This window comes from Phalangium opilio, unplaced genomic scaffold, assembly GCF_054372755.1.
Source record: "Phalangium opilio isolate 3A_F unplaced genomic scaffold, DU_Popi_V2 ptg000352l_1, whole genome shotgun sequence".
NCBI classification, from domain to species: Eukaryota; Metazoa; Arthropoda; class Arachnida; order Opiliones; family Phalangiidae; genus Phalangium; species Phalangium opilio.
The window spans coordinates 1,751,634-1,822,975 of record NW_028324228.1 but is presented as its reverse complement, the minus strand read 5'-3'; the positions used below and the strand labels follow the sequence as shown (position 1 = coordinate 1,822,975).

Here is a 71,342-nt window from a genome sequence, read left to right as displayed (position 1 = left end):
TTATGGTGAAGTGTTTTTAAAGAGTCACCAAGAGAGAAAAATTGAATATCATTGTCATGATTGCAACCTAAAATTGTTAAAATAAGAACCTCTCTAAGAGGTGGTCATATGCTATAGGGAGTGAGCGTTTGTCAGGGAGGGAAAGAACATCCGACGTCATTTTACACCTCTACTTAGGGGAGCGTTTGAAGGCGCAATGCTGAAATTCCCCCGTTAGGGGAATGGAATCGAGATAAGATATATAAGCCTGTGACGTGGCAAGAATGGGTTTGCCCTCTCCCCATAATATATTTCCAACGGATTTGAAACAAACGAGGGTTCTGAGTCAAAATAAATCAGGTTCAGATTTGAACTAAAGCGGAGTCAGAGTCGAGCTACACGGGTTCTGGGTTGACTGCAACACGGTTCTTAGGCTAACTCGACAGGGTTAAGAGTCAAACTCGACAGGGTTCAGAGGCAAAATCGACAGGGTTCAGAGTCGAACTACACAGCGTTCGGATTATAACTAAACAGGGTTCTGGGTCGAACTAAACCGGGTTCTGGGTTTAACGCAATACAATTCTTAGCCGTACGAAGCGGGGTTCAGAGTCGAACTCAACACGGTTCTCAGTCAAACTACACATGGTTCCGATTACAACTGAACAAGGTTCTGATGCACACGCCACATGATTCAGGGAGGAACCTAATACGGTTCCAAAAGAAACTAACTTGGTTCAAAGAAAAACCCCAGCTCGGATCGTAGATGAACTCTTTAGGGCTTTATGGAGAACTCATATCAAAGAGTTCTTTGTAGATCAAAAAAGGGTTTAAAATAGGGGACAAGCGTTAAGAACCCTTTTCTCGGCAAAGTAGAACCTTTTTTTCTTAGAGTGTACCAATAGGATTTGTTGAAGTTGATGTAGGCTGGTGAGTAGACATCATAGGAGGTGTTCGTTGTAAATTCGGCATAGTAAGAACTACGCCAGAGCGGCGACGGTAGCACGTGACAGTAACTTATTGGCCTTGGGTAAGTCAACCATTAAAGAGTTACAAGACAGTTGTCAAACCAAAAGGGGTTACGAGGCCAGAATCGCGCATAGTTCAAGTAGTTTCCGTTAAAAAATACGAAGTAAAATCTGCAATACCACTTGCTGCTTAAAACAACAAAACACGAGGCCCGTGATACGTGAACAGTCACAACAAGACCGAGGCTTAACGCGAAAGGCATTCAATTAACTTAATTACCCGATGAAACACAAATAAGAACAATTTAAACCAAGAAACGGAAAACACCGCGGTGAAGCTTACTTAAAAGCACAAGTATTTAACTTAAGTACACGAGAAAATAACAAAAGTTAAATTAAAAAACTGGAGCGAAGCAAAAACGCTTTGAACGCAGACGACGTTTTCCCGCTCTCCATCGTCGTCAAAGGTTAGTGAACTCTCAGAACACTTAACCCATGGAAAGGCAAAGCCATGTTAAACCCGCGTTAACAAATGGCAGTGCGTAGCACGCACCTTCACGCGTCTACCGACCGCAATTTATCGCCAAATATTCCGTAAAGAAAAGTTCGTCTGTAATGGTTCGCGATATATTTTAACCACTTTATTAATGTTAAACAGACTTAACAAACAATACCAGAGTGATATTTACAAAAACTAACTTGACAGATCGTTTATGAGAGAGAGAGACTAAAATAAATAATGAAATTGATCTCACTTTAAAAATTTAGTCAGATTTTTTCACCATCTGTCTTATTCTCAAAAAACCAAATGGCGCGAATTTTACTAGGGTTTGGTGAACAACTTCCAACATCCGCCGCCACAGCCAGGGCCGGATTAAGAAGATTTTCGCCCGGGGGCAGTGGCTCGATGGGTGCCCCTTCCCTTGGCCCCATAATTTATAACAAGATATGCGCAAGGCATATTAACGCTGTTTGCAGTGTGATATTGTCTTTAACAAAACCCGAAATTAGGGATTCCCGCTACCAATAAGCAAGGCGTGGAAAAGTACAGGAAAAATATCAATAGCTTAACAACAATCCGTAGTGGCGCAAACGTTGAGTATCCGCATCCCACACCGGCGTCGTCACTCACTCGTGAGATCTAGTCCCGATGCCTCCGAGTGTAAGGATTTTCTCGTCGAAAATATGATCGAATTTAGTATAGATGTCGCTAGTGCGGTGGATAATGAAATTCCGGCAAACTCTGCCGCGTAATTTAAATTTACGAAAATGAACGCGAACGCGAAACAGCCAGCCTGCCTGCCAGCTAGCCAGCCAGCTAGCCAGCAAGCCAGCCAGCCTGCTTCCAGCGGTCGCCGTAACAGCCTATAGGCAAACAGCTTAAAAACCAGCTAGAAATTTTAACAATTTTGTTTTTATTAGAAATATAGGGAGCTAACAGTTCTGACCCTGAAACGTCACACCCTTCTATCTCTTACTGGAGTTTCATCCCCCCTAACGGTTGGAAACAGTATTCTACGCGCAAAAATGCCAACCAGAGGGCGGCTGCGTGACGTCAGACTATCTCTTCCCCCTAGCCAGCTGTTAGCTCCCTATTGTAATTTTGTTAAGTGAAAAGTATCCCTATGCATGGCTGATACTCACTCATACGCTCAATTTAAGTTGAATAAGTGACTAATAAATTTAAAAATAGTAAGCAAAAAGTGACTAAATAAGGGCAAATTAAGCTATAAAATAAGGGCACTTTAAATTAAATGTTTTCAGACATGATCGATTTTCATAATTATTTTCAGTAGTTAAAGATATTTTAAAGGTCGGTGCCGTAATTAAGCCCAATCTATGGGCTTAGATATTTCCAGTCAAAGGAAAAGTCCAATCATAAAATTTCTACGGCGAAATTGAATTAAACCATTTTGGAACACAGCTCAGAATGCAAAGTAATTGATGTCGTTTTAAATCAAAACTAAAACATTCATTTGAATTGGATTGATTATAAATATTAAGTTAAATATTTGATGAGCGAGCAAAGCGAGCTCCACAATTTTTTGGGTTTGATCAACTGTAATCTCGCGGTTTTTGCGTTTAAACCGTCATACAGTCAAATATATTACGTTTAACCTTGTGGTCGAGAAGATAAATAACACCGAAAGACTCAAAAATCCAAAAAAGTGACAAATAGTAACTAATTTTTGGAAAAGTGACTTTTAGTAACCGAATTTGAAAAAAGTGACTTAGTATCAGCCCTGCCTATGTCTTTGAATAGGCTTTTCTAGATTTAGACTCGGAAAATCTATTTATCGTCTCCTCCCAACTAATTTGGTGTAATAAATTGGTCTCGATAGCTAATATACCTATTTAAAAACGAAAAACAGTCCCGTAATCATTCAAAACTAACGTCATGTTTTTGAGTTTTTCGAAAATTTAATAAAACAATCGCTCAGATTTGGGTATCACCAGACATCTTGGGCGCCCCTATTTTGCTGCCGCCCGGGGGCAGGTGCCCCCTCTGCCCCCCCCCCTTAATCCGGCCCTGGCCACAGCGCTATTTTCATGCGTTACTCTAAGCAAACCTAGCTCTCAATTCAATTGCCTGTCCATGGATTAGGTGGTCTGAGGTGCACTAAGCGTTAACCTTTGTTTTAAAGAACTTTACGCCATCTATCTCGTGAACCTTCAAATAGACTAGTTTCTCACATTTTTAGGGTCAGTGTACTGTATCACGGGATCCTGACCTTGGAATGGAGGTTTTTTAAGTTATTTAATATGTAACATTGTGTATATTATAGTAGCCATAGTATAGTTTTATATTTCAACTTCACAGTGTATACTAATATATAGCGCTGTAACGGGCGTTAATTCTGGTCGTCAATACGTTTCGTAGCAGAGGTGGTGCGTAGCCGCTCTTGACCATAGCCATAGTATGCACTGCTACTAGAGGTATATTGTGCACAAGACTAGTTAGGCTTTCAAAAGCCTAGGTGCCTCTATGAAACAGAGATTCTAAAAGATTGATGACGTAAATGTTCTGATATACCTTTCCGGAACATATCACCAAGTAAGATTGTACGTCAGAAACAATGTTAAAGCTGTGTAGAACCTCAAAAGGCTAGAAGCGTAAAAACGTTACTGGAGGAGGAGGAAGCATAAAATAGTCACTTTAGATTTACAGCTGTAATTCTCAGGTTTCAAGTTTACATTTGCCATTTAGAGGTGAACGGATAACCATTTCAACCGAATAATTGTGGTTTAATTCCTGAAATTAAAAACTTAGTGGACAACCTCATTATTTTAAACGGTTTTTCTCACATTAAATAGGTCTTTCTGCGATATTACGCTTTCATTTTTAATATATTTGATACACACAGCGATTGTTCATCTCATAAAAATGAGCAGTGGGGCTGGTTAATACTGCCTTGAACTATAATTAATTTAATGCTAAAAACTTTTCGGTTAATGGACTTGTTCATAAAAAAGCGGAGTATTTTTTTTTAAATAATTGTGAGGGAATTAATCGATTAGAAGTAACAAGCTGGTCCAGCAACCAGAACATTTTGCACACCCAATCAATTTATAGGACATTGGTCCAGTGAGGCAGTGACCCCTATAAGTGTCTCAAAGTTATCTTACTTCTGTCCCTGCTTAAAATAAAACCGACGAAATAAATCACAGCAAGACAAGGTTGAAAAGGGGCGGAAATAAGTCAAATACTTTGAGCCTCCTGGAAATTCGCGAGAGCGGAAATAAGCAGAACACTTGAAATGTTTCCAGGGACACTATTCTCTAAAAATTTCAATGATTAAATACCCAAATCCAAATGTAAACATTAGCGTTGGTTCCATAAGGAAAGAGAGCTTAAAACCTTATTCTCTAACCCAAATCCAAATCGACATTTGAATCTCCCGCCAAACATTTCACCATCTCAAATTATTCTCTTATTTCTTTAATCCAAATCGACATTTGAATCTCCCGCCAAACATTTCACTAGAGAGCTGCAACTCCGTGGAAGAACTCCGAAACCCGCTGGGTTCCGCGTTTAAGCGATGGGAACTCCAGGAGTTGGAAATGTTTTTCTGAGATAAAATTGGAGTTGGGTGGCAGTGGATGTTTTCGTGTGCGGAGTTGGGAGGCAATGGGAATAATGATAATTATAATTGCGGAGTTGGGAGGCATTGGAAAATTATCTTAAAACATGGAAATCTACGGAGTTGGAAAACTTAAGTCTGGTAAGTGGTAGGGCTCCAATTTAAAAGCGGACTTTAGCGTTGTTAGTCTTCAGAAGCTTCGTACGAAATTCTTTTTTCACCCGTAACCCACCGTGACACGTCCCCTCAGTGAGTCTCTCACACAGTGGGGCCGCGGGCGCTTTCCTTTTCTCTTAAACCCATTGACAAGAGTCTCCTTTCTAGCTTTGAGGCATATTAAAGTAAGGCAGTAGGCATATTGGTAGGCACAACTAATAACAGAATGGACTTTAGTGTTAGTATTTCTTGATTCGTGAAGTTCGTGGTCTTGTCCTTCAAAATAGCATTTGCGAAGCGAATCAGTCCGATTTTAATTAAATAGCTAATTTAAGAAACTAAGTGTAAAATATGACTCAACGACAACGCGTAGCGCCTTTTCCCCCCAAATCTTAAGTTTTAATGTCTAGAAGAATTTTATGAGTAAATATTATTCCTTATTTGAAAATAATAATTTATATGTACTCGTGATATCAATCTCAGGCCAAATTTGAAAGAAAACTAATGAGCTACAACTTTCTACTTTTCCAATTCTAAAGAGTGAAGAAATCTTCCAAAGACTAGAAACTAGAAAGATTTTAATGGACGAAGCTAGGAGTTTAAGAAATTTTAATTTTCGTGGAAGGAATTGGGAGGAGTTTAAGAAATTTTATTTTTCATGGAAGGAATTGGGAGGAGTTTAAGAAATTTTATTTTTCATGGAAGGAATTGGGAAGAGTTTAAGAAATTTTATTTTTCATGGAAGGAATTGGGAAGAGTTTAAGAAATTTTATTTTTCATGGAAGGAGTTGGGAGAAGTTTAAGAAATTTTAATTTTCATGGAAGGAGTTGGGAGGAGTTTTACATTAAGCTTGGCGGAGTTCTGCGGAGTTGAAACTTTTGATTATGGCATTGGGAGGAATTGGAGTCATTGTTGCGTATTGCCTTGGAGTTGGAAGGAGTTGGAGTTTAATATTTTCATTTTGCAGCTCTCTACATTTCACCATCTCAAATTATTCTCTTATTTCTTTAAACCAATTCGACATTTGAATCTCCCGCGAAACACTTACCCAAATGTACGTCACTTCATTGCATAATTTTATTTCAGCAAAAATTACACTAAGGCAGTAAATTAATTACCTACAATAAATTAATTTATTACTTTAAAATTAGAATTTTATTCATTATAAAACTAAGCTTTTCCTGAAGGTTTTGAACCGTTTAATTGAAATTATTTAAACTATTAGTGATGATCAATTGGCCAATATCGTAAATTAACCGATGTCAATACCAATTTATTTAAAATCAATGAAACGAAAATATCAATATCAAACAATTATCCACTGGAAAAGATATCAAGCTATTCTTTAATTTAAATTTCTCAGGTTAAGTTTCAAAAGAAGATGAATTTTATTATTTTCTGACAGCAAAATTGGCAGCTTCTTTGCATAATTCCCGAAGTTTTTCTATTCCAAAATAGAAATGTTAACGTTTTGTGATATTAAAGGAGAAATATAAATATAATTTTCGTTTCTTTTGAACTAGTTTCTATAAAGGAACTTTAATCAAATGGCCATTTGTATGAGTACACTTACCGATAATGGATTTTACTAATCTAGACAATTACTACGCTTTTAATTAATATTTTATAAATACTACCTGAATATTTTTTTAAATATGAAAGATTATATTTTTATTTTAGATTAATGAGTTAAAAAAATTGGTATCCGTGTTTCAGTTAAGCTTTGATATTAACATCGGTTAATTTACGATATCGGCTAACGATCCTAGTCTGTTTATAACATAAAATCGGAACTTCAAGTGTCACTAGACAGTATATAACTTCAAAATCGAGAGTTAGGAACTTTAAAACAATCTCAACAGGATATCCGTGGTTAAACTTATTGTTAAGGATTTGATTAAACGAAGCAACGTGATAATATTAAAACATTTATTACTGATAAAAGATTACACGCTTGGTATTGATTCTATGTTGGTATCTCCGGCCGAACTGCCGTCGTCGTTAACTTCACTCCACATGAAAGTTCGCTTATCACATATTTCCTTATCAGTATTGTCTATTATGTCTATTATTAACCTATCGGTTAAGTCTATTATTAATCTATTATTTTAGGTCTATTATGATCCCAACATCATTTCCCCCCCCCCTTTTTTTTATTATCTATAAACTAAACATCGCGCGCGGTTTATGTATGCGAGTTGAGCGTCTTGGTCCGGTATCTATGTCGTGATGGATATGGGTTGTCGGCTCGCTTGGTTTTTGTGGATTTAGCGACGTTGCTGGCCCGTGACAGTTTGGAATAGTTTCTGTCCCACTAGCTGCATTTGCTGTTATGTTTGGTTGAATGGTTCCGCCGATACGGTGTCCATGATCTAAATTGTATGTTATATGGGTCGTGGTGTCCTCATCAGAATCCATTCGATTGAGGGGTGATAGTGATGTAGTATGACTAGGCATAGGTGGACCCTCTTCCTCTTCAGATCGGATGGTTCCTTGAAAACGTAATTGATTTACGTGCCGGCGGATGGTCGCTCCAGAATTGGTTTTGATGGTGTACATAACGCGACCTTTCCGACCGATAATGTGGCCCGTTATCCATTTTTCACCTTTACCAAAATTTCGGGCGTATACTTGTTGTCCTTCGCGTGCGTCGAAGTCGTGAATTTTATTTTCTTCGCTCGCCTTGTTTTGGTCCGGGTGAAATAGGTCAAGAGATGTCAAAACGGGGCGATTGAACATTCTTTCGGCGGGAGATGGGCCGCCGTTGAGGGGTGTTCTCCTGTAGTTTGTCAGTATCCGGGAAATTCGCCATTCCAACGAACCGTCGTTGTATTTTAATAGGCCGTCCTTGAGAAGTTCCGTTCCGTAGGCTGATCCACCTGTCATTTTCTGCAGAGTCCGTTTGACGGTTTGGACGGATCGCTCGGCTTGGCCGTTGGATGCGGGGTGGTAAGGTGACGTGAGTGACGCCGTTGTTCTTGGTAAATTCGCGAAACTCCTCGCTAGTGAAACACGGGGCGTTATCCGAAATTAATAGCGGAATTATTCCGAAACGTGACATATGTTGTCGTAAATGTCTGATGACTGTTGAAGAAGATGTCGAATTCGTAATGTCTACTTCTATCCATTTGGAGTAGGAGTCGACAGTGATCAGCAGATATCTGTTCTCTATGGGTCCAGCAAAATCAACGTGCACCCTTCGCCATGGAGCAGACTCTTGCGGCCAAGGGGAAAACTGTTTCGCTGGCATAGTTGCGTGACTTCTGCATGTTTCGCATGTTTTTGATAGTTCCTCGAGTTCTGCGTCAATGCCCGGCCACCACACCTTTGATCGCGCTATTTCCTTCATGGATCGTGACCCTTGATGTGTACTGTGGAGGTCGGTTTTGACCAATTGACGGAGCGACGCGGGAACAATAACTCTGTTGCCTATCAGAAGTATGTTGTCTGCCGTAGATATGTCGAGCTCTCGACGATGATATTTTTTTAAGTCTTCGGACAAAGACGCGGACTTCTTGGGCCAGCCTTCTCTGGTGTATTTGGCGACTGTCTGGAGCAGCGGGTCGTTCATGGTTGCTTCTCGCATGGCGTGTGCGTCAATTGGGCTTTTGTCTCCGGCGCGGATCAAAAATACCAGCTCAGTCGGTAGTGGTGGTTCGGTGTCAGGCGTTGGAAGCGGTAACCGGCTCAAGGCGTCCGCGTTTCCGTGTAAACAGCCCTTTTCGTACATGATCTTGTAATCATACGCCGACAAAATTAACGCCCATCTTTGTAAACGCGCTGCAGCCATCGGTGGAACTGGTTTATTTTCCGAAAAAATTGTGGTGAGTGGTTTATGGTCCGTAAAGAGTGTGAACTGCTTGCCCAACAGATAGTCGCGGAAACGCGTGACGCCGAAGATGATGGATAATGCTTCACGTTCTATCTGTGGATAGTTCTTTTCTGCGGAGTTCAATGTGCGAGAAGCAAACGCAATTGGTCTTTCGATGCCGTCGATTATGTGAGAGATAACTGCGCCCAGGCCGACAGGCGATGCATCGCATGCCAAGATGATTTCTTTCGTTGGGTCAAACAAAATTACTACGTCGGATGACTGAATTACGCGTTTTGCGACTTCAAATGTGTTTTGTTCTTTGAGGGACCATTTCCATTCGGTGTCTTTATTCAGTAGTTCGTACAATGGTGAAAGTAACGTGGCGGAATCCGGAATGAAGCGAGAGTAATAGTTTATGAGGCCGAGAAATGACCTTAACTCTTCTAACGTTCTAGGTGCAGGTGCATTCTTGATGGCATTAAGTTTTTCCTCTTGCGGGTGCAATCCGTCGGCGTCCAAGCGATAGCCGAGAAAATTTATTGATGATTTCATAAACTGGCATTTTTCTCGGTTCAACTTGAGCCCGGCGTCTTTAAAAGTTTGAAAAATTCTTCCCAATTTTTCTAACAGGTCCAGGTCGTTCACACCACCGACAACCACGTCGCCTTGGAAGGGATGGGTTGAAGTGTGGTCTTGTAATAATGTTTCTATACGTCTTTGGAATATCGCCGACGAAGAGGACACGCCGAAGGGGAGGCGATTGTAACGATAAAGACCCTTTGTCGTGTTAATAACAACATAGTTTTTTGATGTGTCGTCCAGTTCCAGTTGGTTGTAGGCGTTACGCATGTCAATGCGGGCGAATACCTTACTGCCAGCCAGCTTCGCAAATATATCGTCCACCCTGGGCAGAGGATATGTTTCAGTGTCTATGATTTTGTTGATGGTGACTTTGAAGTCACCGCATATTCGTACACTCTTATTTTTCTTTCGTAATGGAACGATAGGAGTGGCAAAATTAGCAAATGGAATTGGGATTATGATGCCTTCGTTCTCTAGGCGTCGCAGTTCTTCTTCAACGTCGGCCTTCAGGTGATAGGGTACCGATCGGGCCTTATAGAAACGAGGGGTAGTTGCGTCCTTGCGTATATGTAATTTTACCTTGACGTTCTTCAAACAACCCATGCCCGGTGAGAATATCTCTTCATGTTTCGCAAGTAACTCCTCCAACTTTTCTTGACAGGCTGATACGTTGTTTACCCAATTTTCTGGCTTCGGTAGTATCCCGAGATCTGTGTAAATCCAATTGCGGCCCACTATGTTGGGTTTGTTTCCGCCAGCTACGACCAATGGCAGCTGCAAGGTTTTTCCATGCCAGGTGACGTCGACAGTTATTTGGCCTCTAATGTCCAGAGGATGTCCCGTGTATCCAGTCAGGTGCTCAGGTCCGGGTGCTAATGGTCCGTTGTAGTTCAGTGTGTTTGACAAGACGGCCTGAGATACAATGGTGTATCCAGAACCGGTGTCGAGTTGGAAGGATAGTGGTGTGTTGTTGACTAAACAGGTTATTCTCACCGCTGGGGGTGGTTTGTCCTGAGTGCTATTCCAGCAGATGATGTCGTTGGTGTTGTGCGGCAAGGAGGCGAGGCTGCTTTTCACAGTGTTGACTGCTTCCTGCTGATCCTGTATCATGAACGTATCGTATTCCGGCATGTGCTCATGGGCGGTAGGGACGGTATTTTCGAGATGATTTGATGACTTGACGTTGTGGATCCTGTTGATATGATCCGAGTCGGTTGGGTCCGTTATTAGGTTGGAACGGTATGGATACAGGTGTCGATCGGAGCGGCTTCTGGCATCTAGCTGATTGTATTTACGTAATGTTTTTCGACAGGCCTTCGAAAGATGTCCGATGGTGTTGCAACTGCGACAAGTATATTCTTTATAAGGGCATTCCCATTCTGGGTGTTCTCTACTGTTACATCGAATACAAGGTTGATTTGACGTTCGTATGGGTCTTTCGTTATATGCACGTGGCCTTTGCGCTCCCGACGGAGGTTGGGTAGACTTTGTGTGTTGGTGCTGGAGGTATGGTGTGATCCGATTAATAGTGGAGTCGTCCGGATGACCTTTTATGGTCCGGACGTCGTTGTTTATGGTTTCCATGGCAAGCGCTTTGGATACGGCTTTTTCTAGCGTGATGTTCTCGATGTCCAACAATTGTTTTTGGGTGTGTTCGTCGTTGATACCACAGACCAGACGGTCGCGCAGCATACGGTTGAGCGTTGTGCCAAAATTGCAGTGTTCGGATAACTTGCGTAATGCTGCGACGTATTCGGAGACAGATTCGCCAGGTTTTCGGTCGCGTTTGTAAAATTTACAGCTTTCGACGATTTCGGTCGGGGTTGGTTCGAAGTATGTTGCTAAAATGTCGATGAGCTCCGTGTAGGACTTGGTGTTCGGTTTCTCCGGGGCGATGATGGTACGTAGCAGCGTATATGTGGGTGTGCCTATGGCGGTGAGCAGTATGGCGCGTTTCTGGTCCAGAATTTCGGTGTTGTATTCGGCGTTCGCTGCCGTGTCTGGTTTGGTTTTGACGCCGTTGGCCAGGAAGAATAGGTCGAGGCGTTCGGAGTAGATTGTCCATTGGTCCGCGTCCGGGTTGAAAGTTGGAAATTGTCCATGAACGGTTTGTGACTTGGCCATTGTTACGATACTTTGCGGTGTGGTTGCTGACTGGTGTCTGACGCGGGGTCGTGATGCGAAAAATAGTGATGCGAGTTCGTTTCGTACGTCCGTCGCCAATGTTAAGGATTTGATTAAACGAAGCAACGTGATAATATTAAAACATTTATTACTGATAAAAGATTACACGCGTGGTATTGATTCTATGTTGGTATCTCCGGCCGAACTGCCGTCGTCGTTAACTTCACTCCACATGAAAGTTCGCTTATCACATATTTCCTTATCAGTATTGTCTATTATGTCTATTATTAACCTATCGGTTAAGTCTATTATTAATCTATTATTTTAGGTCTATTTTGATCCCAACACTTATCATTATATGTGATATTGTAATAAGATAATGTGACGAAGCGGCTCAGTGAACGTTGGGCAATGGCCTCAGAGTTTTGCTTGCAATGGTCAAGCTAAAATTCCTCACTAAACGCAATCTTCTAAGGAGCTATTGGTAAAATAATATATTACGAACAAAAATGGTCTCACTTAGACCACAAAAATTTTACTTAGCTTGAAAAATCAATATTTAAATCAAAGTAGAAAATTCAGTTAAGCAAAGGCTTAGAGCATTGACGTGGCAATGAAAATACGAGATTCCCGACGGTACATAAGACTCCCGTCTCCACTCTCCCGGAGTCCCGTCAAAACTCAAAGCCGAAAGCTCGCGCAGCTAAAAAAATTGCTCGTTAGTAAATAAAGAACACGTGACGCAATCTTCTAAGGAGCTATTAGTAAAATAATATATTACGAACAAAAATGGTCTCACTTAGACCACAAACATTATACTTAAATGTCCTAAAATTTTAATGAGAGGTGTATCTAAGAAGGAGATTGACACCCGTTAATTTACAATATCGGCTCGGCTAATGATGCTAATCTGTTAATAAAATTATATCGGAACTTCAAGTAGTAAATAAACAACACTTGAGCTATTAGTAAAAGAATATACTACGAACAAAAATGGTCTCACTTAGATCACAAAAATTATACTTAGCTTAAAAAATTAATATTTAAATCAAAGTAGAAAATTCAGTTAAGCAAAGGCTTAGAGCTGCCGACTGAAAATATTAGCTTCCCGCGTACATTACTATAGACTCCCGTCTCCCGATAAAGCTGAGGCGCCCCTATTTGTTCCTTCGACTTTTGGAAAGGTGCTTTCCCCAATAGTAAAATGTACTGATCCAATGGAAGCTTTTTTCAAAATGTGCTTTTCCCCCCTGGGGGTAGGAAAATTTCCGTCCCCCCAACGAAAGGCTTTTGGCGCCACCTAGTGGCGGAATTTTCGTCCCATAGACGCTAATGTTAAAAATGAAATTTGAAAATGTGCTTTAAACAGGCCAAATGTACTTTCGGTGCTGAAGATCTTAAAATGTACCGAAAAGGCACAATTGTGCCACTTAGAACAACACTGGGGCCCCCTAATAGCGCGCGGTTCTTCACAGCTGCAATCTCCACTCAGTATCATCTTAAGCTTAAAATACGAGGTTACCTACGTACATAATATCAACACCGTGTGTTCTAAATATATAATATAATTGTATAAAGAAAAAGTGAAAATTAGACTTGACTATTTGGGCATAAGTAAAGCATTAAAAAAAAACTCTTTCATCCAATAAAACGTTCTTGTTCAAAACCAGGTTAGGTTAGGCTAGGTTTGGTTAGGAGGACGTATCTTCCTCTTTGGAGCTGTTCTACCCTTCAAGTACAGTAAAAGGGCTGACTTAAAAAATTTTCATGATGAATATAACACAAAAAAGTAAATCAATATTAGCAATTGGTTTTATTATGTCATATTATGCGGATTTATTACTATTTTGTTCTAATAAGAAGCTACCCTACGGAAGGGAAGTGTACAGGGGTGAATTTTTCCCCGAGACATCCTCGCACCGCGAATGTCCCAGCGCACTAATACGGCCGTAAACAAAGTCACAAAAAATAAGGCCGCTTAGAGCGTAGAAATACATTCTCTGATCTTGCAATTGCGTCGGCTGCTTAAGTTAGTCAATCTCACAGACTCATTGTAATTTAAACTTTCCCAAAGAAGCAATTCATGCAGTATTTTTCGATTTTGATGATAATTTGAAACTTCACGGGCCATGAATACGTTATAGGATTTTCATAGGTCTGTGAATAAAATTTGAACTAAACCCTTACTTTGCCAAGGTACATGCCTAACACTATAGAGAGCTAGATTTTAAAACGGTGTTCTCTATATTTTATTCTTGAATTCATAATTTTCATCTTCTTATATTAGTTCTGGTAAAACCTAATAAAAATCGTGGGGTTTTGGGTTGGGTTTTTTTTAATGTGAACCCAGGTTGGGAGTTGTACGCTGGCATTAATTTAAATCCGCAGAAATATTACTAACTTGGATCGGTTAGGTTTTCTAATTTCAGGTAAGGCTAGGTCATCGTAGAGATAATTTCTGAAAATTTCTGGAGGGTTGTGACAGATTAGTTACAGTTAAGTTCAATCCGCCAATATAGTACTTCACTTTACCGCCGTTCAATGTGCGATTGACAAGCTTTAAATTTTATGTGATTAATATGGTGTAGTTTAGGCTCTTGTTGTCTTTTTTCGTAAGCAATCAGACAAGGATTTGTTATTAAATGTAATATTGCATTAAGAACATTTACAGCAGCGGGAATTGTCATAATAACCTTTTACTTTTATTTAATAAAAAATAATTTAACTGTAAAATCGGAATTCACAAAACTACCAGAAAATGCATTAGTATATTCCAAAATGCGTGCTAGAGTAAAACACATTTTAACCGGATGATACTATATGAAATGACTTGGCGCCCAAATGACCAGGATCCAAATGTCGCTGACCTACTTTTAAGTCTAAATTTATAAGGCGAACAAGCAAGAATTCGCAAATGATTCAAAATGTCTTATGGCTCTCACTTTTAATCCCCAGACTTCACAGTTGCGGACCACCAGAGTTTCTGCAATGTTTACTACCTATTGGGATCATCGGTTATTCTTGGAATTGTGTTGTGGTGCTTCGAAAGATTGAAAACCAAAGCAGATTTATTAAATAGTGATATTTAAGTAGATATACATCTAACCAAAAATAAATATTTATTTTTGATTTAACTCAAAATAAAAATAAGAAATTCCAACATTTGTAAGAGATAGAGCAGGTGAGGCTGAATTCTCGAGTCAATAAACATGCAAAGGTTTAGAAGTGAACCACTTTATTCATACATCGTTCCAAGACATTTTCAATAATTATTAGACGTATTGAAATAACATTTTTCACATTATTAGGGCTAATCAGATGAAGTGTTGTGATGGAGACGGATTTTTTTAATTCCGCATACTACAAAAACATTGGACTTAATTTAAAAATTAAGCTTACTTTATTAATTTCGAATAATGTAGGGGCAAGTGTGTTGCAGTTCAGCTTAGGAATCCTTACAAATTATTTATTTTTGACCAATTCAAATAGTATTGTTGACATTAATAAAGCTGACTGCATCAGTCTTAATTTTAAACTTTTAATAAAAACAATATCTATTAAAATTCAAAATTATCTTATCAAATTTTTTACTTTTAAATCTCGTTTAAATGAGTGAACTTAAATATCAACTTATCTTGTTTAAATAATTATATTCAGGGAACCAATTTGAACCTAAATTAAAAATACTGTTAAGAAAGAATTTAAAATTTATTTCTACATTTCCTATTATGAAAATAGACCAAGGGTTAAATGCAACCTTCAAATTTTAAAAATGCTTTTTTAAGTCAATATTTAATACAAGCAAGTCGATAATCAAATAAATATTTAGTACTTCTTTAGTATTTTGAAAGAAAAAGTTAAAGAAATTACTTTAACCAAAAGTAATATAAGAAACCTGCCTTAACGCATAATTCACAAATGTGACGAACAAAAGGTTTCGAGCAGTCCCTCCCAATCCGCCAAGACAACCATGAGAGCCTCTCGTCTGCTACAGACGTCACAAACACGTGATAGCTGTGACGTCAAAGTCTGGAAACGAGCGACGCGCTGCGTCTAAATCCCACGAATTAAAATGCCGCATTTCGAAGATAAAAAAATTCCCATACTCGGGCCTTTATTCTTATATAGGAGGTAGTGCTTTATTGTTACAAAACCGCCCTAGCCTTAAGAAGGGACGTCTTTACGGTATGTTCCCTTTCAACCGAATTCCCAATGAACCGCAATTCCATTAGACCGAATATCCCGCGATGATTTTTAGATTTCTAGCCCGATGGCTATATTCCCAATGGACAGAAATCCCAATCGTCCGAATATGCCCTTAAAAAATACACCAATATAACTAGCCATTCGGTGGTGTAGTGGATACGGTGTTGGACTGCGAAGCTATGGATTGTTGATTCGAATCTCCGAAAGGTATGTTCATAATATTAAAAATAAATGGTTCGTGATACTATTTAAAACTTTCTCTTTCATTCCTTTCCAGGCAAGAGATGTGTAGAAATAATAAGCAAATTGTACATAAAATGAAGAATTCTACAGGGCCGGTAGGCCCTTGTAGATATGACTTGATACCGTTTTGTAACGTTAAAGTAATATTCACCCGCTTTTGCTAATTTCCTATGGAGATTAACATGGCGTTTTCGTGATTTTTACCCACCGATAACTTAAAAACTACAGCGAAGATACTTTTCGGAATTATCTCAAATTAACAATTAAGTATTCAGGGTGTGCTATCGGCCAGCTTGATCAAAACAATTAAGTCTAAGTATGTTAATTTTACTTAATTACAGAAGTACGGCTTTGACCATCGTGATTGGACATAATAATTAGCTAGATCTCTTGGAAAACACTGTGTCACTACGTATCTGTAGTGTGGTGGTTATCACGTCCGCTTCACACGCGGAAGGTCCCAGGTTCGAGCCCTGGTAGGTTCATGTATTGACCATCGTGATTGGACATAAGATTTAGCTAGATCTCTTGAAAAACTCAGTGCTACCACGTATCTATGGTGCAGTGGTTATCACGTCCGCTTCACACGCGGAAGGTCCCAGGTTCAAGCCCTGGTAGATACATGTTTTGACCATCGTGATTGGGCAAAAGAATTAGCTAGATCTCTTGGAAAACTCAGTATCACCACGTATCTATGGTGTAGTGGTTATCACATCCGCTTTAGAGTGAGATATAGACCGAGTGGGGAAAGGTGAAGCCCCGCCCATTGACATGCGCGGTAACCACTGGTTGTTTTACTTCCAACAACACCATGTAGATGGCGGGAAAATCTACACTTTGGCGCGAAATTTAAAATGGTTCCTTTCACAACATTGGTGTTGATATAGATAATGTTACTTCAAATCTTAATAAAAAGGTGAATATATGTGTTAAAAATATTTCCCACGATGTACAGTTTTAAACACAACATACACATTGTTTATTACTAAACAATAAAAGATTTGGGTACTATATTCGACGCTAAGTTACATTTTTGTAGGCACGTCACCAAGACTATTAGCTTATGTCGTCGTTCTTAGAGATTTCGTTTAAGTTTTGTCGTGAGTTGAAATCTCTGCGTCATTTCCACATCTTATATTTAAGCCTAGTTCGTTCCAGATTGCTGTTTGGTTGGGTGGCCTGGGATAGCTGTAGCCACTTTCTCCTAAAAAAAGTAGAAGCAGTACAGCGTAATTTTATAGAGTTCAGTCATAAATACTTTTTACCTAAAGCTACTTATAATTATGGACTATTATTGACAATCCTTGATCTCATCAAAATTAATGACTGAATCATGATACTTTTATTCACAAGTTAGTTCATAATGTTCTCCCGCTCTCGACTCTATTAAATGCTCTTAATTCTTCTATTCCTAAACATTTGCGCAGCCCAAAATACATTTTACAATCGCAGTATAACAATTAGGTTGCAAATGCAATTCCTTAACTAGCGTTTTTGATCTTTTTTCGAACAACTTATCTGATGTACATAAAATAATTCGACTGCAACGAAGGTTACTGAATGTCGAAAGAAGAGAGAGAGAAAAATCACTGATTTACTACTTTCTTTTTTCCAATTTAAATTTGTACGCGTGACTATTGCATTTATACGTTATTCTCTTGAAATTTTGTATTGAAAATGTGTACCAAGTGCATAATCTCGTGAGTTGTTTTACAACTTTTTATTATACACAATAAACATTCAATTATAATTTTTCTCTGAATTTCTTTGGTAGACATAATAAAGAAACTCTCAAATGCAGTTCCTTCAATTGAAGCCCTATGATGAATAAAAGAATGAACAGCGGAAATGTTTAATAAGTATAGATTTAATAACATATCTTGCTTGGTTGTTTTTGTGATTTATTGTGGTTAATTGCGGGATGAGGAAAGAAGTCTTTGTAAATTACGGCGCATGAAGTTAATTGATTTGGCCAAAAATGTAAATAATCACGTTTATGAAATAGAATGAATGTATGTTAAACTTGTTTTGCTTCGGCTATTTTAATGCAAAGTTATGACAATAACAAAAGTAAACTTACTTTCAGTCTGTTTCATTATCGTTTGGTAGCTAAATTGACTCCAAGCACCGCACTTTACAAAACTACTCTCTTCATCGTGGAATTAACTGCGAAAATTCTGAGAAAAATGATCCTTCAAACATAATGGCTATTGGAAAACTATTACGTCTTTCATTGAAAAAAAACAAGACATGATCTTGCAAAGACGCAAGTGCAGGTATTTTCCAATTTAGGCATCATCGATCGGTCTACAAATAATTTTAACCATTTTTCCTAACGTCAGGATTAATAATAATACATGTAATCCTTTATTGTTTAGCAGTAAACAATGTGTATGTTGTGTTTAAAACATGTTGGGAATTGTACTTTAAATTCTAAATTTTAAGGCATCATTGCTCGGTCCACTGATAAATTTCCTAACTTTGGGATTATTTGGGAAATAATCCGAAATATAAATTCATTTTTGTTTTTCTGAAACTCGAAAATGGGCATTTACAACCCATATTTATTTAAGAAATAATAAATTCAAATCCCAAAGACAAACTACTTCCGTAATTATACATTTAATATTGCTAAAATCATGAACTTAGACATATTTACTTTATTATTTAGTAATAAACAATGTGTATGCTGTGTTTAAAACATCGTGGGAAATATATTCTAACACAAATATTTAACATTTTATTAAGATTTGAACTAACATTATCTATATCAACACCAATGTTGTAAAACGAAGCATTTTAAATTTCGCGCCAAAGTGTAGATATCCCCGCCATCTACGTGTTGCTGTTGGAAGTAAAACATCCAGTGGTTACCGCGCATGTCAAAGGACGGGGCTTCACCTTTCCCCACTCGGTCTATATCTCACTCTAGTCCGCTTCACACGCGGAAAGTCCCAGGTTCGAGCCCAGGTAGATACATGTTTTAACCATCTTGATTGGACATAATGATTAGTTAGATCTCTTGGAAAACTTAGACTTACCACGTGTCTGTGGTGTAGTGGTTATAATATATATTTAACAATTATTTCACTTCACTTGGTTTAATAAGGTGACATAGGTAGCGTACTTTTTCCCTACTTTTAAAACCATTAAACTAAGTAATATTAGAAGTTCAATAGATTGTCTAAAAAAGATGTTAAAAGCCACTGTAAATGGTGCATAAATGCTTAATATTTCCTTAATACTTGCAAATAATATTAGTAAATGGCGTGAATTGATCATAGAAATGGGGTTAAAGTACACCCTAAATGATGTCTTTTATGGCACTGGAAAAAACAGCATATTTGGAGTTTGAATGCACCATTATATTTTAGAGTGCAAATGTATGACGGTAAAGCAAACATAATTATTCAAAATTTAATTACATTAAGACTGAAGTGACAGATATTATATAAAAACGTCTTGGTTTGGACCAAGGCCGAAAAAACAAACGATATGTGTGAGGTTTATCAATTGACTGAAGTTTCAGATATTGAAATTTTTTTCTAGTTCTTTTTATCCACTCAATCCTTAATCAATATTTAATTCAATCAACTGATTTTACTGTTTATCGATCTAGTCCCTCTAAATTAATTGAAAAAATACATATCTACGCTTTTTCAAGAACAATTAATTTCATGATAAAATGTTTTCGAAAATGTAATTGTTCTTGAAAAAGCGTAGATATGTAATTTTTACCTCTCCGTGTGACGTAGTCCAGGAGAGGTTCTGTAACGGCCGTGTCTGTCTGTGTGTGTGTCTGTCTGTCCGTTGTTACACCCACGTGACCGCGTTCGCAGTTTTTACCTCTCCGTGTGACGTAGTCCAGGAGAGGTTCTGTAACGGCCGTGTCTGTCTGTGTGTCTGTCTGTGTGTGTGTCTGTCTGTCCGTTGTTACACCCACGTGACCGCGTTCGCAGTTTGCGTATCGGAGCAAACGTGTTCGCCATTTCCGAACTGCTTTCACAGTCACGGAAATGGCTCCTCTACTTGAGTTCTCACACCACCATCTTCTGGTCTTTGTCCATCCCACACGGACACCAGTCTGTTCTTACTGACTTCTAATCACCCACCACCATCTTCTGTTCTTTGTCAATCCCACATTGACACCAGTCTGCACTTACACTGGCTTCTAACACCACCACCATCTTCTGTTCTTTGTCAATCCCACATTAACACCAGTCTGCACTTACACTGTCTTCTAACACCACCATCCACTGGTCTTCCGTCTATTCCACATAGACACCAATCTGTATCATTGGCTTCTACTCCATTATCATCGTTTGGTTTTAGGATATACGCGGCGATCAGCTAGGGTTACGAGAAACGTCTAGCCTCCCTAAGGTGGGATCGCCACCAAAGGTTTTCGCAATTGCGCTTTTTCCTTATTATTATAATGGAAACGAATCGTATATATACCCCAAATTTGAAAAAAGCGGGCAAGAGGGGTACCCTTCACTTTAAACGTCAATATTAGCAACGTTTGAGAAGATAATAGGTATAACTTTATTTTAAACGATTTAACTATTATTAATGTTAATTATTGAAGATTAAAATAATTAAAAATAATTATATTTATTTAAATATTAAAGATAAACCTCTCGTGCAAAGAGAGAGATTATCATTGCCTCCTATATCTACCAAGGCCCGTGCATGCGATATATTTCCTTCATTGCCTCCTATATCTATCAAGGCCCGTGCATTGTGATATATTTCATTCATTGCATAAACATAAGAGAGATTGTTTTGGGAAAAAATACTGCTTCCACTAATGGGTTTATACTCCTTGTTACTGTTGTATAGAGTAATCATGATAAAAGCTTTAAAAATGACGTGAGGATAGACCTTTTTTATCCTCATTCAAAAATATTTTTTGGTGCCAAGATTGCTTTAAAAAATCCAAACGGTTAGGCATTGGTAAAAAAGACAAATGATATTTTTCAAATCTAATGAGATAACGCCCACCTAGTTGAAAATTGCCGTTTTTTTACCGCGGGAGCCATTCTTAATGAGAATTTCGATGCTAGTAGGTTGTCAATTAAACTACCGGTATATTATTGTTGTTGGAAATTGGATATTAAGTCAAATTAAGTGGTTGTAAAGAGCCAGCAGGATTTTGCCACTTCTTTTTGTGAGTATTTGATTTTTATATGTAAAATGGAGGAAGATAATGTTGAGAGTAAGGATGAAATGCGGAAGCGCAAAGCGCGGGAAAGGATGAGGGCAAAAGGTCGACGTTTTCATTGGATACTTAAGGTTATATAATCTTCTCGACACGGAGAGGTAATATTTTGGTTTTCCCGACTTGTTTCAATTAATTTAGAGGGACTAGATCGATTAACAGTAAAATCAGTTGATTGAATTAAATATTGATTAAGGATTGAGTGGATAAAAAGAACTAGAAAAAAATTTCAATATCTGAAACTTCAGTCAATTGATAAACTTCACACATATCGTTTGTTTTTTCGGCCTTGGTCCAAACCAAGACGATTTTATATAATATCTGTCACTTCAGTCTTAATGTAATTAAATTTTGAATAATTATGTTTGCTTTACCGTCATACATTTGCACTCTAAAATATAATGGTGCATTCAAACACCATATATGCTGTTTTTTCCAGTGCCATAAAAGACATCATTTAGGGTGTACTTTAACCCCATAGTATTAAGGGTTGTTCCAAACAATATCTTTAAGTTTTAAATTTGAGATGTTAATATTTTCGTTTCGGGTAGGTTAGGGTAGGTGAGGTTAGGTTTGGTTTGGTTAGTTTAGGTTAGATTTGGTTAGTTTAGGTTTTGTCCGGTTAGGTTAGGTACACCGTAGGTAAAACGTAGTTAAAATAAGTGGAATTATACATTTTCAACTCATATTTATTTCAACAAAAATAAGCACTGATAAGAATAAAAATTTATTTAATACAAAACCACACACTAGGTCTTCTTCCAGTTGAATAGAATTTCGCTCCAATGAGACTATATTATAATGAAAATCGCACCTTTTGCCTACGTTCGGTTGAATGGGACACCATAAAAAATCCATCTGTCGAATGGAAATTCGGTTGAATGGGACCAAAGCTAATTTAAGATTATGTAGCCGTGACCGCATATAATAATTTCAATTTGCTTATTATATTGATCTTCCCAACTTATTTGGATTTCTAACCAGTTGCTCAGTTAACCTTATCGTAATAAAATTTCTGAAAGTCTAATGTTAGGGAAATCAAATTTCCTAACCATTTCTTCAAATAACCTTAGCGCAGTAAAACATAATTTAAAGGTAGAGCTTCGGGGAGCGATTGGTGATAATAATTTTAAACGTTTTCGACAGCCGAGGTCAATAAATCCGTAATGTTGAAGTGGGACGGCGGAAAGCAGAGGTAGAATGCATTTCTCCCTTTCTTGTCTATGCGCGCGCCCCTGTTGGATATAAATTTATAATTTCGCCTTTTCTAAGCGACAATTCTGATATCTCTTAAATTTATCTTTTATCTTCTACATTTTATATATCCCAGAGATTCCGTATTATATTTATATGAAATAAATAAATCATTATTTTAATCCCATGTGTTTAAGTTAAAAATAAGGCGGGATAAACGCTTACAAAAGTTGGGATAAAACCGATGAACGCGAGAAGTTTGGAATACATTTTTTGGATCGAGAACACTCGTGTTTACCAGGGTCACTAGTAGGCCTTTAGAGGATACTTTCCTCTACGCGCTGTTTATTCTATAAAGTTGCAAACCTCAATAACGGCTTTGAAAACGAAGAATTTTAAAAGCTGGAGTAAATAAACTCGATGGAGTTTAATTTTAATGTAAACCGTTAATTTTTGGGGTTTCGTCGCTATTTTATATGGGAAAAAGCTATCTGATCAGTCCTGAATTAACTATTATCCGCAATAGGCTTGTGAGAAGGGCCCCCGGTGCATGGGGTCCCCAAAGGCTCACAAGCGAAAAAATGTCGCCTCCTTTAAATGTTTAAGCTTAATTCTGACTATCTTCATTTGTGGATTTGCTTTCAGAAGAACAACGTGTTTTTTACAGTCTCGGCATGGTTTTCTTCTTTGTAATTTGACATTTAGATCTATCTGGGAGCACGGCAGTGCTCCCAGCCAAGTCGAGCACTGACATCCTTTTCTCGAAGCAACTCGTGGCACTTTTAAGCCCATTGTAACTTCGTGATGGGTACAGGTAAAAGTCTGAAATTTTGCTTGCCGTGAGGACTGTCAATCCTAGCTATAGTTTCCAAATTTCAAGTTCCTACCCTATATACTTTTCGAAATATCGAAGGTGAAATCTACCTTATTTTGTCACTCACTCACTCACTCACCGATCATCAAAATTCTAAGGTACTTCTAGGGTAGATAGAAACTTAAAATTCAGGATTTAGTTTTCATTTATTTTATAAAGCACATAAAAATTAAAACATCCCGATATTTTTATAAAATTGTTCTTTAGTTCTTTATTTTAAAACTAGATGGCGCTGCCGTCTTTTCAACAGAAATAGTGTGTGTTCTTGATGAAAGGACGTAATGGTCCAAAGTTAACCGAAAGTTAAATGTATATTAAAGCTAATAAGAGTAGTAGTTTAAAATAAATGTGTCGTAACTGATGCTACATTCTTATATTAGGATATCGCGTACAATCTTTATTACATATTCTCTTCGGGTCGAAAGGGGTAATTCAGCGTAAATAAGGACAAACGTTAGCGATTATATTGGCAAACGAAGTACCACGAGAGGGTCTTGTTTTAATATAACTACCGAGGGTCTACAAAAAGAAGTGAGATCCTATGAAAAACATTAACATGTACAAAAATGGGCCAAGCCTCGCCTCGTGACCTCTCCGCCGTAAAACGTTCTGAGATCCCATGTAGAGCCAAGTCTGCCTTTTGTTCTAATTCAATCGCCAATTGAACAATTATGTTATAAATTAAGTCCTTTTCCAAATTAATAACCAATATTCTTTGACTCTATCATTATTATACATCTTTGTTCGTATCAAAAATATCGTGACTTGGCAATCGCAGGTAAGTAATATTAAAAGGAAGTCGAGGGGATATTCATTAAATCGTTGCTGATTTTAAAATAATCGAAGGGATATTCACTAAATCGTTGCCTATTTCAAAATAATCGAAGGGGATGACCTGCGCTTGCCAAGTCACGATATTTTTGATACGAACAAAGATGTATAATAATGATAGAGTCAAAGAATATTGGTTATTAATTTGGAAAAGGACTTAATTTATAACATAATTGTTCAATTGGCGATTGAATTAGAACAAAAGGCAGACTTGGCTCTACATGGGATCTCAGAACGTTTTACGGCGGAGAGGTCACGAGGCGAGGCTTGGCCCATTTTTGTACATGTTAATGTTTTTCATAGGATTATATCTTTCGCGAAATTGAAATGAATTCTTCTCTTCATTTAAGGATAAAATGTTAAATAAATTTTATTCGTTAGCTCAAAAAATATAGTTTGTAATCAGCGATCCAAATTCCAAAGAAAATCCTCCCTACGAATAAGGACAAAATGTACAGTTCATAAAAAACGATTTTATCTCCTGAAGTCTGGCATTATTTTATTCAGCTCCAATGTAGACGAACTCGATCTAAAATAAACTTGTGTTACACGAGTGAGACTCGATCAAGGTCTGAATGTACAGTTTTATGCCATAAATTTTACGGTTCATAGGAAAATTTTGCAAATATTAGTTTAACGCCCAATTACATAACAGCGACTAGTCTGTTAAACAAATTGCTCAAGATTGGTGTTATTCATCTTCGAATGGATACCTTCATACTGGATGACTTTTGTAAATCTCCATTTTGGGTAAATTACGTGTTCCTTATTTATTGAGGCTCTAATAGTTTTAAAATAGGGTACTAATACTACTAGTTTGCACTGAATTATAAGGCGAGTGTAATTATCTTTGAAAGGATGCCAATTTAACATGGTACACGGATGATCCGGACTTCACTCCGTGTTTTCAAAAGACAATCCTGGTCTGGGTACCATGCGCGATACTCTGGGTGTTACTCCCATTAGAAGTTGCGCTGATAGCGAAGTCGGAACGGCGAAGTGTCCTTTGTTCTCATCTTTCCATTACGAAAAGTGTAAGTCCTTATTGAGAGCACTTACACGTAGGTACTAGTTTGGCTTTCCGTTTTCAGTTCTTGGTTTTATTACTGGCTGCAATTAGCGCTTCGAAATTTGGTAAGCAAATATACTACGGCGATTTTCAAGTCGTTGACAATTTGGCGGTCGTTCTTCAATTTGGAACTTACGTAAGACAAATTAAAAAATCCACGTTTTGATGAACTAAATTGAAGTCACGTGTTGCAGATCCTGGCGTTATTCCTAATAATTTACGGCAGAGGGGGTGACACGGTGTTGTCCGGAATCCTTACAATATTTTGGTTCTTCTTAACACTAACGCAAACTATTACACTGAGATCCACCATCATGAAATACTATTTACAAGTATGCCAAGGTTTTCTTTACATTTTATTGCAGCAACATATAAACGTGAAATATTTCAGAACCACAAAGATGACTATTTCGGGCTAATAATTGAGTCGGTAATTTACCCTTTAGTAGTAGTTACCTTCGTTTTGCACACACTGAGTGACACCTCTCCGAACTACGATAAACATGCGTACGCAATCGAAGTCAAATTGGTAAAATTTCATATATATTTTTACTATTAGCTGTTTCATAAATTCATAAGATATGTTCCATAAGTTTGTCACTGCTTACTGAGAGCTTGTTATGAAGTGACTCAGGTGAACCGTCATCTCGTAAACCGACGCCTGGTGAGGCGCTGTCAAAGGCTAAAAGGAAGATGGGCTGCAAAACCGCGTGTAGTCAATTCTCGAGCCGTTCTCGAACTAGCTCTCATTACGTCTCTAGCGTTACGAAGTATAGGAAGTGTCGCCTAATAAACTTTTGGTGGTTTAGATATTAGAAGTTCGACACTGGTTACTAGGATCTCTAGCCTTCTCACATGTTGTTCTCGATTTAGCTCTCAGTAAGGTTTCAGTGTCATACATATTTACAGAAATGCATGCATGTCAGAGGACTTGACTAGGCGCTGCACCTAGCTGGGGGGCCTTATCAGCGCCCCCTCCCCCAATTGTCACTCATATGAAATGTTAATTTCTATGCGGGTTTTGTGGGCCGAGATCTAGTACTATCCGTCACGCCTCATAATTCTGACGTCTTTCTAGCAGTCCTAAATTCTTCATACGATAGACCAGTCATGAATAATAATAGTCTAGCTTTTCTCACAAAATCCGCTTGGATAAGATTAGAAAATGGCTACACAATGAATCCTATAAGCTGTATCAGAAGTCCATTAAATTAGCCAAGGAAGTAAACAATTACAATAGATGGTATAGCGTACTTCTCTGCTGGGGTAAAAACTCCTTCTAACTCCATAGATAGGGGGTTAAATTTTTCCCCCTTTCCTAACACTGTTGGAAATCTCAAGCTCCTCTCTAGGGAGTCTTTCTTGACGTGAGCGGGGCGTGACTTCTTCAGCCCATGAACGTTGGATCTCTAAAGGGTAGATAGTTTGCTTTATAAAAAAACAAGTTGGGAAAACCAAAATATTACCTCTCCGTGTCGAGAAGATTATATAAACTTAAGTATCCAATGAAAACGTCGACCTTTTTGCCCTCATCCTTTCCCGCGCTTTGCGCTTCCTCATTTCATCCTTACTCTGAACATTATCTTCCTCCATTTTACATACAAAAATCAAATACTCACAAAAAGAAGCGGCAAAAACCTGCTGGCCCTATACAACCACTAAATTTGACTTAATGTCCAATTTCCAACAACAATAATATACCGGTAGTTTAATTGACAACCTACTAGCATCGAAATTCTCATTAAGAATGGCTCCCGCGGATAAAAAAGGGCAATTTTCAACTAGGTGGGTGTTATCTCATTAGATTTGAAAAATATCATTTGTCTTTTTTAGCAATGCCTAACCGTTTGGATTTTTTTAAAGCAATCTTAGCACCAAAAAATATTTTTTGATACAAAATAAATGTTTTATATTCTTATTAAGAATAAAACAAGAGGATAAAAAGGTCTGTCCTCTCGTAATTTTTTAAGCTTTTATCATGATTACTTTATACAACAGTAACAAGGAGTATAAACCCTTTAGTGGAAGCAGTATTTTTTTCCCGAAACAATATCGCTTATGTTTATCCTCTCTAGACTTCGCTAAAAACGTATTACTCCTACGTAAAATATTAATAGACAGGCAAGGATTCATACCATTAAAGAAGGAGCGCAATATTATCCATATTTTCATTTCATATACAGAGAAAAGAAATTATTATGTTTCTGAGAGGAGCTTCCCATTTTTGTTGTTGTTTTGAAAAATATATCGCAATGCACAGGCCTTGATAGATATAGGAGGCAATGAAGGAAATATATCACAATGCACGCGCCTTGATAGATATAGGAGGCAATGAATGAAATATATCACAATGCACGGGCCTTGATAGATATAGGAGGCAATGAAGGAAATATATCGCATGCACGGGCCTTGGTAGATATAGGAGGCAATGATAATCTCTCTCTTCGCACGAGAGGTTTATCTTTAATATTTAAATAAATATAATTATTTTTAATTATTTTAATCTTCAATAATTAACATTAATAATAGTTAAATCGTTTAAAATAAAGTTATACCTATTATCATCTCAAACTTTGCTAATATTGACGTTTAAAGTGAAGGGTACCCCTCTTGCCCGCTTTATTCAAATTTTGGGGTATATATACGATTCGTTTCCATTATAATAGTAAGGAAAAAGCGCAATTGCGAAAACCTTTGGTGGCGATCCCACCTTAGGGAGGCTAGACGTTTCTCGTAACCCTAGGTGATCGCCGCGTATATCCTAAAACCAAACGATGATAATGGAGTAGAAGCCAATGATACAGATTGGTGTCTATGTGGAATAGACGGAAGACCAGTGGATGGTGGTGTTAGAAGCCAGTGTAAGTGCAGACTGGTGTCAATGTGGGATTGACAAAGAACAGAAGATGGTGGTGATTGGAAGCCAGTATGTACAGACTGCTGTCCAAGTCGAATGGACGAAGACCAGAAGATGGTGGTGATTAGAAGCCAGTAAGAACAGACTGGTGTCCGTGTGGGATGGACATAGACCAGAAGATGGTGGTGATTAGAAGCCAGTATGTACAGACTGGTGTCCGTGTGGGATGGACAAAGACCAGAAGATGGTGGTGTGAGAACTCAAGTAGAGGAGCCATTTCCGTGACTGTGAAAGCAGTTCGGAAATGGCGAACACGTTTGCTCCGATACGCAAACTGCGAACGCGGTCACGTGGGTGTAACAACGGACAGACAGACAGACAGACAGACACACAGACAGACAGACACACAGACACGGCCGTTACAGAACCTCTCCTGGACTACGTCACACGGAGAGGTAAAAATAAAGGATCGACAAGATCGTTAAATAGTTTTTTTTTTCAATAGGTTTATGAAGAGTCATAAAAAACTAAATGACCTTGACTGTTCCAAAGTTCACCCCCCCCATCCCTCCTCCTGATTCTATGCTAAAGAGGGCTTGATTTTACTGTGGAAGGGGGCGTTTTCCCGTTCCTTTAGAGAAACAGTGTTTATTTTCAGCCAATAGTTTTTTAGCCACATCGTATATATACGATGAGGCTATTAGTTTGTCCCGCGAGCCTGTGGTGGTGGTGGTCGTGGTCGTGGTCGTGGTAGTCGTGGTCGTGGTCGTGGTAGTAGTTTTTCGCGATTTGGAATGTGGTCAGAGCTAACCGAAGAAATGGTTATTTTATGCCTTTGGCAGTATAAAATTTTTCGTTCGTCATTGAAGGGAGGGAGAGTGAACGTGAGAGAATTGTGGTAAGGTGATATTTTTCGTTCGTGTATTTTAAAAGGATGGGGATTATAATAGCATGTTTAAGCATTGCATTTAATTGTACAGGTAAGGTTAAGCTTTGTGAATTGTGGTTTACGTTTCCTCGATATATTTAAAGCTAGAAAGGATTTTAGTATTGCCTTAATTTAAATGTAAGGTTTAATACTCCCTTTAAAATTCCGGTCACCCGTGGACAATAAGAGTTTCACGCTATCAATCATCCAGATCCCCGATTCAAAATTCAAAGAAATCGAGGGGGATTTTTAAGAAGCAAAGCAAGTAAATACCGACGTTATATATAGAATGGTGTTTATTATTAGAATTTACGTGTATTTCTCCTCAAATCGAGAAGAATTTTAAAAGAAAGTCCGAGCGGGCGAGAATTCTGGAAGCGCGCTTTGGAAATTTTTTAGTTTCTTCTTAGCTACAAGTTATCGATGGGACTAATAGTTTTACCTGAGTACTAGTTTAGTAGTATTAGTAATTTATTAACGAGCGTTGGCGATATTTGATTCTCTTTGCCAAGCAACCATTGAAAAATTATTCCCTCTGACCGGTATATTAGGGGATATTTCACTAGAAGTATATTTATTGTAGTAGGGGTGGCGAGAGTACGTAAACGATGTGGCTTAATTATGGGCTAGACCATCTTGTTCTCTCTCGATAGGGCATATTTTGGCGTACGAGTCGCACCTAAACAGGAGAATTGACAAAAATTATCGCGAGGTGGCGAATGTGTCGCCCTTCTTCAGTATTGCTACACAAGAGAGGGGAGTCCCAAACCCCGCTTTTGGTTACTTCCTAGGCTAATTTAATGGACTTCTGGCTGTATGTATGTCTGTTATGGAAAACATGCACTTATTTTTTCTATTAAAATTCCTTATTAATTTTTTATGATTATTTTAAAACATTGAGAAATCAAGAGAAGATGACGCATCGTTTTGTTCACGCGTGGTCCATTCATGGCTTTCCAGGTAAATCTGGTCCCGTTCATACGCTCTAATGTATTGCCCTTATACTTGAAGATGTTGTACACGCAGCTCATTTTGTTTTTAACGAATTGTAGTGCCCTGTGGAAAGGTTGGAAGAAAAATCTGGAACCCTTGGATGTGTACGATTTGAACGACTCGGAGCGAGCTCTCACTGTCTCGCGCATTTTCGAAAAACACTGCATGCCTCAAATTAAGACAAAAAATTCCGGAGGTGAAATGGAAATGAAAATATTTTCTGAAGAACGAAACAGAACCAAATATAAGAGCAAATCCATCAGTTGGCCCTTGATGAGGACAATCGGATCCTGCTTGATAGTTGGAGGTGTCTTTCAAGTTCTGTCCGACGTAGTGGCTATCTGTCCCGCCCTTTTGACAGGGTAAACATTTTCACTTTTTCAGCCATATAAGAAACAACAAACAAAGTGATTATTTATGGAAAATCAAATTCAAATAAAAGATAAAGTGCACATTGCTTATACTGAAGCGTAGAGAGAGATCTAGTTACAAAAGAGCAATACATTTTCGGTTTTTGTGGGTCAGCTCTCTGGATGTTTACATTTCTTTTAAGGTCTTGATTCTAACAGTGTTTGAGATTGCAAGTGGTTGTTGTCTAAACTGCAATGAATTAAGTAAACTTTGGAACCTACAAACAGCTTACTCATTTATATTTTCAGTTCCATTATTGATTACTCTACAAGCGAAGATCCTTTGTGGAAGGGGATTTTCTACGCTTGCCTTTACGGGTTTGCCAGTCTTACGCAATCTTTGTTGCAAGAAGGCAGCGCTATTTTCCACACCAAACTAGGACTGAGACTAAAATCCGCCACCATGCACGTTCTGTACAAAAAAGTAAGTTAGTGTTATCGTGAGAGTGGGATGCTAGTTCATTAAGGAGATTCTTCGAAGCAGACATTTCGCTTGACAACCAGTGATCGACGTGACCTGACAATGGGCGAAATACTGAACACGATGTACGTCGACACTAACAGATTTCAAATTCTGTCGCCACAACTTGGCCTCTTATGGTCGGTACCTGTACAAACAGTACTGTGCTTCGCCTTCATGTATCAAGAACTGGGCTATTCAGCATTTGCTGGAATCGTACCTATTTTCGTTCTTCTTCCACTGAACTATCTCAGCACCAAGAAATGCAAAGCATTGCAGGTAAATGTTATCCAACTAAAACCCCACTAGACTGTAACGGTAATCATACGCATAAAAAGGGTGTTTTTGAAAAGTCCATGAATATTGAAGAAGCGTGTTTATTGGGCCCAACTGAGTGAAAAGTATTAAAGGACATGGGGTGCACAATATTTGGTTACGGAGATATGCCCCCCCAAACATTACTAGCTTGTTTTGAACTATTAATAATAATAATAGCTTCATTTCTAGAGCTCGGCATTATCGATCCATTATCCACGTTATTTTATCTTTATCCATGCTCGAAAATTATCCACAGAACTTACATGTTAAATCGTATTATAATCCACAAATTTGTTTATAAATAATCGGTTATCCACTAATTTGTGGATAATGGATAGATAATGCCGAGCTCTATTCATTTCAAGGATATTCCTATCAGCGTACAACTGTTTTACGTAGGAGTCCGGTTTAAGTTATAAAATGTTAATTAAAAGTTATCTTTGACATATTCCAGGATCTTTATTTTAAAAACAGATATTGACTTAATTTGTTTTATATCTCGTGCGAGAGAGTTCCTTAATTTTATTCCCCTGCTTTTGAGGCTCAGAGAACTATGAGGGGTTGGTTTCAGGGAGACGTAAAGTTTATTCACTGAACCACGAGTAGCATTTTTATGGCGTTTAGCTAATTAATTAGCGTACAAGAGCGCAGTATGTGATTTTAAGGACTTGCCAGGGATCCAACAATGAATCCAAAAATTGTTCGAATATAAATGTTGTACACACAGTTGGGCCCAATAAACACGCTCCTTCATTATTGATGGACATTTCAAAAACACCATGTATAGTAATAACGATCTCCAATAGAACTCATCAATGAAATATTAACGGTGATTTGTGATAAGGTTTTTCATAAAGTTCGCATTCGAAAAAATGTAGCCGGGGAAAAGCAAAGATGGAAGCCATTCTTCCTTCCCTCGACTGCGCAACGTCCCTGATCGAAAGTAATTTAAAAAATCGCCTTTTACATTCAGAGAAAACCAAAAATAACAAGCTGGTCCAGCAACCAGAACATTTTGCACACCCAATCAATTTATAGGACATTTTTCCAGTGAGGCAGTGACCCCTATAATTGTCTCAAAGTTATCTTATTTCCGTCCCTGCTTAAAATAAAACCGACGAAATAAATCACGGCTAGAAAAGGTTTAATTGGGGCGGAAATAACTGAAATACTTTGAGCCTCCTGGAAATTCGCGAGAGCGGAAATAAGCAGAAAACTTGAAATGTATCCAGGGGCACTATTCTCTAAAAATTTTAATGATTAAATACCCAAATCCAAATGTAAACATTAGGGTTGGTTCCATAAGGAGAGAGAGCTTAAAACCCTATTCTTTAATAGCGTTTTCCTTTGGGTCCTCGCGGAGCGCTCCCAAGGAGCAATAAAAATGGTAGTAGTAGTTTCCAGCTTCGTTAAAGACTGTTTTTGAAGAATAGGATCTCCTAGTTTTATTCCTCCATGGGAGCGCTCCGCGAGGACCCACGCTATAACCCAAATCCAAATCGACATTTGAATCTCCCGCCAAACATTTCACCATCTCAAATTATTCTCTTATTTCTTTAACCCAAATCGACATTTGAATCTCCCGCGAAACATTTACCCAAATGTACGTCACTTCCTCTTTCATTGCATAATTTATAAAACTAATTAATTATGAACATTTTTAACCATTTTTGGATATAATCGATTGTAACACACTTGTCATTAAATTTTCAGGGCTTATACTTAGCTTGAAAAATTGATATTTAAATCTAAGTAGGAGATTCAGTTAAGATTTTATGTTCGGCTCTAAAGCCTTAATAACAATGTTTAGTAAATAAATCATTATTAATGATTTATTTACTAATGTTACATTAATCACAATGTTTAGAGCCCGGCATTATCTATCCATTATCCAAGTTATTTTATCTTCATCCATACTCGAAAATTATCCACATAACTCATGCTAAATCGTATTATAATCCACAACTTTGTTTATAAATAATCGGTTATCCACCAATTTGTGGATAATGGATAGATAATGCCGAGCTCTAAACATTAATCATAATGTTTAGTAAATAATACAATTAGTCGCAGTGTATACAAAAATTATACTTAGCTTGAAAAATTGATATTTAAATCTAAGTAGGAAATTCAGTTAAGATTTGATAATTTTCGTTTTATTTGAACTAGTTTCTATATAGGAACTTAAATCAATTGGCCACTTGTATACACTTACCGACAAGTGATTTTACTAATCGGGAATCTGTTTATAACATTAAATCGGAACTTCAAGTGTCACAAGACAGTAGATCACAAAAATTATATTTAGCTTGATAAAATAAAATTCAGTTAAAGGAATAGACAAGCCTATTTTTTTTTCTTCTTGATATATTTATAAGTAGCGTAAGTGCAAAGATCCGGGTTTAATTTTTTAATTACGATTCCAGCTTTTCAATTAAATACCATTAATTAACTTATAAGTGCGTCGCCATTGACCCCTGTAATGAAGCTTCTCTGTATGTTGTGTGACGTGTTAGTCCAATCGATGATTGGCTCATCTAAGAACACACTCCGCCAGTAAGATAGTTCGTTTTACGCGTCGTCTGCTGCTAGAAACGTTCGCTTAATTTCGTTTTCTGGATCGTCTCACTATTTTTAAAGTAATGCCTAATTGTATTATAGCTAATTGTAAAAATTATCCCAAGCGGTGGGGTATTAGTTTTTTCAAAGTTCCACATGCTGGTCGCCATCCGGAAATTGCAAGACAATGGATAAAATATGCCAAAAGCCCTATTCAAAAGTTATATGAACCGGTATTGAGTAATAAGCCTTTGACAAGTGATGAAATAGATAGGTTGAAAAATCTGGACTTCAGAGTATGTGAGAGCCATTTCGCTTCCGATTCTATAGAACCGGTGGGAAAATGCTATTCAAAACAGAGGCTCAAAGAAGGAGCAGTACCAACATTAAACATTCCAAATGATGCAACAGAGCTTGAGTTAGTAGCTCCCCTACTAATTCAGGAAGATGTTCCCTCATTAGCCAATGTCCATGAAACTGGGACGCGGTTTGAAAGTGATTCTTGTGTCATCGGGATTCAATACGAAGCCAATACTTGTGACATCGGGATTCAATACGAAGCCAATACTTGTGACATCGGGATACAATGTGAAGGCACTACCTGTGAATTTGGGGTTCAGTATGAATCGGCTAGCTGTGAATTTGGGGTTCAGTATGAATCCTCACATAATTTACTTAAGTGTGATGTGAGTATTGATACGTGTACGGCTGAAGATATTAATTTTGAAATGTCTACGTTGCATAAGCAAAGAATGAAAGCCGTACAGAATGATCATTGTTACGGTACTGTACTGAGCACCCCCAAGCCAAAGACATCGCAGCACCATTCAACTCCTAAGGGATGTGTCGTACTCGACTCACAAATTGACTTGGATGAATCTTTAATTACCCCAATTAAGAACGATTCGCTTTATGAGCCAAGTTTAGACGACTCTACTTTATCTACAGAGTCCACTTTGGTAGATAATAATATATCAATCGGACAAAAATTAGTTGTAGAGAAAAAATACATAGTGTTTGAGAGTCAGCTTAACCAACTATTAGGCAGAGTGAAGTGTGAGAGAGCGGATTGCCAAAGTGTAGTTGACGTAACGGAGTCCGTAAAATATGACATTGGAACCCAGTTAACTGTTAAATTAACATGCATTAGCGGACACCAATTTATGTGGCAGTCGCAACCCGTGTTAGGAAAAATGCCAGCTGGAAATTTGCTACTCGCTGCTAGTATTTTGCTTTCAGGAGCTACATTTCACCGGATAAATTCAGTTTTTGAGTATATGGGTTTGCAAAGTATTGGCAGAACAACATTTTACCAAGCCCAGAAAACGTTGATTATACCCGAGATTAAGGTAGCTTGGAAAAATGAGCAAAGAAAAATATTTTCCGCGTTACACAATAGTGACGAAGTTAAAGTTTCGGCAGATGGGCGATTTGATTCACCAGGCCACTCTGCAAAATATTGCAGCTACACTTTCCTTGACCAAGCTACTGATAAATGTATTCATTTTGAGGTGGTTCAAAAGAATGAAGTGGAATTTAAATCAACTAATATGGAGTTAGAAGGTCTAAAACGATGCTTAGCTAAATTGATGAAGGAAGGAATTGAAATAAGCCAAATTACTTCTGATCGGCACATTCAAATTAGAGCATTCCTAAGGGACAGTTACCCTCAAATAGACCACCAGTTCGACGTGTGGCATTTGGCTAAGAATGTGGGAAAATTAATTACAGCCGCAGCTAAGAAGAAAGGGAACGCTGAACTGAAACCATGGATAAAATCTCTAACAAAGCATATGTGGTTTTGCGCTGAAAAGTGTAATGGTGATCCCAATGTGCTTGTTGACATGTGGAAATCTGTCTGCTATCACTTAACAAATGTGCATTCATTTCCAAGCCTTCTACATCACAAAAAATGTATTCATGAGCCTTTATCGTCTGAACAAATTAGACGGAAGAAATGGTTAAAAGTAGATAGTTCCGCTTATGAAGCAATAGACAATATTGTAAATAAAAATAAAACTTTAAAAGATCTTAGGCAAACATCGGAATTTTCTCACACTTCAAAACTGGAGTCATATCATAGCCTGTTGTTGAAGTATTGCCCCAAACAACAGGAGTTTGACTATGAAGTCATGGTTGCACGAACCATCTTAACTGCGTTAGACCACAATTTCAACGTTGATAGAAAATTTTACTTTGAAATGAAGAGTGATTCCACTACAAAAACCGGAAACAAAGAGGAATTTGAATATTATTATTCTAAAGCAACCGGAGAGTGGCATGCAAGACCACTAAAGGAACCAAAATCTTATAACTTTATATACACCATTCTGGAGAACATCGTCAACAGAAAACTTACAGCAGAAGAGGATATTCCATTAGCAAATCTAATGGTGAGCACTCGCAAAAGGATAAATATTGCCCCCATACCAAGACCAGACAAGTCCTCTTTAATAAAGGAGGCCAAAAAGAGAAGGCTTTTTCAAAATTAGATTAGTTTTTATGACGTAAACAGAAAAACTAGAAGTAAAATATCTTCTATTGAAAATAATTTCCTGAATACAGTGAATATTAAAATTTTGAACTTAATCGTAACACAATTGTTTTGGAGTAATTTCTTTATCACAAAATTCAATTTCTGGATTCACTTAATTTTAGTTAACATAAAATGGATTTGATTATTAAAATATCCAATATTGGGATTTAATTATTAAAAAATTCAATATAGGTATTTAATTATTAAAAAATTCAATATAGGGATTTAATTATTAAAAAATCCAACTTTGGGATTTAATTATTAAAAAATTCAATATTGGGATTTAATTATTAAAAAATCCAATATTGGGATTTAATTATTAAAAAATCCAATATTGGGATTTAATTATTAAAAAATCCAATATTGGGATTTAATTATTAAAAAATCCAATATTGGGATTTAATTATTAAAAATTCTACTTTTTGGAATTATCACAAAATCCAGTTTTTGGTTTTAATTATCACAACATCCAGTTTTTGATTTTAATTATCACAACATCCAGTTTTTGGATTAATTATCACAACATCCAGTTTTTGGATTTAATTATCACAAAATCAAATTGGAATAAATCAAAAGTTTTCCTTGAAGGCTCACACACTCATAGATTATTAGCAAATATCAATAAATATTAACTAGCGCATAAATCAATTCTCCAATCGAAATCCTTCAATTTCAACGCCAGGCTGGTAGCTGGTATACAAATTAACGTTTTCTTCGGGAAAGTTCTTTCTAATATTCAACAGAGTGCACAATGGAAGCATTTTCCTATTTCTCCTCCCTAATTTGTCAAATACCAAGTGTGTGTAGCTTCTGTAGGCTGTATAACGGTATGTTCTAGTAAAAATAATGTTATGTTACAGCATATTTTTGAAAATGGCACTGTAAATATTTAGCTTTTACTTGTTTGATAAGTTTGCCGGAGGAGCAGGTCTGCGACGTAAGTGCAGATAACTTTTGTACGTCGCTTTTAAAATGGGCTTTCTTAGACACATAGCTTTATAATCTGCATTGACAGTAATACAATGAGCAGAGCCTAACTCGTCTTCTGTTTCAAGGAAATTCACTGCTTCTGGAATTTGTTGGCAACAAATAAATCCCCCTCGAGCGTCTTTTACGTTGATATATTTTTTAAAGTTAGTCAACTTTTGCTCAGTATCGCCAAGGCCTAGCCAAGCGGGCACGCAATTACCGCATCTACAGTTTTCCATTATTTGATCCAAATTTATGTTTACAACCTGATTAAAGTTTATTTCCTCGTTCTGGGCATTTAAATCCATCTGTCGTAATTCCTCGTCTGTATACTCCGGCTCTACTTCGTAAGGATTAACCCGAGGCATGATGGCAAAATCAACCTTAATTTCTCTGCTACCGCAGCTACCTAACCAAGGCCCTGTTTATGTTGAAAGGACGTGTCAACCCGAAAATTCTCTACGTTAAAAGTAAAAGCATTGCCACTGTGATGCCCTCGGTCACTGAGGTTCGCGAATGACTGTTTGATGAACTTTGCTATGAAACATGACGGCAGAATATTATTGGCCACCAGAGGGTGAGCAAAAGCCAATAAGATTTTAGACTAGGAAATTGGCGAAATTTTTGAAAATACAGAAAGACACCTTACAGTACGGCCTAACGCGAAGGGGTCAGTATATTATGTTACATGCTCATATCTTCCTTAATATTGTAGATAAATGCATGGTTCCAATTTTAAATATGCATATTTTTATATGATATTTCCAATAAAAAATAAAAAATTCTAGGGTGAACCATTCCTTTAAGCAAAGGCTTAAACATTGCCGTCGGCAGTCCGCAAGATTCCCGCGTACGCAATATAGGACTCCCGGTCTACTCTACCGTCTACCGTAAAATCTGGCGCGTTTAGACCAGAGATCTATCCTTCGTTTATTCTCAGTATCATCTTAAGCTAAAAATATGAGGTTTTCTACGTACATAATTTACGATACCCCGGATAACGCGCGCGGTCTCTAGAGCCGCGCCAATCTTCCCTTATTTATTCTCAGTATCATCTTAAGCTTAAAATACGAGGTTACTAACCGACACGTCGCGCTCGGGAGCACGCCGCGCTCGGCATTCGAGGGATCAGGCAACTAGCGTAATACGCTTCCCATCGTACACCCTCAGAAAGACTTTATTACGGAGCGGCTTTCCCCTCGTCAACGAGAAACGCACGCCGTCCGAGGGATCAGCCAATGGCGTATTCCCCGAGTATTACCTTTTTGGTGGTTTTAATGCCGTAAATTTGGGAGATATGCCTTTAATCCGTTCTAATATTGAAATAAAAACTGTAAAAAGTAATCCCGAGTGTATTTCCGCGTTAAACGGCGTAATACGCTTCCCATCTTACACTCTCAGACTTTATTACAGAGTGGCTTCTCCCTCGTCAAATTTTCCGTATAGAGAAATATTTTGCAAACGCCATCTATGATGTCGTGTGCAAAATAAAAACCACCAAGATACCTCAAGATGATATAGAACATTTTACAAGCACTCGAATAAACAAACTCGAACTTTCCCCGTTTTAGATCGTTGTCACATTGCCAACCATAGAGAAAGCCAGCGAGGAGTAGAAATGGAGACAGACAGATTGGGGGTGAAATTGTAATCTACACCGCTAGCATTAACTCCCACAGTGGGAGAAAGAGGGTTGAAGGCAATTAATATGGTTCCTTCTGATCACGTGGTTTACTTTTTACCTTTCAAAGTGACAATGACGTCACGTAGAGGAATTACACTGGACGTGTCTGTGTGTGATTGGGGGGGGTTGTCATCAAAGCAAAGGTTTACGCAATCTTCTTATCATTTATTGTTGATCAATCGCCTTATATACTCTAAATTTCCAAAAATTGTAAAAGAGGCATACGCTTGAATTCAATCGTCAACAATAGCTATGTTTAAAATAATTTTAGGAATAAAGTTTCTTAAAACGATTTAACTAAGGAATTTCCAAAATGAATATAAAAATAATTTTATCAATTATATTTATTTAATTATAACCTCTTAATTGCGTTTCGACTCGAGGAGGTTTATTTTGCTTTCCCAACTTGTTGTACATACCTACGTTCTGGGAAATTGCGTGTTAGCTACGACAGGCGAATTTTTACCACTCCGAGTGACGATGACGTCACTGAGAGGTATTTCGCTGAACGTGGGTGTGTGTGTAACTGTCAGTCTGTCTGTCACTCCGTCACCGCGTTGCCAGTTGCAATATCGGAGCAAACGTATATGCTATACCCGGACTGCAGAGAGCAATTTTTGGCTTCTACTCCCATCTTTATGGTTAAGATTTACGCGGCGATCGGCTAGGAGAGGTTTATTTTGGTTTGCCAACTTGTATCTTTTACTGCAATATCACCACCGACGGAGTTTCTGTGAATAGTTTCTTGAATTATCTCACCTATTAGATTGAGCTGATGAAGCTGAAGGACAACAGAATGAAAATGATGAGTGAAATCTTGAACGGAGTCCGCGTCTTGAAGTTGTACGCCTGGGAGAGATCATTCCAAAGAATTGTTCTTGAAATCAGGAAGAAAGAAATTGCACTCATGAAGAAACAAGGCCTCTTCCAAGGAATAAATATGTTAATAACTGGTCTCATACCAGTTTTGGTACGAACATAAAAAATTTACAAGTTGATTATTGTTATCAATAATGGGAGCACAGAGAGGTGTAGAGATTTCAGCTCCGTATTAGTTTGTTCTGTAAGTGTTCTCACTCGAATTAAAAAAGAAAGATGTCCCTGAAATCTCTACGTTTGCTCTAGGCTCAAGAAAGGTGATGAAATAAGTTCAGGGTTGCTGGCTTTATTATTGTTGTAATCTCTTTCTAATTGTTCAACTTCAGGGCTTGAATTTAAGTTCCTACAGATTTTTTTTTTGCACATTCAGATTACTTACCAATGTTTTGCCATGTACGCATTCATTGACGACGATAACGTTCTTACCTCGAGGAAAGCTTTCGTGTCCTATCAGTTGGTGCGATTATTAGCGACGTCAATGCTTACGTTTCCGGATTTAGTAAATACTCTTATTTTGGTAAGTACGGGGTCAGGGAGGTTCAAAATATAAATCTAGTATTTCTCTAAAAATGACTTAAAATCAAAAAGTGACTATTTACAGACACACGTCTCGGTAAGGAGAATTTGAAACTTGTTGAGTTGTGAGGAAATCAAGCATTACGTGGAGCAAATGGCTAGCGACGATCAGTATGGTATGACAAATAATGAGGGAATTGAAAAAACGAAATAGGTCGTTTGCTATTTAAGCTCAAAATTATTTGTAGTTAAAGGTGGAAGCGCGAACTTGAGTGCGAAGAATGAGACCTTCTTCAGAACTTAACCCAACAATTGGTATAAACACACATGTAATGCAAGGTATGGTGTGGAGGGCGTGTTAGTTTCGTATGTGCTAACGTAGAAAAATACCATGTTTTCTAGCTCGCTATGATAATGTACGAGATTGTTCAACGGTTCAAGTACATTAATTTTTTACGCAGGGAATTTTATTTAAAACACACTGTTTTCCATCCAAATTTAAACAAACCAGAATCACACGCTCAGAGATCATAATCGTAAAAGCTTCTCAGTTTTTTACATTCGCAACTAAAAAGAAAGGTTTTCAACAACTGTTATTAAGTGACACCCCCACCCGAAGGGGGGTTTTCCTGGTAACACCAACCAGTGCAATTTTGCCGCAAGATTATCTCACTCTAGCCACGGCGCCCGTATTTCTCTCCCCCACACCAACCCTGGGAACCGGAACATAATAAAAATATATTGATTTTATGCACTTTCCAATAAACTGGTTTCGATACATAAGTTGATCAAATTAAACCAAAACTTGAGAGTTGCCACAATATACCAGGGTTGGCACGCTGGTATCCAGTCCGGTTTTATCCACCTGGATTAAACCGGTTTAAACCACGTTGAAAAATCCAGTGGATTTTTGAAAAATATAATAACAGATTACAGCGCAGGAACCATAAAGTGAGATGGAAGGAAAACTTTGACCCACATGTCTTTACCTCTTTATTTCATCGAAATGGTCCATTCCCATATATTGTGGGATATCTTGACGCACCCTCCTCCCTCTGCCCCACCTGAAGGTCGTGAGACTGAGTTGAATTTTCGCAACGCTAAATTGTTTGGTCGGACCGCGCGTTTAGAAATTTTTTTATCAGACCCTACACTATTCAAGATCACAAAAAAGCCTACCCGGGCCCGACCCTGCCATATTGAAGATCACAAAAAAGCCTACCCGGGCCCGAAACTGCCCCATTGAAGATCACAAAAAAGCCTACCCGGGCTCGACCCTGCCCCATTGAAGATCACAAAAAAAAGCCTACCAGGGCCCGACCTTGCCCTATTGAAGATAATAAAAATGTCTACCAGGGTAGACGGTATGAAAACTCTACCCGACCCGACCAGCAAAAGGTTTTAAGTAATTTTCTAACCCAACCAGACCTAGGATTTTTCGACCCGATATAGGTCGGGTTGGATTGAAAAATCCCGATTAAATCAGGGGCCCTACTCATCTCTAAGGGAAATGTCTGTAGTTTTATCAACTTTTATGTACAATATCCTCAATCAGACGGCCTAGTAGAAGACAACTATCGCACTAAATGTAAAAAGGAGTGCTAAAAATAAGCACTAGAGAGTAGTTTAAAAAAGCTGGATAAAACCAATAAAATCCGGTTTAAACCAGCAAAAAACCATACCAGTGGCTTTTTCAAGAAAAATCCGGATTTTTGCCAACTCTGCAATATACCCGGGTGAATTCCTTAACGATGCCAACTTTGTTTCTTTCCCAATACTTTAACAGCTGGAAGAACATCTTTTTGGCAAGAATCCCATCAAACTGGTTTTTCGTGTATCCGAAGTTGGGATAGCCCCTATAGCTATAAATAGCCGTCAAGGCATATTCCCATAGTCGCTTTATATAGAGGATCAAAAAGTATTCTGGGTGGGATATTCTTAGGCTTAGCGCAAAAATCAATTTTAGAAGGAACTTTACTACCACCTTTAAATTTTTTATTTTTGAAAACCAATTAACATGTCGTTTCTAAAGATCATTTAAAGACCTGAAGTCGCCTTTAAATTGTTTCCAGATATTTTTTGATCTCACAATTGGTCAACTTTGACCAATGTTAACATAAATTTATTTCTTTGAAAATTACAGCGATTGTGGTTCAGAACGGATCCTTTCATTGGAACCTGGAAGACAAAGCAATAGCGTCACTTCAGAATATCAATTTGAAAGTGTCCCGTGGCTCATTGGTGGCCGTGGTGGGTCCGGTTGGTTGTGGCAAGTCTTCCCTCTTGTCCGCTCTGGTTTCCGAGATGCAGAAGGTAGAGGGGGAGGTGAGAGTGGCCGGGAGAGTGGGATACGTCACTCAACAACCTTGGATACAGAACGCCTCACTTCGAAAGAATATACTTTTCGTCGACGACATGAACAAGAACAGATACGACTGCGTTATACGTGCATGCGCCCTACAACCAGACCTCGACCAACTACCAGCTGACGACGAAACGGAAATCGGAGAAAGAGTATTTAATATTGAAACCAGGAATACCTGTATTTCTTCTACTTTCAATCTTTAACAGACCATTTTCTGGGTCTTTCTACTTGAACTAAAAGTAACAGGCGGCTCCATTAACTCCCCCCCCTAGCATGCTGGCTAGCCTACTGAACACGAATTTTACCTTGCCAAAGGCAGGAACCAATCAGACCTAATGCACTAGGTCCCATTGGTTCCTGCCTATGGCTTAACTACCCTTTACCAAGCTTGGCCACTGTGTAGTAGAAAAGCCATCTTCAAGGGGCATCAACGGAGCCGCTCTTTGCTTTAAAGGGTAGAAATGGTTTAGAAACCGTCATCCCTGACGTCATGCGTGATTTATTTCAATTTGGAAAATTAGTATGGGGTCCATGGCCTTTTAAATATGTAGAAGAAATCAGTGTATTCCTGTTGTAACTAAAAATGTGAGAAAACAACCGAATAATGAACAAAATATAAATGTTTGCCTAAGTGGCGTCGGGCTGAACAAAAGAGATGAATTCAATGATGGTTCCATGGATGGCTGCTTTCGTTAGTAATGTGTTCGTTTACAAATTTTCATGATAGGGTATCAACTTGAGTGGTGGTCAGAAGCAAAGGGTCAACGTGGCCAGAGCAATTTATCGCAATGATGATGTTTATCTCTTTGATGACCCTTTGGGAGCAGTTGACTCTCACGTGGCCAAACATCTCTTCAACGAAGTTATCGGACACAAGGGATTACTTCGAAAGAAAGTAAGTACCGCTACTCTAATAATTGCTATGAAAGCGCTTAGCGACCATTAATCTAAATGAGATGTCGACGTGTCGTTTTATTTATAATAGTAAAATATGAGGGCCCGGAAGGTAATCGGTGTCTTTACTGATAAATAAATTTCAGCGGACATCTCGTATATGCATATTTATCTAAGCTGTCTAGATTTTGATTTAAATCCTTGCAACTTCAATAATAGTGGCTCGAAAAATGATGAAAATTTATTGATGCTGTGACTAGCTAACTCAAATAAACTCTAATGAGTCTTTCGCTTTTGAAAGCTGTATCTGTTTGGTAGTTTCTTGCTCGCTCGACAAATATCAATTAAACTCTTACAGACGAGAGTTTTGGTGACGCACAACTTGACCTTCATCCGAGAAATGGACGAGATCTTCTTCATGAATCAGGGACGAATCATCGAGAGGGGAACCTATGACGAAATCATGAGTCGTCAGGGAGTGGCCAGGGATTATTTCGTGCAACACATGAGTGGCATGAGGGTCGAGAATAAAGAAGAACCGTCGTGAGTAAATTTGGAGTTATATCAACTGTTGTTACCGACAGTACGTAGTATAGTCATAGAAATTTACTATACAAAATAACCAAGCAGGGGCGTCGACGTATGGGGGCAGTGGGGGCCTGAGCCCCCACGGGGAAAAATGAGAGGGGGCTCAGCCCCCTCTGGGAAGCTGCGTTTAATTTGGGTGCCACTGTGAGTCGGCCGAGACTGGTCCCCCACGCTCCCTCTTTTTACCCTATAAGGAAAAAATAAATGGCTTTTGTTGTTGAAATAATAGAGTTAATTTAGTCTATTTCACTATTTACGATTAGGTCTGTATTTATATCGATATAGAATATATATACTAAATTCCTCATAAACATTTTCTACTACATATGGATGTAGCAAGATTATATTCAGAACGGAGGTGCGCAAATGTTTTCAGGCTGGTTTTTTTAATACCAACCACTTGGCATCGCTTAGAAACGTCAATCAGTGACTGCAAATAGGTGGTTGGAGCGACCGAATTCTCCAGGAGTCTTGTGCTGAACCAAACGGACTTTTTATATTGCAGGGAGCCCAGCGGTCCTATATTTTCTACAAAATACTATTTATTTGAACCTGTCCCATATTATGTTATAATTTCATGAAAGGTCCTATTATATCCTATACTCTTGACTTAGTCTTATATCCTATACTTTTGACTTAGTCTTATATCCTATACTCTTGACATAGTCAAAGTTTTCGTATAGTTAAATGCCAAATTTGACAAAATTTAACTCTTTCATCGAGATAAAATTTAAAGACAGTGAAATTGCGGAGCTCGCTTCGCTCGCTCTGGAATTTTTACACATTAAGTTTTTTTCGAAGTAAAATCTGATTATTTTTTGTTGAGACTTTTCTGCACAGATTAGAAATCAAATAGGTTTACATATCAGGATCTTTAGTACAATATTTCCCATAAAACACCCTTTTTCTACTACAAAATCCTATATTTCATATTTTCCTATAAGGAAGAAAACATTTTGGCTTAGCTCCCTGGTGTTGCCTGGGAAAAATTATGATCGACGCCCCTGTAACCGAGGGAATTTCTTTCTGGCAAACCGCCATGTGGCGTGTACTGTTTGTAGAGATAGCCTTTCCTGAATTGATACTTGCAAGTTGAATACACATTGCTAATTTATAAATTTTTATAATGTAACTTTTGTAGTACGTTAAATATCACCGTTGAGAGATTTCATCTTGCATCACAAGGAAAAGCCTCTGATGAAGATGAGGCAAAACTCGTGACTATGGAGAGACTCAAAGAAGGAAACGTATGTGCTCTTTAATATACCAAGGAAGAATAAGGAGAACTAAAACGCTCTACACACAAAATGTTATTGCACGTTTCTAGATATCCGTATCACAATACAAACAATATTTGAAAGCGTATGGTATAATATGGTGTGCAATTTTCGAAGTATCAACCACCACTGTTGTTGTCCTTAATTTCGCGTCAGTTTACTGGCTGTCTCTGTGGTGCGCGGATTCTAAGGAAGATTTTAAAGCGAACCCAGACTTAAAGGCAACCCGTTTAGCGGTCTTAGTCGCTCTTGGTCTAAGCCAAGCCATTTTCGCATTTCTAAACGTAATCATCAACGTCTTTCGTTGTCTACGAGCGGCAAAATATCTACATAGGAAAATGCTCGACAGCATTTGTCGCTCTCCCATGGGTTTCTTCGACACAACCCCCGTTGGAAGAATACTCAATCGTTTCTCCCAAGATATCGACGCCCTGGACCAGCAATTACCTCCTGTGTTATTGCTCACCAATTTTGGATTGATAGTTTTAGTTGTTTACCCGATAGGAACTGCAATATTTCTACCATTATTCATAATTCCCTGCATTGTTGTTGTCATTGGATACCTTTTTCTTCAGGTAGGAACTAGATTTCAGACATCAGTCATAAGTAATTATTCAGTATCACTCTCAATTGTTAATTGTCGTAGTTCAACACGGTATTCGTATCGAGTGAGGGATAGTGGCTTTTGATCCTTGTTAAAATGGGAGTTGATTGCAGGTCAGAGCTTAAAGCTCTTCAAATGAGACTATACGAAAATAGAAAACATTAAAAATAGGCAATATTATTATCGAAATTTGCTAAATTTAACAGATTTTTTAGAATTTTTGATTGTTTAAGAAGTTTTATTAAATGGTATGGGAATTTACAATTTCATATGATATTTTAGCACGAAAGTGGTATTATATTACACTTTCAAGTCTCTACTTTCAAAATATAAAGTTTTTAAAATAATTGAACCAAAGTTTCTATTTTTAAAATCCATTGGAAAATCACGAAAACTCAGTTTCGATATATAAATCATTTTGTCTCGTCAGCTTGTTCGGTTGGTTTATGACATCACTATGACGTTGAGGAAAAAAGCGCGGGAATACTATACGCACGAGCGCGAGGTATACGCGTCTCGAGCTCTGTCCATGCTTTGATAGCGGAGAGAGTGGCACCATCTCGCGTGTGTGACGTCAAAAACAAGAAAACGTTGTAGCCTTTCTTAAAAAGTGGATTTAAATAATTTCATATGAAGCATTTTCAAATGCATGTTATCAAATAACTAGAAATCGGAGAATTAAAAGCTTGATATTTTTGAATTCACAGTAATTAATTCTATCTTTTGCTATATAAATCAGAGGTTTTTCAAACGAAGCTTCTCATACCCTTTAAACGACGGGAAAGAGGCCTGGGCACCACGACTTTAATTTATAAGCGAGACTTTTCCACCCAGCGCAATCAATAAACTACGAATGTTTTAAATATTGAACCGTTAAAGTGTTTTCTCATTAATATAAATTGTTGCTAAAAGTGTAGCAAGCATGCACGTCTTACCCGCGGCGTTCTCGCACTCGCTCCTGGGGAGAATAACTTTATAATATCCCACTTAAACTGAAGATTGTGCAATATATTTTGCAGCGTTTCTTGATGTCGAGCAATCGTCAATTCAAGCGGATAACAAGTTTGAGAAATTCCTTCTTGTTTTCGCACGTGGGAGGATCAGTGTCTGGCAGCACTGTCATCAGGGCGTGTGACGCCGAACGGAACTTCGAAGCACACTTCCTGAAACTAATCGACGAATGCACTGCCGCTAACTACATGATGAACATGGCGCAAAGGTATACATAATCTTGTAATTGTGTCATTTTTCAATCATTGCTTTTTCAGCATCCAAACTACATTTTTACCTTCGGGTTGAAAAGCGCTGTGGATGCTAATCAAAGCGGACATTCCAAGTCGCTACTCATTTCTCCATTTCAATAAAACTTCTTTCTAGATGGCTGACAGTACGCTACAATATCTTGGGAAATTGCTTGATGTTTTGCACCACAATTTTCATAAATTTGAGCAAAGGGACTCTGTCAGCTGATTTTGTAGGATTGATCTTGGCTAATGCCGATCGGGCAAGCAAAGCGATTAAATCAAAATCTTTTCCACAAGCTAAAAATCTCTACTGGTGTTTCGTTTGACTATTTATACTAGCGTCATTTTTAAACTTTGCTAAAGTGGGACATTGAAAAAGGACCAACAGTTAATGTATTAACTAAGAGTATCTCGAGATGGAATTGTATGCAGGGGTTGAAAGATAGATGGATATAGCCAAGCGAAGCAAAATATCACTGTAAAAAGTATTGTAACAATGCAATTATAGGTTAGGTTCAAACAAGACCGCCATTCTTGTACTCTTTTTCATAAAGAAGTCAGTTTGGCTTTCATTCTGGTACATTTATCTGAATACGGTTAATAGTTTTTTTATGAGGTGACGTTGACAAGCTCTTTTAGAGGTTTATTTGCGTTACTATGGTGTTGAATTTTTTGCTTTTAAAAATAAAATCGAAAGAACAAATTTTGGTCAGTAAGCAATGGTAAAACCGATTACTCGATAAACGTATATTCTACACTTTAGTTAAAAAGGGTGGAAATTGTGGGTTTTGCAAAAGAATCTGTTCGCACATTGGTTAATTTAAATCCACATTAGTCAAATTTCGTGTTTTGCGAAGAGCGCTTCTTCAAAAGTATAGCAACACATGAATTTTATAGGGTCGATTTTACTAAATTTTCGGTGATCTAACGCAGTCCAAACTGATTGAATCCTTTTTAAACGATTACAAATAGATAGTTTTCTCTGGCCTTTTTATGCTTTCATAGACATTCTTTTACAAAAGTTCGTAACATTAATTGGAAGGAAACGCAAAGTATAACGTTTATTTAGCGAACCAACGAGCTCTGAAAGAATGAAAACCCGTGATTATTATGCAGCTGCAAAGATGGTTGGATATTTCAGAAACGGGTATGACCAAAAAATAAAATATTTTCATACAATGAAATATTATGTATAATGAAAATAATATATTTTTGGTATGACATGGCACCCTTTCCCCTGCTTGGTCGAATTTTGGTGATTTAAATTCAAGTTCTTATCAGGTCTTATCTATGAAAGTTATTTTATTCTTTAATCTAATAGGCTAATGATAAATTCCCTTGAATTTTAAAAAGAAAGTGAACAAGCTTTCTGTCACGTGGAACAATACAAATACAGACTAATTTATTATTTTGCTCTAACAGCTTCTGCAATATCTGAAAGTCTTTATCACTTCCGCTACGGCTTTGGAATCAAATATAGTCTCAATAGAAAGAGTTGACGAATACTGTCATTTGGAGTCCGAGGCCGAGTGGGAGAAACCAGTATTTCAACCCCCATCTGACTGGCCTCAACGAGGACAAATCATAATTCAGAACTACAGTACCAGATGCCGAGAGGGATTGGATTTGGTCTTGAAGGACCTAGATGTCAGGATCGAAGCCGGAGAGAAGGTAGGCGTGGTGGGGCGGACAGGAGCGGGAAAATCGTCGCTGACGCTGGCGCTCTTCCGTCTCATCGAGAGAGTGAGCGGCCAGATCGTCATAGACGGAGTTGAAGTGGAGGGATTGGGCTTGTCCGATTTGAGATCGCGACTGACCATCATCCCCCAAGAGCCCGTCCTCTTCTCGGGCACACTAAGGTTCAACCTGGATCCCTTCGGTCAACAAGACGACGAGCGGCTGTGGGCAGCCCTGGAACAATCGCACCTGAAATCCTTCGTGGCGTCACTCGAGCAGGGACTGGATCACCCCGTGGCTGAAGGAGGGAAAAATATGAGCGTCGGACAGCGTCAGTTGGTCTGCTTGGCTCGTGCCATATTAAGGAACACCAAGATCTTGATCTTGGACGAAGCGACGGCCTCGGTCGACATGGACACCGACAATCTCATTCAAGAGACCATCAAGAAGGAATTCGGCAACTCTACCATCATCACCATCGCGCACAGAATAAACACCATCTTAGACTACGACAAGTTAGTTTACCTACCTATTAAATCGGCGTAAAATGAATTATTTGATACCTCTTAACTCTTCTCAGGGTGATGGTTCTCAATCAGGGCCGCATTGTGGAATTTGACTCTCCAGATACTCTCTTGAGGAATGAAAAATCAATGTTCTACGTTTCGGCCGAAGATGCCAACATATACTAGATAACCTTTAAATTAAGCACCTATGTCTTAGGTTTAATGTTGTGTACAGTTCGTTAAGAGTCTGAAGAATAACCTTTATATTTTATTTTATTACCAATAGAGCGACTTAATATATCTATAACAGTACGTTTACTTAAAGTCATTGACAGACGTAAGAACTTTAAAAAATTAGGTTCCATTTAAACTTTAGAGATAAGATATAACATAAAATGGCCAACTCGTAACATTCGCTAGGTCTACATGACAAAAATTGTTCCGTAATTCAGCCTAAAATTTTTCATTTAAAAAAATATTTAACTTAGTATAATTTTCCGAAACTCAAAAAATATTTTTTTCGTTGAAGCATAATTATTTTTAGGCAAAATAGATTGCAGTTTCGCATTAGGCTGAAGACATTAAACTCCGGCGACAGCCATGAAGGCGGTACTACCTTTTCCAGTGATAACGCTTACCTTCGGTGTTGCGCGCTTAATACGTCTAAAATAAAGACAACGATCGAACACTGGACAAGCGGTGCAAAATCACTGGTTTATTCAACTTGCTTGAACCGTACTACCATGGCAATGATAAATGGCAAGTAATTTCAGTTTTTGCCGCGGATGTCTGTTCAATTCCAATTAATAATGAGGAAGTTGGTCTGTCTGATTGCCAGTACTTGTTAGAGTACTGTACCGATGGGGAAAGGTTCTAGCTTACAAATAGGGTTTTTAAAAACTAAGGCTGTACATTCCTGATTCTACGGTGTTGAGGTAATGAGAAAAAATAATGTTGACGTACCAAAAGTTGTTGAAGGTACAACCGATTGGGGCCAAGTTATAGATCTTGACTAATCTCACTTTCGAGAAAAAGGAGACAATGTTAATAGCAGTAGATGTTGAGGAACATTAAGTGTCGGTGAAGATAACGATAATAAGGGATCATTGAATAATAACCTAGCGAAAAAAAGGGATCAATCCAAAATTGGGTCCAAGGAAACGAAGAAGCAGACGTTGACATGCAATTCAGTACTTCACTAAACTTGCCACAGTTCGTTTTCACATAAATTTTTGTTTGAATAGATTTCGTTTTTCCCTTAAATGTCGTTTGCGTCTTTTTATCACTATGTTCTTTATAAGTAAAGTCACATTACGTTGAAATATTCATATCTAAAGACAATTGAAGGGATTAAACTCGGGCAGAGTGGTGGAGAACAATGGATCTTGACGTTATTTTAATGTGAAAAGATTATCGCCAGGCGGGGTCGAAATGACAAAAAGCAACTAATTTAAGGTCTATCTTATTGGCTAATTTTAAATTTCAGTCCCGTGAGCCGATTTTCGGGAGTTTCGTGACGCCTTGTACTGTATCTTTAAACGCGACTTTTCTTTGCATTTAGTATTTAGAGTTACGCGCAAATGTCTCAATGATTTACTCCTAAATCGTTGAAAGTGTTAAATTTATAGCATAAGCGCAATAAATTATTATGTTTAAATATGTTTCTTTGTATTTACTAATTATTAATATACTTTAATTATTAAAGCTTTGGCATACGCTACGCATCGCTTCAAATTGCGCTGATGTGTATCAAACTTCAGAGTTATGACAGACTCCTGATGTGTAAACGTGAACTTTCAACGTGTTCACGTATATTTCGAGAAAGTGGGTGATGAAGGAGGCGGTGAAGCCCAGGATACAGATGCCAAAAATGGCCTTAAAAGCTTTCAAGTTGATTACGACAAAATCATCCGGTGTTTCGACTGTCTGACAAGGATGCGATTCCACTTTGAGAGATGGATTCAGATCCCCGTAGCAACCACCCTCAGTCAGCTGGCGCAATCTGACAAATAAGAAATTTAACTATACCACAATTAACGAGGAACTTTAAAGTAGAAAGTAACCTTTTGTTGACCGTCTCTATCAGGGTTTTCGAAATGTTTCTGCTGAAATGGATCGCTCTGTAGGTTGTCATTAAAGGATTGCTTAATTTCATTTTACAAATTGGCGTATCTGCCTTTGATTACATTCCATAGAATAGCGTCAGACGAGATGATGAATTTCTCTCGATTTTCAATTCCCGCATGAATATTGGCATTTCTTATTATGTTGCTCATTTTCTGGTAACACATATGTGGATTCGCGTTAGCTCGCGTTGCTACTTCCGCAAATGCGGAGCTAGTCAATGCATTTTTCTAAAACGTAAATTAAAAAAGTAAGTCAATGAATGGTGTTTTATCTTTCTCAAATTCATTTAAGGGCATTGTCGTTCTTCCAAATTCCTAGTTCCTGGAAATATCTAACAGCCTTGCAGTGTACCTTACAACAAAGGGTTTAGTTGGCCGGTGGCTATGGTGTACGTACAAAAATATAGAGCTTATATTGATGTGCAGAACATTGAAGAACATGTAAGCTCTAACCTGGAAATTTTTAGAGACATAACCACGCCGCTAAATTTTCTTAAGCAATCGATAATTTACAAATGTATTTAGCAGTGAATACAAACACCTATTAATAGGTGGATATATAAAGTATTTGGTCTTGCTGAACTTGTTAAAAAATAAGAAATCGTCATCACAGTTGCGCGAGATTTTGCACGTGACGTGAGTCTGGTGATTTATTGTTAAGCCGTGAGGAAATTTTTTTATTCGCAATATCTTATAGCATGAAAACAAATTTCCTCAAGCGTATTCTTTCCATAATCTTACGAATTTGAGCGCCAGCGTCATTTCTCCAGACTAGAAACGTCACTCGTGACGATTTTTTATATTTCTCAGTTAGCTCCTCCTACTTTATATATTTACCTATTGTCTAAATTGAGAGGATTATGCAAAGGTGTTATTTTTCGTTTTGTCGTTTAATGGAGCGTCCATGTAATTGGACCACTTCCGTAAAAGGTTCCATCCTCTAAAACACAAACCGTGTAATGTTCATGAACCACATTGCTTTCTAAAATTACCCGAATAAAACTGTAGGTGGCGTCGCTTTTCGACAAAACAGGATCTGCATCCGGAAAGTGAAATACATCGTGTATGTTATCGAAGGGGTGGGCTTCTAATTTGTTCGAAAACTGCGATGTCATTTCCGAAGACACAAACACCAATACTACGAAAGAAGCCAAACTCCACACGACAGAAAGAAACCGAGAGACTCCCTCACACTTCAAACCTTGGGGACCTTAAGAAAACAGACGGTTAAAATTTTAAAACGGACAAAGAGTTTCTATTAAAGGTGTTACTCGTTCCCAGAAGACATTGTAACAAAAACATGGGAGGAAGTTCCGATTTCACTTTCCCGTATTTCGAGCTCAGTTTCCCCGCCATGAAAACCACCAGAGCCAGCCCAAAGAGAACCATAACTATCTACAATAATAAAAAAAAAATAAAAATGATTTTCGATACCTTTTAGTATGGAGACAAATTTCAATGTAAAATATTAAACTGCTCAATCTATGGCAGTTAGTGTCATTATCAACTCTTGTACAATTTTATTTAGAAGTTAATTTACCCATTTGTCAATAACAGAATAAATATCATTATCATTTGATTGATTTGTTCCGAATAATATTTGCGTCCTCATAATCAAAAACGGGTGCGATATAAGGAAGGAATTGAAGCGTTCTTGGGACAGGACGAATGGGGTTAAAGTAAAATATCCTTCCTGTGTAATGAAGGTGTTATTTGTATTAAATTAGGAAGAGGCTGGTCGCGTATTTTGAATTACACGATGACTGACATTTCTCTGGAGCATACCGAGAACCCCATTCCACGAATTACCAACTTTCGCTCCCCAAATTGGTTCAGTACTCGGAATGGTAGTAACGCTGCCAAATTATTTTGATTAATTTTGTTATTAGATTGAAAAGTTATTCCAAATTATATTACTTGATATTGTCATGAATTTTTAGAACACGGAGCAAATTTATCATATAGCCAGTAATCTCTCCCTGGTTTTTCACAATAACATATGGTGAAAACTGATAACAAAGATAAATGTACGGGGAGTGAATTTCTACCAAGGCATGCTTGTAGAAATTGAAAAATTGTAAATTATTTCAAATATCATGGGAGCGGTAAACCCAAGAATTTAAATCATTTCGAGTGGAAAGAATTTTAAAACAAAATGCTTGAAGTTGAAACTCACGTTACGGAAGACTGCTGTGTAGTTTTTTGATATATCGGAGTTCATTATGTCTTTGTCTTCTTTAGATTAAACTTGTATACTCGTGTGGATCTGCTTTCAATTGCTAGGTGCGATTTCTGAAATGTAATAGAAGTAAATAGCAAAATTCCGAAAGAAACTTTATTTTGGCTTATTTTCGATCTACGCTCGCTTTCTTCCTGAATTTGTTTTTGCAGATATGGCCTTGTAAGAATTCGTGTGACGAATACATCTGTAACATTTATTTCTTTTGCACGCATTCCCTTAAAAGCTTTTATATGTTCGCAATTGAGTGTAGCTTTTTTTGTATAAATAACCATTTTGTAAAAGGGCGGCGCTCCACGGATGCGCACCGATACTGTACCTATAAAACTTTAAATATTGAAATTAGACTTCATTTGACGATTTTAATCAGAATTTATGAAATGTTTCCCAGAAAAAAAGACCCTGATATTATTAATTTAAATTGTCAATCGTGTTTGGCATACAATATACCCAGTTTACAGTGGCATTTGGCTTTTAGTAATTAAAACTCTGCAATTACAGCTAGTAACTTGGCAGGATTAAATAGTTCTACTTTGATGCATAGGATTGCGATTATCAAATGTAGCTGGGTTGAAATTAATAAAAAAAATACAGTTAATTTCATATTTTTGGGTAAGTTGTAATTAATGTTTGTTTTACTTCAAAGCACCCTTTCGTTATCCCCAATCTCAATTTTAATAATTAAGTACTAGAATAAACACTTTTTAAAAGCCCCCAAAAACAACCTTTATCTAGGAAATAAACTCTTTCATTTTCAAAAATAGGATTTCTTAGGGCTGAGCGAGCCCTGATTTTTTGGGTTCGAGCCGAGCCTCGGATTTCGCTTTTTTCGGTTATCGAGCTTCGAGCCGAGCCTCGAGTTTCTTATCGAGCTTCGAGCCTTAAGCTGCATGTTCAAAATCTGGTTTCGAGCTTTTATCGAGCTTAAAATTTCAATGCCGAGCCTTAACGACTTTCAATTTTAGCTCTTAATTTGGAATGATATTCCTTTACAATTTCAATTACTGTCCTTAGTAAAGAAAAAAACCCTATTAATTCGTATATATAACAGTTAAACTTTTATTTGACTATAATTAATCTTGAAACCTATTATCACTAATCGAAATTACTTACGTGCATTGACAATCGCATTGATAATACAAACCAAGCGTATTTTTCTATACATAAAAGTAAAACTAAAACTTCAAGAATGATTATTAATTTTTTTCTTTGCCCAAAAGTGGAAGTAAAACTTACGCCAATCAAATGTGGGATTACAAAAAAGACACCAACCAGAATAAATTCCTATTTCGCGTGTCACTGCAGCGTCTCAACATTCAGTAGATTGTGTTAGATGGTAATTCTTGACCTTTAACCTAATCTAGAATCTAACAGACCACTGACTGAACCTCGATAACCTTAAGCCTTGGTCTCGAGCTTTTATCGAGCTTTTTTCCGAGGCTCGAAAACTTGTCGAGCCTTTCAAAAGTTGCTTATCGAGTACTCACACAGGCCTAGGATTTCTTGTAAAAAGCCCTAATCTTTAAGACAAAGTAATTTATAAAAAAAAGTATCTGTGGAAATGTTACAATTATTAAAAATTATTATTGAGACAATAAATGGAAAAAATATGGGTCTCAAATTTTTGAGCCAAATTGCTTTCCGAAAGAAATTAATTTACAAATTATCTAAAGATCCTACAATATAAAGTGTTTCATATTTAAATATTATGAAATTTTTGAAACGAAAGCTAGTAAAATCAAACCTTGTTGTACAAAAAAGTCTTGGTTTGGACCAAGGCCGAAAAAACAAACGATATGAGTGACGTTTGTTAGACAATTTCCTTAAAAAAACCGAAACAAATTTAATGCCTTTTCTATGAGACACTAACCCTAATAAGGTGATTTTTTCGTTTAGCATTACAAACCGGTGTCAAGTCATATCTACAAGGGCCTACCGGGCCTGTAGAATTAATTAATTAATTCATTTCCAGATGTCTCAATTGTAGTGGCTTTTAGATAATCCTCAATGCTCGAGGGACGCTTAAATTTTTTTTTAGTTTTACATGTAATTGGTCCTTCCTTTTCAAACTGCATTCTATTAATGTTTAAATCCCCATATAGTCACGATGACAGTTTCGCCACTCAAAGGTTCAGAACACAAAACTCACTTATTCGCTTCATTCATCTTAAATTTTAAATAACGTTTGGTTAAATTAAATATTTATCAAGTTCTTTTTAAAAAATAGTGATGCTATAGACATAGCTTACTCTATTGGGAAATTGGAATAGAAACAAAAACTAACAATACACACTGAAGCTAAGAAAATCGATAAAGCTTGAGGCTTCAGTTCCATGAACGACGTAACAGGCTTAAATTACTAGACGCGCCGAAATGTGCGTAGGGTCTCAAACGATTCAATAAATCTCGAGATTAATTTGATCGATTTTTCAATAAAACGGAAAACTTAGTATGGTTTAGCGTAAACAAATGTAAATAAGGATGGTTTTAGAAAAAACTAAAATACGTTCAACATTTAAGAATTATGGAAAGCAAAATATTTTTGCTTTTTTTTCCATGAGAAGCGTGAACACCTGTAATATCAAAGTAAGGGCTACAAAATAGGATCGGTTTGGATTTTAATCCTCATAAGATATCGTTTAAAACAAACTTCATGTAAATCGATATATTAGATCTCGAGATATAGAAACATCTGGTACGGCGGCCATTTTCTAAGATGGCGGCGAAAGCCGGAGCCGGAGGCTTGGGGACTTTTGGAACATTAATAAGGACCATATGCTCTTTCGATTCTGAAATTTTCAGCTTGGTCATATTTAGTTCTTTTCTTTGGCCAAAAAATGAATATTTACCCTGTAGCAGAAGTTATATAATAAACCTCCCTACGGGAGGAAAATATACAAGACGCCATAGGCGTAAAGGCCCGCTTTCAATCAAGCATTTATGATCAAAAATGCAAGCTTTTGCTTGAAAAATCACAGCGAAACGTAAAAGCAAAATATTTAGCCGTTTTCAATCGCGTTTGGGCTGAAGCTTTAAGCTTTCATAGGCGCCGCTTTTGCTTGAATGTTTGTTCAAGCAGATATCTATCCTCTGTAGATATTTGCGTTAACTTTTTGCTTTCAAGCGCGATGGAGGATGACGTCACAGTTTAGTGTCCAATAGAAATTCTCCATTTTTCATGTCTCTGAGTGTGTGTTGACCGTTCGACTCGGAGATGTTTAGTTTTATGTTATACATTGAATAACTTGTGACAATTATGCTATTATTGAAAATGGCAAAAAAAAAATAAATAAATAATAAAAGAAATGCTACGGAAAGAAAGATAGGCAGAAGGTGGCGCTGTTAAAAATTGGTGAGACATAAAGCAAACTTACGTAACCGAGGCTTAACATACGCCGTCTTTTCGAGGTAAGGTAATCGAAACCTGGCATTTTCCAAAATATATTTAAAATTATTTTTCAAATTACTATTTAAAATATTATTTTTTCATATTATTTAAAATAAATTTATATAATTTAAAATAATATTTTGTTAATGAATTAAATAGCTTAAAATAAATATAAAAATTTTTAACCAAAATTTCAAGGTAGGCTCGAACGCGCGAGCCTCGGTTTTAAAACAATCCTCGAGGAAAAAATTGTCGAGCGTTTTACCACCGGGCTATGACTAGCTCTGCGATGTTCCTTCTGTTTGCGTACTGTATACACATTCTAAAGCTAGAGTTGACTGCCAGCTGAGGGTGAAAATTAAGGTGGGGTGTCCGACGCCGTCCAGTAAGCGGTGTGACGAAGACGAAACGAAGGAGGAGTTAAACTCTACGATTATGCTCCCCAATATTTTTACGCCATCTAGCGATGGGCGCAAAAATAAAAACTGCAAAACTACTAACTGTTTTCAAACTGGTCGCGCAAAGCTTTTAAAGCGTACGGTTACCGATATCACGTGATAGTGGGCGGGTACCTAAAACTATAAACAAATATGGCGCTTAACAAAAAAAGACGGCGTGTGTTAAGCCTCGGTTACGTAAGTTTGCTTTATGTCTCACCAATTTTTAACAGCGCCACCTTCTGCCTATCTTTCTTTCCGTAGCATTTCTTTTATTATTTATTTATTTTTTTTTTTTTGCCATTTTCATTAATAGCATAATTGTCACAAGTTATTCAATGTATAACATAAAACTAAACATCTCCGAGTCGAACGGTCAACACACACTCAGAGACATGAAAAATGGAGAATTTCTATTGGACACTAAACTGTGACGTCATCCTCCATCGCGCTTGAAAGCAAAATGTTAACGCAAATATCTACAGATGATAGATATCTGCTTGAACAAACATTCAAGCAAAAGCGGCGCCTATGAAAGCTTAAAGCTTCAGCCCAAACGCGATTGAAAACGGCTAAATATTTTGCTTTTGCGTTTCGCTGTGATTTTTCAAGCAAAAGCTTGCGTTTTTGATCATAAAAGCTTGATTGAAAACTGGCCTTTAGCGTAGCCGCTTTTGATCCCTAATTATTCGGGAGTTGATTGCATTTCAGAGCCTGAAGTTCTTTAAATGAGACTATCAGGGCAAGATTATTATCGAAAATTCTTAAGTTAACAGACAAATGATATGATTTTTTATAGTTTTACTAAGCGACGGGAAAGAGGCCTTGGCGCCACGACGGTCCTAACAACTCATTGAAATATTGAATATCTTAAAGTGTTTTGGCATTGTTATAGATGTAATCATTACTCTATGATTAAGATTCCTATCTAGGATTTAATTAGTCTATTGTCCATTATCTAATCTATCGGAGTTTTAGACCATATAATACGTCATAGGATAATAAATATACCTTTATGTTATGTTAACTAAACTCGAGTAATTATTAGTAACGAACATAATAATTGGCGACGGAGGCAAGATAGTCATTTAGCTACACGTATTTAAGTAACAAACGGCTAGGAGGATGGAACTCGTTCCGGGAGGGGAAAATAGCTTGCCAATAGTACAGAAGTCTTACACCCATGCGTGGCAGTGTGAAAAAGTGGGCATACGCTTTAACTGCTGCCTAGTGGACGAAAATCAAATCATATTTCTTGAGTCCCCTACTCCCCCCCCCCCGCCCCTTCTCTATGACCCTGAGAAAAAAAAATTTGAATTCTAACCGTCCGTCTGCTTCACTCTTCAGTAAGTTCAGTGTTTGGATGTCTTCTGTTCGTTTCATTTCGATTCATTAAGTTTTAATGATTAAGTAGTATTTAGTTTTAATGATAAGTAGTATTTAGTTTTAATGATAAGTAGTATTTAGTTTTAATGATAAGTAGTATTTAGTTTTAATGATTAAGTAGTATATAGTTTCGTGGAAGAATGAAGTATTGTTGCTTTCAAAACTGCAATAGTGACTCTAGATGCCACAAAGATAGAGTTTTTTCCCTGTACCAAAACCTGGCAGAAATTTTGAAAAATGCATTAAATGTATTAACGTTATTAACCGCCCCGATATCTAGGAGGATGGAACTCCATCCTCCTAGCCGATATAACGGTTGATAGTCTCAAACCTCATCACCGAGAAAAAAAACAATCCAAGGAAATAACTAACAAAGCGCTCGATAGGTGGTGCCACTATCTTATGCCCACCTTTTTACACTGCCAATCATGGCGCACCCGCTCAGCTCTCTTTTCCCCTCCCGGAACGAGTTCCATCCTCCTAGCAAACGGTAAACTAAACTTTCGGACTCCCTACTCGTGCGCGTAACGGAATTCAACATGGCGACATCCACCACTGGAGCGTTTGTGCAATTCGACAGTAAAATCCACACATGGACATAGTATTCAGAGCGATTGGAACAATATTTTTCCGCGAATTTGATCGAGACAACTGCCACGATGACCCAAGAAGAGAAGTCAGCCATCAACAAAAGAAAACGAGCTATTCTTTTGACGGTATGCGGGGACGACACCTATTCATTGATCAGAAGTCTGATTTCACCAGCACTGCCTAAAGACAAGACGTATGACGAGTTACTAAGCGCCCTGAACAATCACTTCAATCCAGTGCCAAACGAAGTGGTCGAGCGACTTAAATTCTACGCAAGATTCAGGCTCCCGAATGAATCGGTCTCCACTTTCGTATCAGAGCTACGAAAAATGGCAGAATTTTGCAACTTCCGGGAATTGGACAACATGATAAAGGATCGAATTGTTGGAGGGATCGAAGACAAAGCTATGCAAGATCGTTTAATCGACAAAGGCTCAGCTCTCACTCTACAAGACGCTATCACCTTAATCCAAACCATGGAGTGCACAAGAAGTAACACAAGTGCATTGAAAGCTGCGAATGGTCAATCAGGAGGCATGAAGTCAGTAAAAAAGATGTCAATCCTAAAGAAGAATTCCCGAAGCAGGATCAAGAGTAAACCACACGTTCATTCGAGACAAGACACGGACCCATGTTACCGATGTCAAGCAAGTGGTCACGATCCTGCAAGCTGCCCATTCAAAACCGCAAAGTGTTACGCATGTCAACGAATTGGACATATTGGCAAAGCTTGTCGCAGCGAGAATGCGAAAACGGCAAAACCTATGGAGAAACGTAAACCAAAGCAGTTCATCAGTGGCGCCGCCAGGATTTTTTTACAGATAGGCTAAGGAAGATTTGGGGGCCCCTTATATAATTTAAAGAGAAAAATTTAGTTTCACAGCGTCGATAATATTAAACTAACAACTATATTTATCATATTATTCATATCGAGAAGTTTAATACATTAAAGTTCAGTATTATCAGACAATAGACATATTATTATATAAACTGTAGTTTGCGAAAATAATAAAAACACGGAATCGGAGAGAGAGGGGGATTTTCAGTTAAGCCCCTATGAGGTCACTGTACACTGTCGATGTGGTGAGGAAAGGGGAAATCGGTTTACCAAAAGGAGTCTGACCTCGAAGTTTTATGGGACCAGAAGGAACAGGAGAGAAGAAGGTTAGGTAAAGAGTGCGATACAAACAAGATGACCCAAGGGCTGGGTTCATAATTTTAGCCACATCGTAACGAATATTGCCCCTCGATGCGCTACCTTTAAGTGTGATAAAATGATTACTAGTAATTCTAACTTCGATTCATTTTCTTCTGTTATAATTAAAATAGTGCGACACAAATAGGAAACTTGCGCACCCTTTAACAGTGCAAAAATGATTAATCGTAACGCATAAGTAAGTGAGTATCCCCACAATAACGCATACCTAAACCTTAATTGAAGTACAGAAAATCCAAGTGATTAAGCCATTCGTTCGTTTCCCTGACCTAAAAAATAATTACTTGGGCCGTAATCCTTACGTTCATAAATTTACTTATGTTAAAATTGCAATACACTTTATTAAATATAAAGATACTATATACTTCCTTTTGCTCTTAAATTTATTTTTGCTTTCTGGAGAAATACACGTAAATTCTGGGATCGTGATAAACACCACCTTAAGACAATTCAAAAAAATATACCATAAGTATATACTTGCTTTTGCATTTAAAGTTAACCTCGATTTACTTGAATGTTTAAATAGAGGAGCGGGATTAAATGCGTGAAATCGTTATTATTGACAGTTGACAGAAATTTTAAAAGGAGAGTTTAACACCTTCCATTATATTACGGCAATCCAATAATCGTTTCTTTCGCTTTAGATATATCGAGAAAACGTAAAACACAATTCACAATCATTAACATCACTTGTACAATTAAGTGAAATGCTTAAACAATTATTACAATCCCCATCCATGTAAAAAATGAACGAAAAATATCACCTCACCACAATCCTCTTTCATTCACTGTCCCTTCAATGACGAACCAAAAATTTTACACTACTACTACTACGAGAATGACAACAGGGCAGGTCAAACTAAGAGCCTCATCTTAGATGTACATCATACGATGTGGCTAAAAATCAAAAAGCGAGGTAACTTTTCTGCCTAGTCAAAAACTTTTAACACGAAAGTGTTAACCCATTTCCCATTTTTTAGAATATTGTAAAAATCAGATGCCAAAAGGTTCATCATCCTTGAATCCCCTATAGTTTTCTCCTCCCTTCCTAAAGATGGGTACGTGAAATGCTGCGCGCGTCGGTTGGCGCGCGCCAGTTCAATTTCAAATCTTAGTGAACATAGCTTTAAACGTCAACGCTTATAGCTGTAACCAATAACAAAAAAGATGGTCTAGCCCATAATTAAGCCACATCGTTAACGTACTCTCGCTATACCTACTACAATAAATATACTACTAGTGAAATATCCCCTAATATACCGGTCAGAGGGAATAATTTTTCAATGGCTGCTTGGCAAAGAGAATCAAATACCGCCAACGCGGCAACGCCCGTTACTAAATTACTAATACTACTACTACTACCACTACTACTCAGGTAAAACTATTAATCCCATCGATACCTTGTAGCTAAGAAGAAACTAAAAAGATTTCTAAAGCGCGCTTCTAGAATTCTTGCCCGCTCGGACTTTCTTTTAAACATTTTCTCGATTTGAGGAGAAATACACGTAAATTCTAATAATAAACACCATACTACATATAACGTCGGTATTTACTTGCTTTTGCTTCTTAAAAATCCCCCTCCATTTCTTTGAATTTTGAAATCGGGGATCGGGATGCTTGATGGCGTGAAACCCTTATTGTCCACGGGTGACCGGAATTTTAAAGGGAGTATTAAACCTTCCATTCAAATTAAGGCAATACCATAGTCCTCTCTCTCGCTTTAAATATATCGAGCAAACGTAAATCACAATTGTCAATGTTTAACTTTGCTAGTACAAATAAATCCAATAGAGTAATTTCGGTTGAGAGGGGGAGTGAACTGTGTATCCCCTACGTTAGGGGCAACTTTGTACTAGAGAATACTATTTGCCCCCGGAAGGGAAGGGGAGGGGGGATATCACTAAGGTAAGAGATAAAGGGTTATGACGTTGCCGTATATGGGAAAGAAATTACTCTGTGCTTAATTATAATTCCCTTCCTTTTAAAATACACGAACGAAATATATCACCTCACCCCAATTCTCTCCCATTCACTCTCTCTTCAATGACGACCGAAAAATTTTACACTGTCTAAGACAGTTCTCTTTCACGACGCCCCCACCACCACCACCACCACCAACAGGCCAGGTCAAACTAAGACCCACATCGTAGATGTTCATCATACGATGTGGCTAAAAAGAGGCGCGCGAATATTGCGCAGACCGGAGAGCTCTGTGGAAGCGGTTACTGAAATATCTAAAGGTTTTTGTGGTAGGCTGGTTCGTGAATTAGTGGACGCGTTTAGGAGTTTTTGAGCGATAATAAGCGGAACGATGTAAATAATAAAAAACTGAGTTTATTGCAAAAAAGTGACTATGTTAAAAAATAAAACAGTTTAAGTTCAAGTAATACGTTAAAAAATACTAAGTTTAAAGTTCGACGCGAGGGTCGTTGTTCGGAGGTCTAAAACCCGGCTAGGACCGTTTAAGCGTTAAGTCCTAGCCAGTGGCGTCGCTAGGCCTTTTTTGGGGGGGCTATAGCCCCCCAAATTCCAAAATTAGCCCCCCCAAAATAATCCGTAAACCCTACCAAAAAATTGCTGTTAGCAACCTAAAATTCTGTAGCAAAAAAATTTTCAATATCAAACAGTAAAATTTTGAAGAAAAAAACAGATGCAGACAAGTAAAATGTTTCATGTTCTTTCGAAGGGAGTCCCAATAGTGTGGACTAAAAGCTAACTAAAACTAAAATAAACCTAAGACGAGTGAAAATCCTTCATAATCGGTTCCATAGTCCTTATCAATGAAAGGTTGTACAACTTTAAAATACGAATAATTTCATGTTGACACAAATTTACGGATAGTTTTAAAGGTCTAACACATTTTCCAAAGAACCCATTATGCAATTTTTGCCACATCGTATTATACGATAGGCTCTTAGTTTGACCCGAGCCGTAGTAGTACTGGCCGGGGTTTTCGCTTTCGTTATCGTCTGATTTTAGCTTAAATGGAACCAATAGTGGTAGCTGAGCACAGTTAGAGGTTTTATTTTAATTAAAAAAATTTTCACACCGCACCCGGGAATTGAACCCGGCTGGCTGGCGCAGCAGTAAGACACGCTACCACTGTGGGGTCGGACACTTCTGATTTTTTGTTTAGGGTCTTTGAATTTTTTTCTTTTTATTTATGTGCTAGTTAAATAGATAACGATGTGGCTACTATTAAGTCCCAGCCCTGGGGCCATCTTGTTTATATTAAGTTCTTATAATAACTTTAAAATAGTTTGCCCAGATTTAGCCCCACCAAATTTCAAACCCTAGCGACGCTACTGGTCCTAGCGCTGAGTATAGCCAGCGAAAGCGAGAGGGCTATTAACCTTATAGCGAGGTTAACAAGCGAGAGGGGGTTAACCATTTAGCGAGGTTAACATAGAGCGAGAAGATGGTTTCTTAGCGAATGACCAAAGAGTTCTGCTGTCGAAATAGTGGGAGAGGCGAGTTTTTATACTTTTAGGCGAGGTCAGAGGATAATACAAGTTAAGGTGTTTGAACTTGGTTTTGCACGTGTGCTTGTAAAAGGTCAGAGGTTGAAAGGGATTATAAAGGGATGGCTATTTACGTAGAGAGATGTTTTTCGATTTATACAAAGGGGTTACACAAAAGGGAAGGGGTTGTATAGAAATCTTCGAGAATAACACTTGTAAATTTAGAATTGTACGGTAGAAGTTTATAATGTGAAGTAAGGAGCACGTTTTGCGTAATTAAAGCGAAACTTCGAATATTAGATTCGACATGCTCCCCCCGATTGAACTAAGAGTTCAATAATTAAAATGTTCATTAAAGCTATTCACTTTTAAAGTTCTTTAAATGAGTGGTTAAGAACGAGAAGCTGCGGATGACGTTCAGCGTAGTAAAGTGCGATTTATCCAGGTGTGGATGCAGGATAAGGACCTTAGAGTCCTTGGCGAAGCGTTGGACTTCTTCCGGGAATTGTTCCTTTTGGGTAGTGCGGACCCAATATATTTCGGCAAGGCGAATGTCGTTGGTAGTTGGCTCTCCCGTACGTCTTGATCCTTGAAGCGAAGGTAGGGAAACGTAGAAGCCAAGCGGTGTGACGGTATAGGTTAGAAGCCAAGTCATCGATGTACATAGAGTCTTCTGAAAGGGCTTTTGCTTCCGGGTACTTCTAGATGTTTTTTCGCGTGTGGGCGTAGGGTGGCTGCCAAGAGTACCGGACTTGACGCAGCGCCAAGAGGGGCGCGTGTCATCTGGTTGGTTTGGAGCGCGTGGTTAGGAGGCCTTAGCCTTCGGCTATCGTACCGATTGAAGTCCGGCGGTTGCGACGGTCTTTCGGGGGATCGGCGATCAGGTTTGAAGAATCTCCGTTCTAAGTTTTGAGCGGTAGCGCGAGTTAACACGGAGGCGCGTTCCCTGCTTGCGATTTCTCTTACTGCGTATAGAGCGAGGTCTTTGATTTGTCCAGAGAATGGTCGGGTTTCTATTTCCGGCGGTCTTATGGCTGGAGCGGTGCTAGGTAGAGCGGCGGTCATCTGGCCGGCACCCGGTAGGCTAGAGATTCCGTTCCCGGTGAACGTTGGAATTCCGGTCGGTGGCGAGGGCGTGCTGCTAGCGATAAGCGATTGAGATCCGGTCAACGGGGTCTGCGCCCCCGTTGTCGGCTGGCGTTTGCGACCCGGTCGGCGCGTTGTCTAGGGAGTCGTTACTGTAAGGAGATTGAGGTGCGGTCAACGGGGTCTGCGTCCCGTTGCCGGCTGGCGTTTGCGACCCGGTCAGCGTGTTGACTAGGGGGCCGTTACTGGTAGGCGATTTTTGTCCGGTAAACGGGGTCTGCGTCCCGTTGGCGGCTGGTGATTGCGACCCGGTCGGCGTGGTGACTAGGGGGCCGTTCGTCAAGGAGCTCGAGGTGAGGCTAGCGGCGGTTGCTATAGCGGTAGCGGCTTGATCGTGGACCTCAAGAGCGTGTCGTCCTCGTGATTGGGTTATAACGAGATCGTCGATATAATCCTGCGATGTTTGTTGTTCTTTTTCCATCTCAAGCGCGGTGGTAAAAAAGGGTTCCAGTGCCTCATTTATGTTAACGAGGTTAAGTTCTTTTGTCTTTAGGATAGCGAGGTATCCTTCGATAGCGGCGTAGTCGGGATTCGGTTTTCCTAACTCCGTTTCTAAATTGTTCTTAGCGCGAGAAGCGGATAGCTTGGTGGCCGTACGTTTGGATTTTAAGCGCGTAAAGTCATCCATTGTTTTAAACTTTTTACTCACGAAATAGCGAAGTTTGAGTTCGGTGCGCGAAAGCGTAATTAAAGCGTAGTTACGTTACTCACGAAATGGCGAAGTTTAAGTTCGGTGCGCGAAAGCGTAATAAAAGCGATTAAAGCGGTAGTTATTTTACTCACGAAATAGCGATGTTTAGTTTAAGGTTTTTACTCACGAAAGCGTAGTTTGAGTTCGTTTCACGGAAGCGTAATTTAAGCGATTAAAAGCGAAGTTATTGTTCGTCGCGAACGCGTCACTAATTATACCGGGTTTCGGCACCAAAATGTGGAAGCGGTTACTGAAATATCTAAAGGTTTTTGTGGTAGGCTGGTTCGTGAATTAGTGGACGCGTTTAGGAGTTTTTGAGCGATAATAAGCGGAACGATGTAAATAATAAAAAACTGAGTTTTTTGCAAAAAAGTGACTATGTTAAAAAATAAAACAGTTTAAGTTCAAGTAATACGTTAAAAAATACTAAGTTTAAAGTTCGACGCGAGGGTCGTTGTTCGGAGGTCTAAAACCCGGCTAGGACCGTTTAAGCGTTACGTCCTAGCGCTGAGTATAGCCAGCGAAAGCGAGAGGGCGATTAACCTTGTAGCGAGGTTAACAAGCGAGAGGGGTTAACCATTTAGCGAGGTTAACATAGAGCGAGAAGATGGTTGAGTGACCAAAGAGTTCTGCTGTCGAAATAGTGGGAGAGGCGAGTTTTCATACTTTTAGGCGAGGTCAGAGGTTAATACAAGTTAAGGTGTTTGAACTTGGTTTTGCACGTGTGCTTGTAAAAGGTCAGAGGTTGAAAGGGATTATAAAGGGATGGCTATTTACGTAGATAGATGTTTTTCGATTTATACAAACGGGTTACACAAAAGGGAAGGGGTTGTATAGAAAACTTCGAGAATAACACTTGTAAATTTAGAATTGTACGGCAGAAGTTTATAATGTGAAGTAAGGAGCACGTTTTGCGTAATTAAAGCGAAACTTCGAATATTAGATTCGACGAGCTCTCCTACATCATTCGCCTCATTTCTCGTAGAGGCTCCGCTGTCTTCGTCGCTGTTCCTCGTCGCTTATACTCGTGGTCAGGTCATTCAGTAAGCATCGAAGGAGAAGTCAAATTGAAGGTCCAGTCAGGAGGAAAAACACTAGAGTTACCTCTAATGGTGGTATCTGATGAATCAAGACCTGACTTATGCGGTCGCAATTGGATATTCTCGGAGTTTAACATTATCACGAGAAAGACGGGATCAGTCAACTCTATACAGGACTGCCGTTCACGAGAACAAAATTCCAAGCTTCTTCAAATACTAGACAAACACGAGAAACTGTTCGATGACGCTGTTGGTTGCCTCAAAGATGTCAAGATTCATCTTTATGTCAAACCCAACGCAGTACCACGATTTTTCAAACCACGTTCAGTTCCCTACGCTCTGAAGGATAAGGTCGATGCCGAATTGATAAGACTGGAAAAAGCTAACATCATATCACCAATCCTATTCTCAGAGTACGCAGCACCCATTGTACCAGTCATGAAGAACAACAACAACTTGGTCTGCTTGGCTCGTGCCTTGTTGAGTAACACCAAGATCCTGATCTTGGACGAAGCGACGGCCTCGGTCGACATGGATACCGACGATCTCATTCAAGAGACCATCAAGAGGGAATTCACCAACTCTTCCATCATCACCATCGCGCGCAGAATAAAATCCATCTTGGACTACGACAAGTTAGTTTAACTACCTAAAAAACCGGCTTAAATTGATTGGCTAATTTGTTGTCACTGAAATCTTCATAGGTAATGGTCCTCGATCAGGGCCGAATTGTGGAATTCGACTCGCCAGATGCTCTCCTGAGGAATGAACAATCAAAGTTCTACGATTTGGCCAAAGATGCCAACATAATCTAAATCCTTTAAATTAAGCAGCTTTGCTTTACGTTTAATTTTATATATTGTTCGTTACAAATTTGACGGACTACCTTTATAATTTACTTCATTACTAATACAGCAACGTTACTTGGTGTACTTTACATTACACATTACATTAATTATAATCCTTGGATCGGTAATTGCTCAACGCAAATTGTTAAACTTTTCAGCACAAATAATAATAATAAATTTTTTTTAATGGAAACAAATTATAAATGAAAACTTTGAAAGTTTCATTTTGCAGGCACTCGCTTATCGTGATTTAACACTACGTCTAATGCGTTGTAGATTTTTGTGCTTTTCATTACTTCGTCTCATTTAATTAAGCTTATTTTTTTCATAAGTGAATAATTAAGTCACCTCTGATAAGTCCAGTTGCTAAATTCAGGACTGATTATGTGCCCTTGAGGTCCTCCGTCTTAGATTTGGTTTTAGTAGAGCTATATACTCTTCACGGCCTTAACTTGGCCTTAATCTCCTTTGTAATTTGAGATTTATAGCTATCGTATCTTTCGTCAAATTGAAACGAATTCTTCTATTCATTCAAGGATTCCACTATCTTTACAAAGATGAATTATTAAAATAAAATTTACTCTTTATGTTCTACAAATACAGTTTTTAATTAACTATCCAAAGATTATCATACAATATCTTCCCTAGGAATAAGGACAAATGTACAGTTCTTAAAAGAACGTTTTTATCTCATGAAGTCTGGCTATTTGTTATTCAGCTCCAATGTAGACGAATTCGTTCTGAAAGCCACTTGTGTTTTGCGAGTGAGACTTGATCAAGGTCTTTTAATGTACTGTTTTATGCCATGAACGTTACGGTTTATATAGGAAAACATCAAAAGGATTAGTTAGCGGCCCGATAACATATCATCGACTGGCTGTTAAATAAATTGCTCAAATTATTTTATTTTAGCAAATATTTCAGTGTTAATAATCTTAAAATGAGTTCCTTCATTTTGGATAATTTTTGTGAATCTCCATTTTGGGTATGTTTTTCTTTTTAAGTGTCAGGTCCACCAAACTAAGCGCAGTAATAATAATGATATAGCGGTAGCAATCTCTGAGTATATCAATGATTTTGGTCTTAAAGTAATAAGTTAAAATAAAGAAAAAATCATTATACATAAGATGCAGTATGAAGTCTCATCTTTGAGAGCTACAGCTCCCTTAGAACAATAAATATAACAAACTAGTATCGAAGCAATTAAATATGTTAACAAGTCTGTAATTATTTTTTAATAGGACGCTAATTTGACATGGTACACTGATAATCCTGACTTCACTCCTTGTTTTCAAAAGACCATCCTGGTCTGGGTGCCGTGCGCGATACTCTGGTTGTTCCTTCCTTTGGAAATCGCGTTGATCGCCAAGTCGGTGTGGCGAAGCGTCCATTGTTCTCATCTTTCGATTACGAAAAGTGTAAGTTCCTTTTGAGCATGGATCATCGTTATACGGCACAAAAAGCGCTGTACAAGATGCACTGATTATTCCTCCTCTTATGAATTATTTTAAAGGAGAAAGTCTGAAAAAAATCCTAAAAAGTAGGTACAAGTAATTGATTTGTATTTTAGTTCACGGTTTTGTTACTGGCCGCAATTTGCGTCTTGAAATTTGGAAATCAAATATACTACGGCGATTTTCAAGTCGTTGACAATTTAGCGGTCGTCCTTCAATTTGGAACTTACGTAAGGCAAAATGAAGAAAACCGTATTAACATTTCGATGATTTAAATTCAAGAAGCGTGTTGCAGATCTGGGCATTATTCCTCCTAATTTACGGCAGAGGGGGTGGTACGGTCTTGTCCGGAATCCTGACATGCTTTTGGTTTGTCTTAACACTAACGCAAACTATCACACTGAGATCCACCATCATGAAATACTACTCACAAGTAATTGAATTTTTTTACGTCTTAATTATATTACTGTTGAATAATAAAGACGTGAAATGTTTCAGAACGACAAAGATGACTATTTCGGGCTGGTAATTGAGTGGGTAATTTACTCTTTAGTAGTAGTTACCCTCGTATTACACACAATGAGTGACGCCTCTATGCACTACAAAAAACATAAGTACGAAATCGAAGTCAAAATGGTAATACTACACACAATTGTTTGTTAATGTAATATAAGTTCGACACTGTAGCTCTTCCCGCATGTCGTTCTCGATTTAGCGCTTTGTAAGGTTTTAGTGTCTAAATCTAATTTTTATATTAAAATGGTGATTATTTTAAAACATTAAGGAATCAAGGGAAGATGACGCATCGTTTTGTGCACGCATGGTTCATTCATGGCTTACCAGGTAAATCTAGTGCCATTCAATTGTTCATATTGCACTTATTTGGAGTTATTTCAGCGCAGCTCATTGCACTTTAATTATTTTTCTTTCAAATGAATTGTAGCGTCCTGTGGAAAGGTTGGAAGAAAAACCTGGAGCCATCGGATGTGTACGACTTGAATGACGCCGAGCGAGCGTTGACTGTCTCGCGCCTTTTCGAAAAACATTGGAAGACCCAAGATAAGACAAATAGTGTTAGCGATGAAATGGATATGAAAAGATTTTCGGAAGAACGCAACAAAACTAAATATCGAAGCAAATCCATCGCTTTCCCCTTGTTGAGTACAATCGGGCCTTGCTTAATCGCTGGAATGGTCTTTCAAGTTCTGTGTGACGTAGTGTCTGTATATCCCGCCCTTTTGACTGGGTAAACAATGTCACATTTTTTGCCATATAGAAACGTATAACATAAGTGATTATTTATGTGAAATCAAATTCAAATAATAAGAACGAGATCGTACAGTTTTCACTTAAAGCTTGAAATTTGATTCCTTTGTTGCTGCAGTTTGTTCTTTGCTCGTACTGAAGAGTACAGAAAGGTTCAAACATATGAGCAAACACATTTTATGTTTCTGTGGGTCAGTTATGTTAAGCTGAATGTTTTTATTCCACTGAATATTCTTTGCAAATGATTCTAATAGAGGGTGAAATAGCGAGTGGTTGTCCACTCTTCAAAGAATTAAGTAACCTTTGGAACCGAGTTAACCAGTTTACTCACTTTTGTTTTCAGATCCATTATTGATTACTCAACGAGCGAAGATCCTTTGTGGAAGGGGATTTTCTACGTTTGCCTTTACGGTCTGGGCTGTCTCGCGCAATCTTTGTTGCAAGAAGG

General features: G+C 38.1%; 6 protein-coding genes and 2 non-coding genes across 8 annotated transcripts; 6 read left to right on the top strand and 2 right to left on the bottom strand.

The window, feature by feature from the left end:
* The first annotated feature begins 16,564 nt into the window (after positions 1–16,564).
* TRNAV-CAC (transfer RNA valine (anticodon CAC)) lies at positions 16,565–16,637 on the top strand. Its single transcript has one exon. It is a non-coding gene; the product is annotated as a tRNA-Val (tRNA).
* A 65-nt stretch (positions 16,638–16,702) lies between these two features.
* TRNAV-CAC (transfer RNA valine (anticodon CAC)) lies at positions 16,703–16,775 on the top strand. The gene has a single exon. It is a non-coding gene; the product is annotated as a tRNA-Val (tRNA).
* Positions 16,776–30,801: 14,026 nt separating this feature from the next.
* Positions 30,802–40,664, top strand: LOC149602812 (ATP-binding cassette sub-family C member 3-like). Its single transcript, XM_089860265.1, has 6 exons — positions 30,802–30,953; positions 31,014–31,268; positions 39,822–40,025; positions 40,305–40,451; positions 40,536–40,547; positions 40,590–40,664. The coding sequence occupies exons 1-6, from the start codon at positions 30,933–30,935 to the stop codon at positions 40,662–40,664; spliced, it is 714 nt and encodes a 237-aa protein (XP_089716391.1). The 5' UTR covers positions 30,802–30,932.
* LOC149602813 (uncharacterized) lies at positions 36,345–38,618 on the bottom strand. The gene is made up of 2 exons (XM_089860518.1): positions 37,303–38,618; positions 36,345–37,236 (listed from the first exon to the last, which is right to left on the bottom strand). The coding sequence occupies exons 1-2, from the start codon at positions 37,737–37,739 to the stop codon at positions 37,047–37,049; spliced, it is 627 nt and encodes a 208-aa protein (XP_089716644.1). The 5' UTR covers positions 37,740–38,618; the 3' UTR covers positions 36,345–37,046.
* LOC149602811 (multidrug resistance-associated protein 1-like) lies at positions 40,580–51,181 on the top strand. The gene is made up of 10 exons (XM_089860264.1): positions 40,580–40,789; positions 42,594–42,964; positions 43,543–43,710; positions 44,068–44,252; positions 45,439–45,544; positions 45,625–46,149; positions 47,198–47,397; positions 47,556–47,682; positions 48,845–49,614; positions 49,680–51,181. Exons 1-10 carry the CDS (start codon positions 40,732–40,734, stop codon positions 49,789–49,791), a joined length of 2,622 nt encoding a protein of 873 aa, XP_089716390.1. The 5' UTR covers positions 40,580–40,731; the 3' UTR covers positions 49,792–51,181.
* Positions 51,182–51,354: 173 nt separating this feature from the next.
* Positions 51,355–51,919, bottom strand: LOC149602810 (uncharacterized). The gene is made up of 2 exons (XM_089860519.1): positions 51,669–51,919; positions 51,355–51,607 (listed from the first exon to the last, which is right to left on the bottom strand). Exons 1-2 carry the CDS (start codon positions 51,758–51,760, stop codon positions 51,355–51,357), a joined length of 345 nt encoding a protein of 114 aa, XP_089716645.1. The 5' UTR covers positions 51,761–51,919.
* A 17,109-nt stretch (positions 51,920–69,028) lies between these two features.
* On the top strand, positions 69,029–70,353 carry LOC149602809 (multidrug resistance-associated protein 1-like). The gene is made up of 6 exons (XM_089860263.1): positions 69,029–69,159; positions 69,416–69,592; positions 69,745–69,858; positions 69,924–70,061; positions 70,127–70,153; positions 70,303–70,353. The coding sequence occupies exons 1-6, from the start codon at positions 69,115–69,117 to the stop codon at positions 70,351–70,353; spliced, it is 552 nt and encodes a 183-aa protein (XP_089716389.1). The 5' UTR covers positions 69,029–69,114.
* LOC149602808 (putative ATP-binding cassette sub-family C member 13) lies at positions 70,315–70,878 on the top strand. The gene is made up of 2 exons (XM_089860262.1): positions 70,315–70,471; positions 70,572–70,878. The coding sequence occupies exons 1-2, from the start codon at positions 70,449–70,451 to the stop codon at positions 70,876–70,878; spliced, it is 330 nt and encodes a 109-aa protein (XP_089716388.1). The 5' UTR covers positions 70,315–70,448.
* Positions 70,879–71,342: the final 464 nt, after the last annotated feature.

Coding starts and splice junctions, on each gene's coding strand:
- LOC149602811 (XM_089860264.1), top strand. CDS start 40,732: ATGAGACCTTCTTCAGAACTTAACCCAACAATTGGTATAAACACACAT. Junction 42,965..43,542: donor AAACGGAAATCGGAGAAAGA/GTATTTAATATT, acceptor TTTTCATGATAG/GGTATCAACTTGAGTGGTGG. Junction 43,711..44,067: donor AGGGATTACTTCGAAAGAAA/GTAAGTACCGCT, acceptor AAACTCTTACAG/ACGAGAGTTTTGGTGACGCA.
- LOC149602809 (XM_089860263.1), top strand. CDS start 69,115: ATGAGTTCCTTCATTTTGGATAATTTTTGTGAATCTCCATTTTGG. Junction 69,593..69,744: donor ATCTTTCGATTACGAAAAGT/GTAAGTTCCTTT, acceptor TTTGTATTTTAG/TTCACGGTTTTGTTACTGGC. Junction 70,154..70,302: donor AAGATGACTATTTCGGGCTG/GTAATTGAGTGG, acceptor ATGTAATATAAG/TTCGACACTGTAGCTCTTCC.
- LOC149602813 (XM_089860518.1), bottom strand. CDS start 37,739: ATGCCTCGGGTTAATCCTTACGAAGTAGAGCCGGAGTATACAGACGAG. Junction 37,237..37,302: donor CCGGCAAACTTATCAAACAA/GTAAAAGCTAAA, acceptor TATTTTTACTAG/AACATACCGTTATACAGCCT.
- LOC149602810 (XM_089860519.1), bottom strand. CDS start 51,760: ATGAAATTAAGCAATCCTTTAATGACAACCTACAGAGCGATCCATTTC. Junction 51,608..51,668: donor ATAGAGACGGTCAACAAAAG/GTTACTTTCTAC, acceptor CTTATTTGTCAG/ATTGCGCCAGCTGACTGAGG.
- LOC149602812 (XM_089860265.1), top strand. CDS start 30,933: ATGCACGTTCTGTACAAAAAA. Junction 30,954..31,013: donor TGCACGTTCTGTACAAAAAA/GTAAGTTAGTGT, acceptor TCTTCGAAGCAG/ACATTTCGCTTGACAACCAG. Junction 40,026..40,304: donor CTGGTCTCATACCAGTTTTG/GTACGAACATAA, acceptor TTGCACATTCAG/ATTACTTACCAATGTTTTGC.
- LOC149602808 (XM_089860262.1), top strand. CDS start 70,449: ATGGTTCATTCATGGCTTACCAG. Junction 70,472..70,571: donor GTTCATTCATGGCTTACCAG/GTAAATCTAGTG, acceptor AATGAATTGTAG/CGTCCTGTGGAAAGGTTGGA.